Below are 72,089 nucleotides of genomic sequence, written 5' to 3'. Positions count from 1 at the left end.
TCAGACATTCCCTGATGTCATTAGTTTTATTGACAATTATATTTCTACCGATGCTTCGATCAGCCACTTAGAAAATTATTTTAGTTATCAAAAGCATAACCCCAGTCGGTCTTGTACTAGGGAAATAAGAGGACAACAATTTTGTCGTTTTGGTATACCATATCCACCAATGCCTTCAACGCAAATACTGTTACCTCTTACAGAAACAAGTCAAAATTCAGAAAGACACATTTTTTAAAAATTCAAAACGTTTTAAATTCAAATATGACTACAGACGACATTTCTAATTTAAACGATTTTGAACACTTCCTGTCTGATAGTAGAATAAATATGTCTTTCGATGACTATTTGTTAGCCCTTAGGTCAAGTTTAACAAAACTCAAAATTTTTCTAAAAAGTAAATTACAGGATCGTTTTATAAATGCTTATAATCCTCGGATTTTGGAACTCTATAGAGCAAATATGGATACACAATATATACTGGATGCATATGCTTGCTGTTCATATATAATTAATTATATTAACAAGTCTAACAGGGGAATTTCTAGGCTCTTAAATGAAGCTATATCAGAGGTAAATGCTGGAAATTATTCTATTAAGCAGAAACTTAAACATATAGGTCACAAATTTATATCAGGCACAGAAATATCTGCACAAGAAGCAGTATATTTCTGCATTGGGCTACATCTTTCGGAAGCAAGTAATGCAGAAATATTTATAAATACCTTTCGACCTGAGGAACGTGTTCGAATGGTAAAACCTAGAGCGGAACTTGAGAACCTTCCTTCAGGTTCGACTGAAATATTCGTAGCCGGTATTTTAGACCGTTATGTTCAAAGATCCGATCAGTTAGAAACTCTTTGTTTAGCTGATTTTGCATCTAGGTATGAATATTTTAAATCTAGTAGAAGAGCACAAGATAGTGATCATGAAGAAGAAGAGAGGGAAGACGATAATTTACCAGAAAGCGGGGTTGTCATGCCTCTTAAAAACGGTAGTGGCATGTGAAAAAACGTACCAAACCTTGTATTATTCGGTATAGAAGGTTTAACCCAGATTTGGCCAGAGTTGAGTATTTCCGCGAAATGTTAATGCTTTACTATCCTTGGCGGAATGAACAGCAAGATCTCATTGAAAACGATAATGAGCAGACTTGCATAACACATCGTATTATAATTGAGGAAAATCAAAGAAAATATGATGTTTTTGAGCAAAGAGAACTTGAAAATGTTCTAGAAAGTCTTTATAATGAAATAGACTTGGACAAAGGTGCTTAAAATGAACTACCTATCGTGGAAAATGAGTTCAGAGTGTTGGCACTTCCAGAAATAAGCCCAAATATAAATTTGCTGGCCTGGCATGGCGAAGATTAAACAGATAATGGCACCGAATCTGATTGCAATCTTAGACTTATTAAACTACCCCCTTTAATTCTAGTTGAGGAATTATTTTCTTTAGTTCAAAGTCTAAATACTAAGCAAAGAACCTATTTGACACATTTGATGATTCACCTAAAAACAAATCTCCCATTTTATGAGTTTATTGGCGGCGGTGCAGGTGTAGGAAAGAGTCGTTTGATATCTGCAATATATCAAGCTCTTAACCATCGTTACAATTATACACCTGGATCCAATCCAAGTTCCTTAAAAGTTCTTCTTTGCGCACCTACGGGTAAAGCAGCATTCGGAATAGGTGGAATGACCCTTCATTCTATATTCTCTTTACCTGTTAATCAGTTGAATAGAGAGTTGAGGCCACTTAGCAATGACACAGTTAATTCATTGTATTCCAGACTACTCAATTTAAAATTAATCATAATTGATGAAATATCGATGGTAGGTGCTCGTATGTTTAGCTTAATTTCGAAGAAGCTCCCGATGATGCCATACATTTATTTTGGTCCAATGAAGACACAAATAATTTCAATGCCCTTAAGCTCAGTCGAATCCCAACAGAAGCTTTCCTTTCAACTGCAAAATACTCACCTAAAAGCAAATCTCCCATTTTATGAGTTTATTGGCGGCGGTGCAGGTGTAGGAAAGAGTCGTTTGATATCTGCAATATATCAAGCTCTTAACCATCGTTACAATTATACACCTGGATCCAATCCAAGTTCCTTAAAAGTTCTTCTTTGCGCACCTACGGGTAAAGCAGCATTCGGAATAGGTGGAATGACCCTTCATTCTATATTCTCTTTACCTGTTAATCAGTTGAATAGAGAGTTGAGGCCACTTAGCAATGACACAGTTAATTCAATGTATTCCAGACTACTCAATTTAAAATTAATCATAATTGATGAAATATCGATGGTAGGTGCTCGTATGTTTAGCTTAATTTCGAAGAAGCTCCCGATGATGCCATACATTTATTTTGGTCCAATGAAGACACAAATAATTTCAATGCCCTTAAGCTCAGTCGAATCCCAACAGAAGCTTTCCTTTCAACTGCAAAATACTCAGTTAAAGGAATTGGTATAAATGAAAATGATAATATTTTGGAAAGAGTTAAACTTTTCAAAACTTCTGAAACGCAGGGACTGCCCTATGAATTGACACTAAAAACCTCCGCCAAATATATGGTTACAGTGAACATAAACACGTGTGATGGCTTGGTTAATGGGGCAGCTGGACAACTTATGCAAATTGATTTCCATTGTTCTTTTCCAACAATTCTGTGGATTAAATTTTTGGAACCTTCTGTTGGTTTGATAGCACGATCAAAAAAGCCTCATCCTCTTGAAAGTTGAGGGAATAACTATTCATAAAAGTCAGGGTGCCACATATAATAAAGTTGTAGTTCATACTCGACCCAGAATGCCTAGAGCTTCAATATATGTCGCTTGTAGTCGAGCTACTTCTGCAGAAGGTCTATTCATCATAGGAAATTTTATTCCTCCTAACAAATTTTCTGAATCGGATCCCGTATTTAGGGAACTGAGGTAATTGAACACAAATAAAGCTTTGACAACAAGTTTCAATTTTATGATTTCCCGAACATCAGGACATCAAATTTCATTCCATAATGTTCAAAGTCTTCACGCTCACATTAATGATATAAAAAGCGACTGTTTGATGCTATCTTCAGATATTTTATGTTTTGTAGAAACTTGGAGTTATCCTAGCGAAAGTTTTGATATACCAGGACTTACTCCAATTAACGAGCTGAGGATAGATGGCACGGAAACAACCAACAGAAATAAACAGGGCATTATAATATATGCAAAGTATAGTATTGCTTGCTCTATAGAATCAAAGGTTGTAAAGAAAATTTATTCAGGCCGCAAAGTTTTAGAAGCGGTTCTGTTTAAATGTTTCAATATTAATATTCTGGTTCTATATAGAAATTCAGCTTTCTCTGTCAGACAATTAATTGTAGAAACTCAGGAAGTCCTTACTTCTGAGTTAGGCAACCAAAATGTGCTAATCGTTGGAGATTTTAACATTTGTTTAATGTCTACAGGGACTGCAATAAGAAATTTGCTCCAAGAAAAAAACTTTAGTTCCCTGCTTGGTGCAGAATATTCAACTACACCTGCCGGTACACAAATTGATTGGGCATTTTCAAACATGGATCCTTCCCGTGTAAATGCAATTACTTTTGAGACAGTACACATCTATCATGACAGTATTTGTGTCTCTATTTCGAACTTAAGTTTTCAGACTTAGTGCAATAGTTCTTCATTTTTTTTTTCCAAATATAATCGAATTGGAATGGTATAGGAATTTTGACAGTAGTTTTTAAGACAATTTTAAGAAAAATATGTAAATAATCTAATTAAGAAAATTTAAATTATATATATAATTTGTTATTATATATGACATTATTGAATAAATATATGATAGAAATTTAATAGTATAAGGAAAAAAGAAATATAATTTGGATATATGTATAAGAATCTCTACAAAAAGTTATGTTTAATATTGTAAATATTATACACAAATTAATATAATAATATTATATCATTTTTAAAGTTGTTAGTATTTATTATTTTTTAGCTAAACATATATAATAATATTGATATAATAAATAAAAAATGTTATTCATTGTCCAAAAACGATTTCTTTTCATACTTCTCAATACAGTTGTAATGCATTCTATATAAAATCAATTATATGCGTATACAAAAAGCACAAGAACGATTTCTCATAATTTGAGTAAATTTAGTTTACAAATTGCTCTAATTATTTTCACTGTAAGTGAAAAGTAAATAACAAAGGCAACAGTTCCTACTTCTAATTATTAAAATATATAAAGAAGTCTCAAACGAATATACCATTTAACTTTGCGAGAGTATAAAATGTTCGGTTACATCCGAACTTAGCCTTTCCTTACTTGTATTCGTTTAACTTCGATTATTGTATATATGTATGTATATTTATTTTGCCTTTTATGCTTTAAGTTTGACTTTACTTTTGCTCACATATATAATATTACGCAATCCTGCTTACTGCTTAATTAAGCGTAAGGGGTATTGGCGGAAAATATTGTAAGTGTTTAAATACTTAAATATTTGGTTTTTATACTCTCGCAACATGTTGCTACAGAGTATAATAGTTTTGTTCACCTAACGATTGTTTGTATCACCTAAAACTAATTGAGTTAGATATAGGGTTATATATATATAAATGATCAGGATGAAGAGATGAGTTGAAATTCGGGTGACTGTCTGTCCGTCCGTCCATCTGTCCGTCCGTGCAAGCTGTAACTTGAGTCAAAATTGAGATATCTTTATAAAACTTGGTTGACATGTTTCTTGGTACCGTGAGACGGTTGGTATTGCAGATGGGCGTAATCGGACCACTGTCACGCCCACAAAACGCCATTAATCCAAAACAAATAAATTGCCATAACTAAGCTCCATAGATACAAGGCTGGTATTTGGCACACAGAATCGCATTAGGAAGGGGCATCCGCGGTTAAAAGTGGGCGTGGTGCCGCCCCTAATAGGTTTAATGTGCATATCTCCTAAACTACTAAAGCTATAATAACAAAATTTACTGGAAGGAAATGTCTTTTCTACCTACGGTGTGAAAATGGGTGAAATCGGGTGGCAACCCCGCCCACTCCCCATATAACGATACTGTTAAAAATTACTAAAAGCGCGATAAATCAAGCACTAAACACGCCAGAGCTGATTTTATAGGAGCCGCGATCGAAATTAGACAAGCGGCATGGCACCGCCCACATTTAGGTGAAAACCCATATCTTGGGATCTGCTTAACCGATTTCAACCAAACTCGGTACATAATATTCTTCTCATATTTATATATTATAGTACGAAAATGGGTGAAATTGGATTACAACCACGCTTATTTCCCATATAACAGCATTTTAAATTCCACCTGATGTTTTCACTTTCCAGTATGCAAATCAAGCAACAATGACTGCATCGGGAAAAAACTTTGCGTGAATAATACGTTTAAAGTATGCCACTTTGTGACCAAAAATTGTCTAAATCGAATCAAAACTGTTCAAGCCCCTAGGTACTGAATAGGTTGACCCCAGTGCCTATAGCTGACTTTTTACCGAAAATATCGGTATTTGCCCTTCCTTACTTTTTTATACTCTCGCAACCTGTTGCTACAGAGTATACTAGTTTTGTTCACCTAACAGTTGTTTGTATCACCTAAAACTAATCGAGTTAGATATAGGGTTATATATATATAAATGATCAGGATGAAGAGACGAGTTGAAATCCGGGTGACTGTCTGTCCGTCCGTCCGTCCGTCTGTCCGTCTGTGCAAGCTGTAACTTGAGTAAAAATTGAGATATCTTTATGAAACTTGGTAGACATGTTTCCTGGTACCGTGAGACGGTTGGTATTGCAGATGGGCGTAATCGGACCACTGCCACGCCCACAAAACGCCATTAATCAAAAACAAATAACTTGCCATAACTAAGCTCCGCAATAAGATACAAGACTGTTATTTGGTACACAGGATTACATTAGCGAGAGGCATCTGCAGTTAAAACTTTTTGTTAAAAGTGGGCGTGGTCCCGCCTCTAATAGGTTTAATGTGCATATCTCCTAAACAGCTAATTCTATAATAACAAAATTCACTATAAGCAAATGTGTTTAGCACTTCAATTGACGGTGTGAAAATAGTTGAAATCGGGTGGCAACTCCGCCCACTCCCCATATAACGGTACTGTTAAAAACTACTAAAAGCGCGATAAATCCAGCACTAAACACGCCAGAGACATTAAATTTTATCTCTGAGATGGTATAAATTGGCTTTATAGGAATCGCGTTCAAAATTAGTCAGTGGGCGTGGCACAGCCCACTTTTATGTGAAAACCCATATCTTGAGATTTGCTCAACCGATTTCAACCAAATTCAGTGCATAACGTTCTTTTCATGTTTCTATGTCATAGTGCGAAAATGGGCGAAATCGGACTACAACCACGCTTACTTCCCATGTAACACCATTTTCAATTCCATCTGATTCTTTCACATCTAGTCTAAATACTAAGCAAAGAACCTATTTGACACATTTGATGCATCACCTAAAAACAAATCTCCCATTTTATGAGTTTATTGGCGGCGGTGCAGGTGTAGGAAAGAGTCGTTTGATATCTGCAATATATCAAGCTCTTAACCATCGTTACAATTATACACCTGGATCCAATCCAAGTTCCTTAAAAGTTCTTCTTTGCGCACCTACGGGTAAAGCAGCATTCGGAATAGGTGGAGTGACCCTTCATTCTATATTCTCTTTACCTGTTAATCAGTTGAATAGAGAGTTGAGGCCACTTAGCAATGACACAGTTAATTCATTGTATTCCAGACTACTCAATTTAAAATTAATCATAATTGATGAAATATCGTAGGTGCTCGTATGTTTAGCTTAATTTCGAAGAAGCTCCCGATGATGCCATACATTTATTTTGGTCCAATGAAGACACAAATAATTTCAATGCCCTTAAACTCAGTCGAATCCCAACAGAAGCTTTCCTTTCAACTGCAAAATACTCAGTTAAAGGAATTGGTATAAATGAAAATGATAATATTTTGGAAAGAGTTAAACTTTTCAAAACTTCTGAAACGCAGGGACTGCCCTATGAATTGACACTAAAAACCTCCGCCAAATATATGGTTACAGTGAACATAAACACGTGTGATGGCTTGGTTAATGGGGCAGCTGGACAACTTATGCAAATTGATTTCCATTGTTCTTTTCCAACAATTCTGTGGATTAAATTTTTGGAACCTTCTGTTGGTTTGATAGCACGATCAAAAAAGCCTCATCCTCTTGAAAGTTGAGGGAATAACTATTCATAAAAGTCAGGGTGCCACATATAATAAAGTTGTAGTTCATACTCGACCCAGAATGCCTAGAGCTTCAATATATGTCGCTTGTAGTCGAGCTACTTCTGCAGAAGGTCTATTCATCATAGGAAATTTGATTCCTCCTAACAAATTTTCTGAATCGGATCCCGTATTTAGGGAACTGAGGTAATTGAACACAAATAAAGCTTTGACAACAAGTTTCAATTTTATGATTTCCCGAACATCAGGACATCAAATTTCATTCCATAATGTTCAAAGTCTTCACGCTCACATTAATGATATAAAAAGCGACTGTTTGATGCTATCTTCAGATATTTTATGTTTTGTAGAAACTTGGAGTTATCCTAGCGAAAGTTTTGATATACCAGGACTTACTCCAATTAACGAGCTGAGGATAGATGGCACGGAAACAACCAACAGAAATAAACAGGGCATTATAATATATGCAAAGTATAGTATTGCTTGCTCTATAGAATCAAAGGTTGTAAAGAAAATTTATTCAGGCCGCAAAGTTTTAGAAGCGGTTCTGTTTAAATGTTTCAATATTAATATTCTGGTTCTATATAGAAATTCAGCTTTCTCTGTCAGACAATTAATTGTAGAAACTCAGGAAGTCCTTACTTCTGAGTTAGGCAACCAAAATGTGCTAATCGTTGGAGATTTTAACATTTGTTTAATGTCTACAGGGACTGCAATAAGAAATTTGCTCCAAGAAAAAAACTTTAGTTCCCTGCTTGGTGCAGAATATTCAACTACACCTGCCGGTACACAAATTGATTGGGCATTTTCAAACATGGATCCTTCCCGTGTAAATGCAATTACTTTTGAGACAGTACACATCTATCATGACAGTATTTGTGTCTCTATTTCGAACTTAAGTTTTCAGACTTAGTGCAATAGTTCTTCATTTTTTTTTTCCAAATATAATCGAATTGGAATGGTATAGGAATTTTGACAGTAGTTTTTAAGACAATTTTAAGAAAAATATGTAAATAATCTAATTAAGAAAATTTAAATTATATATATAATTTGTTATTATATATGACATTATTGAATAAATATATGATAGAAATTTAATAGTATAAGGAAAAAAGAAATATAATTTGGATATATGTATAAGAATCTCTACAAAAGTTATGTTTAATATTGTAAATATTATACACAAATTAATATAATAATATTATATCATTTTTAAAGTTGTTAGTATTTATTATTTTTTAGCTAAACATATATAATAATATTGATATAATAAATAAAAAATGTTATTCATTGTCCAAAAACGATTTCTTTTCATACTTCTCAATACAGTTGTAATGCATTCTATATAAAATCAATTATATGCGTATACAAAAAGCACAAGAACGATTTCTCATAATTTGAGTAAATTTAGTTTACAAATTGCTCTAATTATTTTCACTGTAAGTGAAAAGTAAATAACAAAGGCAACAGTTCCTACTTCTAATTATTAAAATATATAAAGAAGTCTCAAACGAATATACCATTTAACTTTGCGAGAGTATAAAATGTTCGGTTACATCCGAACTTAGCCTTTCCTTACTTGTATTCGTTTAACTTCGATTATTGTATATATGTATGTATATTTATTTTGCCTTTTATGCTTTAAGTTTGACTTTACTTTTGCTCACATATATAATATTACGCAATCCTGCTTACTGCTTAATTAAGCGTAAGGGGTATTGGCGGAAAATATTGTAAGTGTTTAAATACTTAAATATTTGGTTTTTATACTCTCGCAACATGTTGCTACAGAGTATAATAGTTTTGTTCACCTAACGATTGTTTGTATCACCTAAAACTAATTGAGTTAGATATAGGGTTATATATATATAAATGATCAGGATGAAGAGATGAGTTGAAATTCGGGTGACTGTCTGTCCGTCCGTCCATCTGTCCGTCCGTGCAAGCTGTAACTTGAGTCAAAATTGAGATATCTTTATAAAACTTGGTTGACATGTTTCTTGGTACCGTGAGACGGTTGGTATTGCAGATGGGCGTAATCGGACCACTGTCACGCCCACAAAACGCCATTAATCCAAAACAAATAAATTGCCATAACTAAGCTCCATAGATACAAGGCTGGTATTTGGCACACAGAATCGCATTAGGAAGGGGCATCCGCGGTTAAAAGTGGGCGTGGTGCCGCCCCTAATAGGTTTAATGTGCATATCTCCTAAACTACTAAAGCTATAATAACAAAATTTACTGGAAGGAAATGTCTTTTCTACCTACGGTGTGAAAATGGGTGAAATCGGGTGGCAACCCCGCCCACTCCCCATATAACGATACTGTTAAAAATTACTAAAAGCGCGATAAATCAAGCACTAAACACGCCAGAGCTGATTTTATAGGAGCCGCGATCGAAATTAGACAAGCGGCATGGCACCGCCCACATTTAGGTGAAAACCCATATCTTGGGATCTGCTTAACCGATTTCAACCAAACTCGGTACATAATATTCTTCTCATATTTATATATTATAGTACGAAAATGGGTGAAATTGGATTACAACCACGCTTATTTCCCATATAACAGCATTTTAAATTCCACCTGATGTTTTCACTTTCCAGTATGCAAATCAAGCAACAATGACTGCATCGGGAAAAAACTTTGCGTGAATAATACGTTTAAAGTATGCCACTTTGTGACCAAAAATTGTCTAAATCGAATCAAAACTGTTCAAGCCCCTAGGTACTGAATAGGTTGACCCCAGTGCCTATAGCTGACTTTTTACCGAAAATATCGGTATTTGCCCTTCCTTACTTTTTTATACTCTCGCAACCTGTTGCTACAGAGTATACTAGTTTTGTTCACCTAACAGTTGTTTGTATCACCTAAAACTAATCGAGTTAGATATAGGGTTATATATATATAAATGATCAGGATGAAGAGACGAGTTGAAATCCGGGTGACTGTCTGTCCGTCTGTGCAAGCTGTAACTTGAGTAAAAATTGAGATATCTTTATGAAACTTGGTAGACATGTTTCCTGGTACCGTGAGACGGTTGGTATTGCAGATGGGCGTAATCGGACCACTGCCACGCCCACAAAACGCCATTAATCAAAAACAAATAACTTGCCATAACTAAGCTCCGCAATAAGATACAAGACTGTTATTTGGTACACAGGATTACATTAGCGAGAGGCATCTGCAGTTAAAACTTTTTGTTAAAAGTGGGCGTGGTCCCGCCTCTAATAGGTTTAATGTGCATATCTCCTAAACAGCTAATTCTATAATAACAAAATTCACTATAAGCAAATGTGTTTAGCACTTCAATTGACGGTGTGAAAATAGTTGAAATCGGGTGCCAACTCCGCCCACTCCCCATATAACGGTACTGTTAAAAACTACTAAAAGCGCGATAAATCCAGCACTAAACACGCCAGAGACATTAAATTTTATCTCTGAGATGGTATAAATTGGCTTTATAGGAATCGCGTTCAAAATTAGTCAGTGGGCGTGGCACAGCCCACTTTTATGTGAAAACCCATATCTTGAGATCTGCTCAACCGATTTCAACCAAATTCAGTGCATAACGTTCTTTTCATGTTTCTATGTCATAGTGCGAAAATGGGCGAAATCGGACTACAACCACGCTTACTTCCCATGTAACACCATTTTCAATTCCATCTGATTCTTTCACATCTAGTCTAAATACTAAGCAAAGAACCTATTTGACACATTTGATGCATCACCTAAAAACAAATCTCCCATTTTATGAGTTTATTGGCGGCGGTGCAGGTGTAGGAAAGAGTCGTTTGATATCTGCAATATATCAAGCTCTTAACCATCGTTACAATTATACACCTGGATCCAATCCAAGTTCCTTAAAAGTTCTTCTTTGCGCACCTACGGGTAAAGCAGCATTCGGAATAGGTGGAGTGACCCTTCATTCTATATTCTCTTTACCTGTTAATCAGTTGAATAGAGAGTTGAGGCCACTTAGCAATGACACAGTTAATTCATTGTATTCCAGACTACTCAATTTAAAATTAATCATAATTGATGAAATATCGTAGGTGCTCGTATGTTTAGCTTAATTTCGAAGAAGCTCCCGATGATGCCATACATTTATTTTGGTCCAATGAAGACACAAATAATTTCAATGCCCTTAAGCTCAGTCGAATCCCAACAGAAGCTTTCCTTTCAACTGCAAAATACTCAGTTAAAGGAATTGGTATAAATGAAAATGATAATATTTTGGAAAGAGTTAAACTTTTCAAAACTTCTGAAACGCAGGGACTGCCCTATGAATTGACACTAAAAACCTCCGCCAAATATATGGTTACAGTGAACATAAACACGTGTGATGGCTTGGTTAATGGGGCAGCTGGACAACTTATGCAAATTGATTTCCATTGTTCTTTTCCAACAATTCTGTGGATTAAATTTTTGGAACCTTCTGTTGGTTTGATAGCACGATCAAAAAAGCCTCATCCTCTTGAAAGTTGAGGGAATAACTATTCATAAAAGTCAGGGTGCCACATATAATAAAGTTGTAGTTCATACTCGACCCAGAATGCCTAGAGCTTCAATATATGTCGCTTGTAGTCGAGCTACTTCTGCAGAAGGTCTATTCATCATAGGAAATTTTATTCCTCCTAACAAATTTTCTGAATCGGATCCCGTATTTAGGGAACTGAGGTAATTGAACACAAATAAAGCTTTGACAACAAGTTTCAATTTTATGATTTCCCGAACATCAGGACATCAAATTTCATTCCATAATGTTCAAAGTCTTCACGCTCACATTAATGATATAAAAAGCGACTGTTTGATGCTATCTTCAGATATTTTATGTTTTGTAGAAACTTGGAGTTATCCTAGCGAAAGTTTTGATATACCAGGACTTACTCCAATTAACGAGCTGAGGATAGATGGCACGGAAACAACCAACAGAAATAAACAGGGCATTATAATATATGCAAAGTATAGTATTGCTCTATAGAATCAAAGGTTGTAAAGAAAATTTATTCAGGCCGCAAAGTTTTAGAAGCGGTTCTGTTTAAATGTTTCAATATTAATATTCTGGTTCTATATAGAAATTCAGCTTTCTCTGTCAGACAATTAATTGTAGAACCTCAGGAAGTCCTTACTTCTGAGTTAGGCAATCGAAATGTGCTAATCGTTGGAGATTTTAACATTTGTTTAATGTCTACAGGGACTGCAATAAGAAATTTGCTCCAAGAAAAAAACTTTAGTTCCCTGCTTGGTGCAGAATATTCAACTACACCTGCCGGTACACAAATTGATTGGGCATTTTCAAACATGGATCCTTCCCGTGTAAATGCAATTACTTTTGAGACAGTACACATCTATCATGACAGTATTTGTGTCTCTATTTCGAACTTAAGTTTTCAGACTTAGTGCAATAGTTCTTCATTTTTTTTTTCCAAATATAATCGAATTGGAATGGTATAGGAGTTTTGACAGTAGTTTTTAAGACAATTTTAAGAAAAATATGTAAATAATCTAATTAAGAAAATTTAAATTATATATATAATTTGTTATTATATATGACATTATTGTATAAATATATGATAGAAATTTAATAGTATAAGGAAAAAAGAAATATAATTTGGATATATGTATAAGAATCTCTACAAAAAGTTATGTTTAATATTGTAAATATTATACACAAATTAATATAATAATATTATATCATTTTTAAAGTTGTTAGTATTTATTATTTTTTAGCTAAACATATATAATAATATTGATATAATAAATAAAAAATGTTATTCATTGTCCAAAAACGATTTCTTTTCATACTTCTCAATACAGTTGTAATGCATTCTATATAAAATCAATTATATGCGTATACAAAAAGCACAAGAACGATTTCTCATAATTTGAGTAAATTTAGTTTACAAATTGCTCTAATTATTTTCACTGTAAGTGAAAAGTAAATAACAAAGGCAACAGTTCCTACTTCTAATTATTAAAATATATAAAGAAGTCTCAAACGAATATACCATTTAACTTTGCGAGAGTATAAAATGTTCGGTTACATCCGAACTTAGCCTTTCCTTACTTGTATTCGTTTAACTTCGATTATTGTATATATGTATGTATATTTATTTTGCCTTTTATGCTTTAAGTTTTACTTTACTTTTGCTCACATATATAATATTACGCAATCCTGCGTACTGCTTAATTAAACGTAAGGGGTATTGGCGGAAAATATTGTAAGTGTTTAAATACTTAAATATTTGGTTTTTATACTCTCGCAACATGTTGCTACAGAGTATAATAGTTTTGTTCACCTAACGATTGTTTGTATCACCTAAAACTAATTGAGTTAGATATAGGGTTATATATATATAAATGATCAGGATGAAGAGATGAGTTGAAATTCGGGTGACTGTCTGTCCGTCCGTCCATCTGTCCGTCCGTGCAAGCTGTAACTTGAGTCAAAATTGAGATATCTTTATAAAACTTGGTTGACATGTTTCTTGGTACCGTGAGACGGTTGGTATTGCAGATGGGCGTAATCGGACCACTGTCACGCCCACAAAACGCCATTAATCCAAAACAAATAAATTGCCATAACTAAGCTCCATAGATACAAGGCTGGTATTTGGCACACAGAATCGCATTAGGAAGGGGCATCCGCGGTTAAAAGTGGGCGTGGTGCCGCCCCTAATAGGTTTAATGTGCATATCTCCTGAACTACTAAAGCTATAATAACAAAATTTACTGGAAGGAAATGTCTTTTCTACCTACGGTGTGAAAATGGGTGAAAACGGGTGGCAACCCCGCCCACTCCCCATATAACGATACTGTTAAAAACTACTAAAAGCGCGATAAATCAAGCACTAAACACGCCAGAGCTGATTTTATAGGAGCCGCGATCGAAATTAGACAAGCGGCATGGCACCGCCCACATTTAGGTGAAAACCCATATCTTGGGATCTGCTTAACCGATTTCAACCAAACTCGGTACATAATATTCTTCTCATATTTATATATTATAGTACGAAAATGGGTGAAATTGGATTACAACCACGCTTATTTCCCATATAACAGCATTTTAAATTCCACCTGATGTTTTCACTTTCCAGTATGCAAATCAAGCAACAATGACTGTATCGGGAAAAAACTTTGCGTGAATAATACGTTTAAAGTATGCCACTTTGTGACCAAAAATTGTCTAAATCGAATCAAAACTGTTCAAGCCCCTAGGTACTGAATAGGTTGACCCCAGTGCCTATAGCTGACTTTTTACCGAAAATATCGGTATTTGCCCTTCCTTACTTTTTTATACTCTCGCAACCTGTTGCTACAGAGTATACTAGTTTTGTTCACCTAACGGTTGTTTGTATCACCTAAAACTAATCGAGTTAGATATAGGGTTATATATATATAAATGATCAGGATGAAGAGACGAGTTGAAATCCGGGGGACTGTCTGTCCGTCCGTCCGTCCGTCTGTCCGTCTGTGCAAGCTGTAACTTGAGTAAAAATTGAGATATCTTTATGAAACTTGGTAGACATGTTTCCTGGTACCGTGAGACGGTTGGTATTGCAGATGGGCGTAATCGGACCACTGCCACGCCCACAAAACGCCATTAATCAAAAACAAATAACTTGCCATAACTAAGCTCCGCAATAAGATACAAGACTGCTATTTGGTACACAGGATTACATTAGCGAGAGGCATCTGCAGTTAAAACTTTTTGTTAAAAGTGGGCGTGGTCCCGCCTCTAATAGGTTTAATGTGCATATCTCCTAAACCGCTAATTCTATAATAACAAAATTCACTATAAGCAAATGTTTTTAGCACTTCTATTGACGGTGTGAAAATAGTTGAAATCGGGTGGCAACTCCGCCCACTCCCCATATAACGGTACTGTTAAAAACTACTAAAAGCGCGATAAATCCAGCACTAAACACGCCAGAGACATTAAATTTTATCTCTGAGATGGTATAAATTGGCTTTATAGGAATCGCGTTCAAAATTAGTCAGTGGGCGTGGCACAGCCCACTTTTATGTGAAAACCCATATCTTGAGATCTGCTCAACCGATTTCAACCAAATTCAGTGCATAACGTTCTTTTCATGTTTCTATGTCATAGTGCGAAAATGGGCGAAATCGGACTACAACCACGCTTACTTCCCATGTAACACCATTTTCAATTCCATCTGATTCTTTCACATCTAGTCTAAATACTAAGCAAAGAACCTATTTGACACATTTGATGCATCACCTAAAAACAAATCTCCCATTTTATGAGTTTATTGGCGGCGGTGCAGGTGTAGGAAAGAGTCGTTTGATATCTGCAATATATCAAGCTCTTAACCATCGTTACAATTATACACCTGGATCCAATCCAAGTTCCTTAAAAGTTCTTCTTTGCGCACCTACGGGTAAAGCAGCATTCGGAATAGGTGGAGTGACCCTTCATTCTATATTCTCTTTACCTGTTAATCAGTTGAATAGAGAGTTGAGGCCACTTAGCAATGACACAGTTAATTCATTGTATTCCAGACTACTCAATTTAAAATTAATCATAATTGATGAAATATCGATGGTAGGTGCTCGTATGTTTAGCTTAATTTCGAAGAAGCTCCCGATGATGCCATACATTTATTTTGGTCCAATGAAGACACAAATAATTTCAATGCCCTTAAGCTCAGTCGAATCCCAACAGAAGCTTTCCTTTCAACTGCAAAATACTCAGTTAAAGGAATTGGTATAAATGAAAATGATAATATTTTGGAAAGAGTTAAACTTTTCAAAACTTCTGAAACGCAGGGACTGCCCTATGAATTGACACTAAAAACCTCCGCCAAATATATGGTTACAGTGAACATAAACACGTGTGATGGCTTGGTTAATGGGGCAGCTGGACAACTTATGCAAATTGATTTCCATTGTTCTTTTCCAACAATTCTGTGGATTAAATTTTTGGAACCTTCTGTTGGTTTGATAGCACGATCAAAAAAGCCTCATCCTCTTGAAAGTTGAGGGAATAACTATTCATAAAAGTCAGGGTGCCACATATAATAAAGTTGTAGTTCATACTCGACCCAGAATGCCTAGAGCTTCAATATATGTCGCTTGTAGTCGAGCTACTTCTGCAGAAGGTCTATTCATCATAGGAAATTTTATTCCTCCTAACAAATTTTCTGAATCGGATCCCGTATTTAGGGAACTGAGGTAATTGAACACAAATAAAGCTTTGACAACAAGTTTCAATTTTATGATTTCCCGAACATCAGGACATCAAATTTCATTCCATAATGTTCAAAGTCTTCACGCTCACATTAATGATATAAAAAGCGACTGTTTGATGCTATCTTCAGATATTTTATGTTTTGTAGAAACTTGGAGTTATCCTAGCGAAAGTTTTGATATACCAGGACTTACTCCAATTAACGAGCTGAGGATAGATGGCACGGAAACAACCAACAGAAATAAACAGGGCATTATAATATATGCAAAGTATAGTATTGCTCTATAGAATCAAAGGTTGTAAAGAAAATTTATTCAGGCCGCAAAGTTTTAGAAGCGGTTCTGTTTAAATGTTTCAATATTAATATTCTGGTTCTATATAGAAATTCAGCTTTCTCTGTCAGACAATTAATTGTAGAACCTCAGGAAGTCCTTACTTCTGAGTTAGGCAATCGAAATGTGCTAATCGTTGGAGATTTTAACATTTGTTTAATGTCTACAGGGACTGCAATAAGAAATTTGCTCCAAGAAAAAAACTTTAGTTCCCTGCTTGGTGCAGAATATTCAACTACACCTGCCGGTACACAAATTGATTGGGCATTTTCAAACATGGATCCTTCCCGTGTAAATGCAATTACTTTTGAGACAGTACACATCTATCATGACAGTATTTGTGTCTCTATTTCGAACTTAAGTTTTCAGACTTAGTGCAATAGTTCTTCATTTTTTTTTTCCAAATATAATCGAATTGGAATGGTATAGGAGTTTTGACAGTAGTTTTTAAGACAATTTTAAGAAAAATATGTAAATAATCTAATTAAGAAAATTTAAATTATATATATAATTTGTTATTATATATGACATTATTGTATAAATATATGATAGAAATTTAATAGTATAAGGAAAAAAGAAATATAATTTGGATATATGTATAAGAATCTCTACAAAAAGTTATGTTTAATATTGTAAATATTATACACAAATTAATATAATAATATTATATCATTTTTAAAGTTGTTAGTATTTATTATTTTTTAGCTAAACATATATAATAATATTGATATAATAAATAAAAAATGTTATTCATTGTCCAAAAACGATTTCTTTTCATACTTCTCAATACAGTTGTAATGCATTCTATATAAAATCAATTATATGCGTATACAAAAAGCACAAGAACGATTTCTCATAATTTGAGTAAATTTAGTTTACAAATTGCTCTAATTATTTTCACTGTAAGTGAAAAGTAAATAACAAAGGCAACAGTTCCTACTTCTAATTATTAAAATATATAAAGAAGTCTCAAACGAATATACCATTTAACTTTGCGAGAGTATAAAATGTTCGGTTACATCCGAACTTAGCCTTTCCTTACTTGTATTCGTTTAACTTCGATTATTGTATATATGTATGTATATTTATTTTGCCTTTTATGCTTTAAGTTTTACTTTACTTTTGCTCACATATATAATATTACGCAATCCTGCGTACTGCTTAATTAAACGTAAGGGGTATTGGCGGAAAATATTGTAAGTGTTTAAATACTTAAATATTTGGTTTTTATACTCTCGCAACATGTTGCTACAGAGTATAATAGTTTTGTTCACCTAACGATTGTTTGTATCACCTAAAACTAATTGAGTTAGATATAGGGTTATATATATATAAATGATCAGGATGAAGAGATGAGTTGAAATTCGGGTGACTGTCTGTCCGTCCGTCCATCTGTCCGTCCGTGCAAGCTGTAACTTGAGTCAAAATTGAGATATCTTTATAAAACTTGGTTGACATGTTTCTTGGTACCGTGAGACGGTTGGTATTGCAGATGGGCGTAATCGGACCACTGTCACGCCCACAAAACGCCATTAATCCAAAACAAATAAATTGCCATAACTAAGCTCCATAGATACAAGGCTGGTATTTGGCACACAGAATCGCATTAGGAAGGGGCATCCGCGGTTAAAAGTGGGCGTGGTGCCGCCCCTAATAGGTTTAATGTGCATATCTCCTGAACTACTAAAGCTATAATAACAAAATTTACTGGAAGGAAATGTCTTTTCTACCTACGGTGTGAAAATGGGTGAAAACGGGTGGCAACCCCGCCCACTCCCCATATAACGATACTGTTAAAAACTACTAAAAGCGCGATAAATCAAGCACTAAACACGCCAGAGCTGATTTTATAGGAGCCGCGATCGAAATTAGACAAGCGGCATGGCACCGCCCACATTTAGGTGAAAACCCATATCTTGGGATCTGCTTAACCGATTTCAACCAAACTCGGTACATAATATTCTTCTCATATTTATATATTATAGTACGAAAATGGGTGAAATTGGATTACAACCACGCTTATTTCCCATATAACAGCATTTTAAATTCCACCTGATGTTTTCACTTTCCAGTATGCAAATCAAGCAACAATGACTGTATCGGGAAAAAACTTTGCGTGAATAATACGTTTAAAGTATGCCACTTTGTGACCAAAAATTGTCTAAATCGAATCAAAACTGTTCAAGCCCCTAGGTACTGAATAGGTTGACCCCAGTGCCTATAGCTGACTTTTTACCGAAAATATCGGTATTTGCCCTTCCTTACTTTTTTATACTCTCGCAACCTGTTGCTACAGAGTATACTAGTTTTGTTCACCTAACGGTTGTTTGTATCACCTAAAACTAATCGAGTTAGATATAGGGTTATATATATATAAATGATCAGGATGAAGAGACGAGTTGAAATCCGGGGGACTGTCTGTCCGTCCGTCCGTCCGTCTGTCCGTCTGTGCAAGCTGTAACTTGAGTAAAAATTGAGATATCTTTATGAAACTTGGTAGACATGTTTCCTGGTACCGTGAGACGGTTGGTATTGCAGATGGGCGTAATCGGACCACTGCCACGCCCACAAAACGCCATTAATCAAAAACAAATAACTTGCCATAACTAAGCTCCGCAATAAGATACAAGACTGCTATTTGGTACACAGGATTACATTAGCGAGAGGCATCTGCAGTTAAAACTTTTTGTTAAAAGTGGGCGTGGTCCCGCCTCTAATAGGTTTAATGTGCATATCTCCTAAACCGCTAATTCTATAATAACAAAATTCACTATAAGCAAATGTTTTTAGCACTTCTATTGACGGTGTGAAAATAGTTGAAATCGGGTGGCAACTCCGCCCACTCCCCATATAACGGTACTGTTAAAAACTACTAAAAGCGCGATAAATCCAGCACTAAACACGCCAGAGACATTAAATTTTATCTCTGAGATGGTATAAATTGGCTTTATAGGAATCGCGTTCAAAATTAGTCAGTGGGCGTGGCACAGCCCACTTTTATGTGAAAACCCATATCTTGAGATCTGCTCAACCGATTTCAACCAAATTCAGTGCATAACGTTCTTTTAATGTTTCTATGTCATAGTGCGAAAATGGGCGAAATCGGACTACAACCACGCTTACTTCCCATGTAACACCATTTTCAATTCCATCTGATTCTTTCACATCTAGTCTAAATACTAAGCAAAGAACCTATTTGACACATTTGATGCATCACCTAAAAACAAATCTCCCATTTTATGAGTTTATTGGCGGCGGTGCAGGTGTAGGAAAGAGTCGTTTGATATCTGCAATATATCAAGCTCTTAACCATCGTTACAATTATACACCTGGATCCAATCCAAGTTCCTTAAAAGTTCTTCTTTGCGCACCTACGGGTAAAGCAGCATTCGGAATAGGTGGAGTGACCCTTCATTCTATATTCTCTTTACCTGTTAATCAGTTGAATAGAGAGTTGAGGCCACTTAGCAATGACACAGTTAATTCATTGTATTCCAGACTACTCAATTTAAAATTAATCATAATTGATGAAATATCGATGGTAGGTGCTCGTATGTTTAGCTTAATTTCGAAGAAGCTCCCGATGATGCCATACATTTATTTTGGTCCAATGAAGACACAAATAATTTCAATGCCCTTAAGCTCAGTCGAATCCCAACAGAAGCTTTCCTTTCAACTGCAAAATACTCAGTTAAAGGAATTGGTATAAATGAAAATGATAATATTTTGGAAAGAGTTAAACTTTTCAAAACTTCTGAAACGCAGGGACTGCCCTATGAATTGACACTAAAAACCTCCGCCAAATATATGGTTACAGTGAACATAAACACGTGTGATGGCTTGGTTAATGGGGCAGCTGGACAACTTATGCAAATTGATTTCCATTGTTCTTTTCCAACAATTCTGTGGATTAAATTTTTGGAACCTTCTGTTGGTTTGATAGCACGATCAAAAAAGCCTCATCCTCTTGAAAGTTGAGGGAATAACTATTCATAAAAGTCAGGGTGCCACATATAATAAAGTTGTAGTTCATACTCGACCCAGAATGCCTAGAGCTTCAATATATGTCGCTTGTAGTCGAGCTACTTCTGCAGAAGGTCTATTCATCATAGGAAATTTGATTCCTCCTAACAAATTTTCTGAATCGGATCCCGTATTTAGGGAACTGAGGTAATTGAACACAAATAAAGCTTTGACAACAAGTTTCAATTTTATGATTTCCCGAACATCAGGACATCAAATTTCATTCCATAATGTTCAAAGTCTTCACGCTCACATTAATGATATAAAAAGCGACTGTTTGATGCTATCTTCAGATATTTTATGTTTTGTAGAAACTTGGAGTTATCCTAGCGAAAGTTTTGATATACCAGGACTTACTCCAATTAACGAGCTGAGGATAGATGGCACGGAAACAACCAACAGAAATAAACAGGGCATTATAATATATGCAAAGTATAGTATTGCTTGCTCTATAGAATCAAAGGTTGTAAAGAAAATTTATTCAGGCCGCAAAGTTTTAGAAGCGGTTCTGTTTAAATGTTTCAATATTAATATTCTGGTTCTATATAGAAATTCAGCTTTCTCTGTCAGACAATTAATTGTAGAAACTCAGGAAGTCCTTACTTCTGAGTTAGGCAACCAAAATGTGCTAATCGTTGGAGATTTTAACATTTGTTTAATGTCTACAGGGACTGCAATAAGAAATTTGCTCCAAGAAAAAAACTTTAGTTCCCTGCTTGGTGCAGAATATTCAACTACACCTGCCGGTACACAAATTGATTGGGCATTTTCAAACATGGATCCTTCCCGTGTAAATGCAATTACTTTTGAGACAGTACACATCTATCATGACAGTATTTGTGTCTCTATTTCGAACTTAAGTTTTCAGACTTAGTGCAATAGTTCTTCATTTTTTTTTTCCAAATATAATCGAATTGGAATGGTATAGGAATTTTGACAGTAGTTTTTAAGACAATTTTAAGAAAAATATGTAAATAATCTAATTAAGAAAATTTAAATTATATATATAATTTGTTATTATATATGACATTATTGAATAAATATATGATAGAAATTTAATAGTATAAGGAAAAAAGAAATATAATTTGGATATATGTATAAGAATCTCTACAAAAGTTATGTTTAATATTGTAAATATTATACACAAATTAATATAATAATATTATATCATTTTTAAAGTTGTTAGTATTTATTATTTTTTAGCTAAACATATATAATAATATTGATATAATAAATAAAAAATGTTATTCATTGTCCAAAAACGATTTCTTTTCATACTTCTCAATACAGTTGTAATGCATTCTATATAAAATCAATTATATGCGTATACAAAAAGCACAAGAACGATTTCTCATAATTTGAGTAAATTTAGTTTACAAATTGCTCTAATTATTTTCACTGTAAGTGAAAAGTAAATAACAAAGGCAACAGTTCCTACTTCTAATTATTAAAATATATAAAGAAGTCTCAAACGAATATACCATTTAACTTTGCGAGAGTATAAAATGTTCGGTTACATCCGAACTTAGCCTTTCCTTACTTGTATTCGTTTAACTTCGATTATTGTATATATGTATGTATATTTATTTTGCCTTTTATGCTTTAAGTTTGACTTTACTTTTGCTCACATATATAATATTACGCAATCCTGCTTACTGCTTAATTAAGCGTAAGGGGTATTGGCGGAAAATATTGTAAGTGTTTAAATACTTAAATATTTGGTTTTTATACTCTCGCAACATGTTGCTACAGAGTATAATAGTTTTGTTCACCTAACGATTGTTTGTATCACCTAAAACTAATTGAGTTAGATATAGGGTTATATATATATAAATGATCAGGATGAAGAGATGAGTTGAAATTCGGGTGACTGTCTGTCCGTCCGTCCATCTGTCCGTCCGTGCAAGCTGTAACTTGAGTCAAAATTGAGATATCTTTATAAAACTTGGTTGACATGTTTCTTGGTACCGTGAGACGGTTGGTATTGCAGATGGGCGTAATCGGACCACTGTCACGCCCACAAAACGCCATTAATCCAAAACAAATAAATTGCCATAACTAAGCTCCATAGATACAAGGCTGGTATTTGGCACACAGAATCGCATTAGGAAGGGGCATCCGCGGTTAAAAGTGGGCGTGGTGCCGCCCCTAATAGGTTTAATGTGCATATCTCCTAAACTACTAAAGCTATAATAACAAAATTTACTGGAAGGAAATGTCTTTTCTACCTACGGTGTGAAAATGGGTGAAATCGGGTGGCAACCCCGCCCACTCCCCATATAACGATACTGTTAAAAATTACTAAAAGCGCGATAAATCAAGCACTAAACACGCCAGAGCTGATTTTATAGGAGCCGCGATCGAAATTAGACAAGCGGCATGGCACCGCCCACATTTAGGTGAAAACCCATATCTTGGGATCTGCTTAACCGATTTCAACCAAACTCGGTACATAATATTCTTCTCATATTTATATATTATAGTACGAAAATGGGTGAAATTGGATTACAACCACGCTTATTTCCCATATAACAGCATTTTAAATTCCACCTGATGTTTTCACTTTCCAGTATGCAAATCAAGCAACAATGACTGCATCGGGAAAAAACTTTGCGTGAATAATACGTTTAAAGTATGCCACTTTGTGACCAAAAATTGTCTAAATCGAATCAAAACTGTTCAAGCCCCTAGGTACTGAATAGGTTGACCCCAGTGCCTATAGCTGACTTTTTACCGAAAATATCGGTATTTGCCCTTCCTTACTTTTTTATACTCTCGCAACCTGTTGCTACAGAGTATACTAGTTTTGTTCACCTAACAGTTGTTTGTATCACCTAAAACTAATCGAGTTAGATATAGGGTTATATATATATAAATGATCAGGATGAAGAGACGAGTTGAAATCCGGGTGACTGTCTGTCCGTCTGTGCAAGCTGTAACTTGAGTAAAAATTGAGATATCTTTATGAAACTTGGTAGACATGTTTCCTGGTACCGTGAGACGGTTGGTATTGCAGATGGGCGTAATCGGACCACTGCCACGCCCACAAAACGCCATTAATCAAAAACAAATAACTTGCCATAACTAAGCTCCGCAATAAGATACAAGACTGTTATTTGGTACACAGGATTACATTAGCGAGAGGCATCTGCAGTTAAAACTTTTTGTTAAAAGTGGGCGTGGTCCCGCCTCTAATAGGTTTAATGTGCATATCTCCTAAACAGCTAATTCTATAATAACAAAATTCACTATAAGCAAATGTGTTTAGCACTTCAATTGACGGTGTGAAAATAGTTGAAATCGGGTGCCAACTCCGCCCACTCCCCATATAACGGTACTGTTAAAAACTACTAAAAGCGCGATAAATCCAGCACTAAACACGCCAGAGACATTAAATTTTATCTCTGAGATGGTATAAATTGGCTTTATAGGAATCGCGTTCAAAATTAGTCAGTGGGCGTGGCACAGCCCACTTTTATGTGAAAACCCATATCTTGAGATCTGCTCAACCGATTTCAACCAAATTCAGTGCATAACGTTCTTTTCATGTTTCTATGTCATAGTGCGAAAATGGGCGAAATCGGACTACAACCACGCTTACTTCCCATGTAACACCATTTTCAATTCCATCTGATTCTTTCACATCTAGTCTAAATACTAAGCAAAGAACCTATTTGACACATTTGATGCATCACCTAAAAACAAATCTCCCATTTTATGAGTTTATTGGCGGCGGTGCAGGTGTAGGAAAGAGTCGTTTGATATCTGCAATATATCAAGCTCTTAACCATCGTTACAATTATACACCTGGATCCAATCCAAGTTCCTTAAAAGTTCTTCTTTGCGCACCTACGGGTAAAGCAGCATTCGGAATAGGTGGAGTGACCCTTCATTCTATATTCTCTTTACCTGTTAATCAGTTGAATAGAGAGTTGAGGCCACTTAGCAATGACACAGTTAATTCATTGTATTCCAGACTACTCAATTTAAAATTAATCATAATTGATGAAATATCGTAGGTGCTCGTATGTTTAGCTTAATTTCGAAGAAGCTCCCGATGATGCCATACATTTATTTTGGTCCAATGAAGACACAAATAATTTCAATGCCCTTAAGCTCAGTCGAATCCCAACAGAAGCTTTCCTTTCAACTGCAAAATACTCAGTTAAAGGAATTGGTATAAATGAAAATGATAATATTTTGGAAAGAGTTAAACTTTTCAAAACTTCTGAAACGCAGGGACTGCCCTATGAATTGACACTAAAAACCTCCGCCAAATATATGGTTACAGTGAACATAAACACGTGTGATGGCTTGGTTAATGGGGCAGCTGGACAACTTATGCAAATTGATTTCCATTGTTCTTTTCCAACAATTCTGTGGATTAAATTTTTGGAACCTTCTGTTGGTTTGATAGCACGATCAAAAAAGCCTCATCCTCTTGAAAGTTGAGGGAATAACTATTCATAAAAGTCAGGGTGCCACATATAATAAAGTTGTAGTTCATACTCGACCCAGAATGCCTAGAGCTTCAATATATGTCGCTTGTAGTCGAGCTACTTCTGCAGAAGGTCTATTCATCATAGGAAATTTTATTCCTCCTAACAAATTTTCTGAATCGGATCCCGTATTTAGGGAACTGAGGTAATTGAACACAAATAAAGCTTTGACAACAAGTTTCAATTTTATGATTTCCCGAACATCAGGACATCAAATTTCATTCCATAATGTTCAAAGTCTTCACGCTCACATTAATGATATAAAAAGCGACTGTTTGATGCTATCTTCAGATATTTTATGTTTTGTAGAAACTTGGAGTTATCCTAGCGAAAGTTTTGATATACCAGGACTTACTCCAATTAACGAGCTGAGGATAGATGGCACGGAAACAACCAACAGAAATAAACAGGGCATTATAATATATGCAAAGTATAGTATTGCTCTATAGAATCAAAGGTTGTAAAGAAAATTTATTCAGGCCGCAAAGTTTTAGAAGCGGTTCTGTTTAAATGTTTCAATATTAATATTCTGGTTCTATATAGAAATTCAGCTTTCTCTGTCAGACAATTAATTGTAGAACCTCAGGAAGTCCTTACTTCTGAGTTAGGCAATCGAAATGTGCTAATCGTTGGAGATTTTAACATTTGTTTAATGTCTACAGGGACTGCAATAAGAAATTTGCTCCAAGAAAAAAACTTTAGTTCCCTGCTTGGTGCAGAATATTCAACTACACCTGCCGGTACACAAATTGATTGGGCATTTTCAAACATGGATCCTTCCCGTGTAAATGCAATTACTTTTGAGACAGTACACATCTATCATGACAGTATTTGTGTCTCTATTTCGAACTTAAGTTTTCAGACTTAGTGCAATAGTTCTTCATTTTTTTTTTCCAAATATAATCGAATTGGAATGGTATAGGAGTTTTGACAGTAGTTTTTAAGACAATTTTAAGAAAAATATGTAAATAATCTAATTAAGAAAATTTAAATTATATATATAATTTGTTATTATATATGACATTATTGTATAAATATATGATAGAAATTTAATAGTATAAGGAAAAAAGAAATATAATTTGGATATATGTATAAGAATCTCTACAAAAAGTTATGTTTAATATTGTAAATATTATACACAAATTAATATAATAATATTATATCATTTTTAAAGTTGTTAGTATTTATTATTTTTTAGCTAAACATATATAATAATATTGATATAATAAATAAAAAATGTTATTCATTGTCCAAAAACGATTTCTTTTCATACTTCTCAATACAGTTGTAATGCATTCTATATAAAATCAATTATATGCGTATACAAAAAGCACAAGAACGATTTCTCATAATTTGAGTAAATTTAGTTTACAAATTGCTCTAATTATTTTCACTGTAAGTGAAAAGTAAATAACAAAGGCAACAGTTCCTACTTCTAATTATTAAAATATATAAAGAAGTCTCAAACGAATATACCATTTAACTTTGCGAGAGTATAAAATGTTCGGTTACATCCGAACTTAGCCTTTCCTTACTTGTATTCGTTTAACTTCGATTATTGTATATATGTATGTATATTTATTTTGCCTTTTATGCTTTAAGTTTTACTTTACTTTTGCTCACATATATAATATTACGCAATCCTGCGTACTGCTTAATTAAACGTAAGGGGTATTGGCGGAAAATATTGTAAGTGTTTAAATACTTAAATATTTGGTTTTTATACTCTCGCAACATGTTGCTACAGAGTATAATAGTTTTGTTCACCTAACGATTGTTTGTATCACCTAAAACTAATTGAGTTAGATATAGGGTTATATATATATAAATGATCAGGATGAAGAGATGAGTTGAAATTCGGGTGACTGTCTGTCCGTCCGTCCATCTGTCCGTCCGTGCAAGCTGTAACTTGAGTCAAAATTGAGATATCTTTATAAAACTTGGTTGACATGTTTCTTGGTACCGTGAGACGGTTGGTATTGCAGATGGGCGTAATCGGACCACTGTCACGCCCACAAAACGCCATTAATCCAAAACAAATAAATTGCCATAACTAAGCTCCATAGATACAAGGCTGGTATTTGGCACACAGAATCGCATTAGGAAGGGGCATCCGCGGTTAAAAGTGGGCGTGGTGCCGCCCCTAATAGGTTTAATGTGCATATCTCCTGAACTACTAAAGCTATAATAACAAAATTTACTGGAAGGAAATGTCTTTTCTACCTACGGTGTGAAAATGGGTGAAAACGGGTGGCAACCCCGCCCACTCCCCATATAACGATACTGTTAAAAACTACTAAAAGCGCGATAAATCAAGCACTAAACACGCCAGAGCTGATTTTATAGGAGCCGCGATCGAAATTAGACAAGCGGCATGGCACCGCCCACATTTAGGTGAAAACCCATATCTTGGGATCTGCTTAACCGATTTCAACCAAACTCGGTACATAATATTCTTCTCATATTTATATATTATAGTACGAAAATGGGTGAAATTGGATTACAACCACGCTTATTTCCCATATAACAGCATTTTAAATTCCACCTGATGTTTTCACTTTCCAGTATGCAAATCAAGCAACAATGACTGTATCGGGAAAAAACTTTGCGTGAATAATACGTTTAAAGTATGCCACTTTGTGACCAAAAATTGTCTAAATCGAATCAAAACTGTTCAAGCCCCTAGGTACTGAATAGGTTGACCCCAGTGCCTATAGCTGACTTTTTACCGAAAATATCGGTATTTGCCCTTCCTTACTTTTTTATACTCTCGCAACCTGTTGCTACAGAGTATACTAGTTTTGTTCACCTAACGGTTGTTTGTATCACCTAAAACTAATCGAGTTAGATATAGGGTTATATATATATAAATGATCAGGATGAAGAGACGAGTTGAAATCCGGGGGACTGTCTGTCCGTCCGTCCGTCCGTCTGTCCGTCTGTGCAAGCTGTAACTTGAGTAAAAATTGAGATATCTTTATGAAACTTGGTAGACATGTTTCCTGGTACCGTGAGACGGTTGGTATTGCAGATGGGCGTAATCGGACCACTGCCACGCCCACAAAACGCCATTAATCAAAAACAAATAACTTGCCATAACTAAGCTCCGCAATAAGATACAAGACTGCTATTTGGTACACAGGATTACATTAGCGAGAGGCATCTGCAGTTAAAACTTTTTGTTAAAAGTGGGCGTGGTCCCGCCTCTAATAGGTTTAATGTGCATATCTCCTAAACCGCTAATTCTATAATAACAAAATTCACTATAAGCAAATGTTTTTAGCACTTCTATTGACGGTGTGAAAATAGTTGAAATCGGGTGGCAACTCCGCCCACTCCCCATATAACGGTACTGTTAAAAACTACTAAAAGCGCGATAAATCCAGCACTAAACACGCCAGAGACATTAAATTTTATCTCTGAGATGGTATAAATTGGCTTTATAGGAATCGCGTTCAAAATTAGTCAGTGGGCGTGGCACAGCCCACTTTTATGTGAAAACCCATATCTTGAGATCTGCTCAACCGATTTCAACCAAATTCAGTGCATAACGTTCTTTTCATGTTTCTATGTCATAGTGCGAAAATGGGCGAAATCGGACTACAACCACGCTTACTTCCCATGTAACACCATTTTCAATTCCATCTGATTCTTTCACATCTAGTCTAAATACTAAGCAAAGAACCTATTTGACACATTTGATGCATCACCTAAAAACAAATCTCCCATTTTATGAGTTTATTGGCGGCGGTGCAGGTGTAGGAAAGAGTCGTTTGATATCTGCAATATATCAAGCTCTTAACCATCGTTACAATTATACACCTGGATCCAATCCAAGTTCCTTAAAAGTTCTTCTTTGCGCACCTACGGGTAAAGCAGCATTCGGAATAGGTGGAGTGACCCTTCATTCTATATTCTCTTTACCTGTTAATCAGTTGAATAGAGAGTTGAGGCCACTTAGCAATGACACAGTTAATTCATTGTATTCCAGACTACTCAATTTAAAATTAATCATAATTGATGAAATATCGATGGTAGGTGCTCGTATGTTTAGCTTAATTTCGAAGAAGCTCCCGATGATGCCATACATTTATTTTGGTCCAATGAAGACACAAATAATTTCAATGCCCTTAAGCTCAGTCGAATCCCAACAGAAGCTTTCCTTTCAACTGCAAAATACTCAGTTAAAGGAATTGGTATAAATGAAAATGATAATATTTTGGAAAGAGTTAAACTTTTCAAAACTTCTGAAACGCAGGGACTGCCCTATGAATTGACACTAAAAACCTCCGCCAAATATATGGTTACAGTGAACATAAACACGTGTGATGGCTTGGTTAATGGGGCAGCTGGACAACTTATGCAAATTGATTTCCATTGTTCTTTTCCAACAATTCTGTGGATTAAATTTTTGGAACCTTCTGTTGGTTTGATAGCACGATCAAAAAAGCCTCATCCTCTTGAAAGTTGAGGGAATAACTATTCATAAAAGTCAGGGTGCCACATATAATAAAGTTGTAGTTCATACTCGACCCAGAATGCCTAGAGCTTCAATATATGTCGCTTGTAGTCGAGCTACTTCTGCAGAAGGTCTATTCATCATAGGAAATTTTATTCCTCCTAACAAATTTTCTGAATCGGATCCCGTATTTAGGGAACTGAGGTAATTGAACACAAATAAAGCTTTGACAACAAGTTTCAATTTTATGATTTCCCGAACATCAGGACATCAAATTTCATTCCATAATGTTCAAAGTCTTCACGCTCACATTAATGATATAAAAAGCGACTGTTTGATGCTATCTTCAGATATTTTATGTTTTGTAGAAACTTGGAGTTATCCTAGCGAAAGTTTTGATATACCAGGACTTACTCCAATTAACGAGCTGAGGATAGATGGCACGGAAACAACCAACAGAAATAAACAGGGCATTATAATATATGCAAAGTATAGTATTGCTCTATAGAATCAAAGGTTGTAAAGAAAATTTATTCAGGCCGCAAAGTTTTAGAAGCGGTTCTGTTTAAATGTTTCAATATTAATATTCTGGTTCTATATAGAAATTCAGCTTTCTCTGTCAGACAATTAATTGTAGAACCTCAGGAAGTCCTTACTTCTGAGTTAGGCAATCGAAATGTGCTAATCGTTGGAGATTTTAACATTTGTTTAATGTCTACAGGGACTGCAATAAGAAATTTGCTCCAAGAAAAAAACTTTAGTTCCCTGCTTGGTGCAGAATATTCAACTACACCTGCCGGTACACAAATTGATTGGGCATTTTCAAACATGGATCCTTCCCGTGTAAATGCAATTACTTTTGAGACAGTACACATCTATCATGACAGTATTTGTGTCTCTATTTCGAACTTAAGTTTTCAGACTTAGTGCAATAGTTCTTCATTTTTTTTTTCCAAATATAATCGAATTGGAATGGTATAGGAGTTTTGACAGTAGTTTTTAAGACAATTTTAAGAAAAATATGTAAATAATCTAATTAAGAAAATTTAAATTATATATATAATTTGTTATTATATATGACATTATTGTATAAATATATGATAGAAATTTAATAGTATAAGGAAAAAAGAAATATAATTTGGATATATGTATAAGAATCTCTACAAAAAGTTATGTTTAATATTGTAAATATTATACACAAATTAATATAATAATATTATATCATTTTTAAAGTTGTTAGTATTTATTATTTTTTAGCTAAACATATATAATAATATTGATATAATAAATAAAAAATGTTATTCATTGTCCAAAAACGATTTCTTTTCATACTTCTCAATACAGTTGTAATGCATTCTATATAAAATCAATTATATGCGTATACAAAAAGCACAAGAACGATTTCTCATAATTTGAGTAAATTTAGTTTACAAATTGCTCTAATTATTTTCACTGTAAGTGAAAAGTAAATAACAAAGGCAACAGTTCCTACTTCTAATTATTAAAATATATAAAGAAGTCTCAAACGAATATACCATTTAACTTTGCGAGAGTATAAAATGTTCGGTTACATCCGAACTTAGCCTTTCCTTACTTGTATTCGTTTAACTTCGATTATTGTATATATGTATGTATATTTATTTTGCCTTTTATGCTTTAAGTTTTACTTTACTTTTGCTCACATATATAATATTACGCAATCCTGCGTACTGCTTAATTAAACGTAAGGGGTATTGGCGGAAAATATTGTAAGTGTTTAAATACTTAAATATTTGGTTTTTATACTCTCGCAACATGTTGCTACAGAGTATAATAGTTTTGTTCACCTAACGATTGTTTGTATCACCTAAAACTAATTGAGTTAGATATAGGGTTATATATATATAAATGATCAGGATGAAGAGATGAGTTGAAATTCGGGTGACTGTCTGTCCGTCCGTCCATCTGTCCGTCCGTGCAAGCTGTAACTTGAGTCAAAATTGAGATATCTTTATAAAACTTGGTTGACATGTTTCTTGGTACCGTGAGACGGTTGGTATTGCAGATGGGCGTAATCGGACCACTGTCACGCCCACAAAACGCCATTAATCCAAAACAAATAAATTGCCATAACTAAGCTCCATAGATACAAGGCTGGTATTTGGCACACAGAATCGCATTAGGAAGGGGCATCCGCGGTTAAAAGTGGGCGTGGTGCCGCCCCTAATAGGTTTAATGTGCATATCTCCTGAACTACTAAAGCTATAATAACAAAATTTACTGGAAGGAAATGTCTTTTCTACCTACGGTGTGAAAATGGGTGAAAACGGGTGGCAACCCCGCCCACTCCCCATATAACGATACTGTTAAAAACTACTAAAAGCGCGATAAATCAAGCACTAAACACGCCAGAGCTGATTTTATAGGAGCCGCGATCGAAATTAGACAAGCGGCATGGCACCGCCCACATTTAGGTGAAAACCCATATCTTGGGATCTGCTTAACCGATTTCAACCAAACTCGGTACATAATATTCTTCTCATATTTATATATTATAGTACGAAAATGGGTGAAATTGGATTACAACCACGCTTATTTCCCATATAACAGCATTTTAAATTCCACCTGATGTTTTCACTTTCCAGTATGCAAATCAAGCAACAATGACTGTATCGGGAAAAAACTTTGCGTGAATAATACGTTTAAAGTATGCCACTTTGTGACCAAAAATTGTCTAAATCGAATCAAAACTGTTCAAGCCCCTAGGTACTGAATAGGTTGACCCCAGTGCCTATAGCTGACTTTTTACCGAAAATATCGGTATTTGCCCTTCCTTACTTTTTTATACTCTCGCAACCTGTTGCTACAGAGTATACTAGTTTTGTTCACCTAACGGTTGTTTGTATCACCTAAAACTAATCGAGTTAGATATAGGGTTATATATATATAAATGATCAGGATGAAGAGACGAGTTGAAATCCGGGGGACTGTCTGTCCGTCCGTCCGTCCGTCTGTCCGTCTGTGCAAGCTGTAACTTGAGTAAAAATTGAGATATCTTTATGAAACTTGGTAGACATGTTTCCTGGTACCGTGAGACGGTTGGTATTGCAGATGGGCGTAATCGGACCACTGCCACGCCCACAAAACGCCATTAATCAAAAACAAATAACTTGCCATAACTAAGCTCCGCAATAAGATACAAGACTGCTATTTGGTACACAGGATTACATTAGCGAGAGGCATCTGCAGTTAAAACTTTTTGTTAAAAGTGGGCGTGGTCCCGCCTCTAATAGGTTTAATGTGCATATCTCCTAAACCGCTAATTCTATAATAACAAAATTCACTATAAGCAAATGTTTTTAGCACTTCTATTGACGGTGTGAAAATAGTTGAAATCGGGTGGCAACTCCGCCCACTCCCCATATAACGGTACTGTTAAAAACTACTAAAAGCGCGATAAATCCAGCACTAAACACGCCAGAGACATTAAATTTTATCTCTGAGATGGTATAAATTGGCTTTATAGGAATCGCGTTCAAAATTAGTCAGTGGGCGTGGCACAGCCCACTTTTATGTGAAAACCCATATCTTGAGATCTGCTCAACCGATTTCAACCAAATTCAGTGCATAACGTTCTTTTAATGTTTCTATGTCATAGTGCGAAAATGGGCGAAATCGGACTACAACCACGCTTACTTCCCATGTAACACCATTTTCAATTCCATCTGATTCTTTCACATCTAGTCTAAATACTAAGCAAAGAACCTATTTGACACATTTGATGCATCACCTAAAAACAAATCTCCCATTTTATGAGTTTATTGGCGGCGGTGCAGGTGTAGGAAAGAGTCGTTTGATATCTGCAATATATCAAGCTCTTAACCATCGTTACAATTATACACCTGGATCCAATCCAAGTTCCTTAAAAGTTCTTCTTTGCGCACCTACGGGTAAAGCAGCATTCGGAATAGGTGGAGTGACCCTTCATTCTATATTCTCTTTACCTGTTAATCAGTTGAATAGAGAGTTGAGGCCACTTAGCAATGACACAGTTAATTCATTGTATTCCAGACTACTCAATTTAAAATTAATCATAATTGATGAAATATCGATGGTAGGTGCTCGTATGTTTAGCTTAATTTCGAAGAAGCTCCCGATGATGCCATACATTTATTTTGGTCCAATGAAGACACAAATAATTTCAATGCCCTTAAGCTCAGTCGAATCCCAACAGAAGCTTTCCTTTCAACTGCAAAATACTCAGTTAAAGGAATTGGTATAAATGAAAATGATAATATTTTGGAAAGAGTTAAACTTTTCAAAACTTCTGAAACGCAGGGACTGCCCTATGAATTGACACTAAAAACCTCCGCCAAATATATGGTTACAGTGAACATAAACACGTGTGATGGCTTGGTTAATGGGGCAGCTGGACAACTTATGCAAATTGATTTCCATTGTTCTTTTCCAACAATTCTGTGGATTAAATTTTTGGAACCTTCTGTTGGTTTGATAGCACGATCAAAAAAGCCTCATCCTCTTGAAAGTTGAGGGAATAACTATTCATAAAAGTCAGGGTGCCACATATAATAAAGTTGTAGTTCATACTCGACCCAGAATGCCTAGAGCTTCAATATATGTCGCTTGTAGTCGAGCTACTTCTGCAGAAGGTCTATTCATCATAGGAAATTTTATTCCTCCTAACAAATTTTCTGAATCGGATCCCGTATTTAGGGAACTGAGGTAATTGAACACAAATAAAGCTTTGACAACAAGTTTCAATTTTATGATTTCTCGAACATCAGGACATCAAATTTCATTCCATAATGTTCAAAGTCTTCACGCTCACATTAATGATATAAAAAGCGACTGTTTGATGCTATCTTCAGATATTTTATGTTTTGTAGAAACTTGGAGTTATCCTAGCGAAAGTTTTGATATACCAGGACTTACTCCAATTAACGAGCTGAGGATAGATGGCACGGAAACAACCAACAGAAATAAACAGGGCATTATAATATATGCAAAGTATAGTATTGCTTGCTCTATAGAATCAAAGGTTGTAAAGAAAATTTATTCAGGCCGCAAAGTTTTAGAAGCGGTTCTGTTTAAATGTTTCAATATTAATATTCTGGTTCTATATAGAAATTCAGCTTTCTCTGTCAGACAATTAATTGTAGAACCTCAGGAAGTCCTTACTTCTGAGTTAGGCAATCGAAATGTGCTAATCGTTGGAGATTTTAACATTTGTTTAATGTCTACAGGGACTGCAATAAGAAATTTGCTCCAAGAAAAAAACTTTAGTTCCCTGCTTGGTGCAGAATATTCAACTACACCTGCCGGTACACAAATTGATTGGGCATTTTCAAACATGGCTCCTTCCCGTGTAAATGCAATTACTTTTGAGACAGTACACATCTATCATGACAGTATTTGTGTCTCTATTTCGAACTTAAGTTTTCAGACTTAGTGCAATAGTTCTTCATTTTTTTTTTCCAAATATAATCGAATTGGAATGGTATAGGAGTTTTGACAGTAGTTTTTAAGACAATTTTAAGAAAAATATGTAAATAATCTAATTAAGAAAATTTAAATTATATATATAATTTGTTATTATATATGACATTATTGTATAAATATATGATAGAAATTTAATAGTATAAGGAAAAAAGAAATATAATTTGGATATATGTATAAGAATCTCTACAAAAAGTTATGTTTAATATTGTAAATATTATACACAAATTAATATAATAATATTATATCATTTTTAAAGTTGTTAGTATTTATTATTTTTTAGCTAAACATATATAATAATATTGATATAATAAATAAAAAATGTTATTCATTGTCCAAAAACGATTTCTTTTCATACTTCTCAATACAGTTGTAATGCATTCTATATAAAATCAATTATATGCGTATACAAAAAGCACAAGAACGATTTCTCATAATTTGAGTAAATTTAGTTTACAAATTGCTCTAATTATTTTCACTGTAAGTGAAAAGTAAATAACAAAGGCAACAGTTCCTACTTCTAATTATTAAAATATATAAAGAAGTCTCAAACGAATATACCATTTAACTTTGCGAGAGTATAAAATGTTCGGTTACATCCGAACTTAGCCTTTCCTTACTTGTATTCGTTTAACTTCGATTATTGTATATATGTATGTATATTTATTTTGCCTTTTATGCTTTAAGTTTGACTTTACTTTTGCTCACATATATAATATTACGCAATCCTGCGTACTGCTTAATTAAACGTAAGGGGTATTGGCGGAAAATATTGTAAGTGTTTAAATACTTAAATATTTGGTTTTTATACTCTCGCAACATGTTGCTACAGAGTATAATAGTTTTGTTCACCTAACGATTGTTTGTATCACCTAAAACTAATTGAGTTAGATATAGGGTTATATATATATAAATGATCAGGATGAAGAGATGAGTTGAAATTCGGGTGACTGTCTGTCCGTCCGTCCATCTGTCCGTCCGTGCAAGCTGTAACTTGAGTCAAAATTGAGATATCTTTATAAAACTTGGTTGACATGTTTCTTGGTACCGTGAGACGGTTGGTATTGCAGATGGGCGTAATCGGACCACTGTCACGCCCACAAAACGCCATTAATCCAAAACAAATAAATTGCCATAACTAAGCTCCATAGATACAAGGCTGGTATTTGGCACACAGAATCGCATTAGGAAGGGGCATCCGCGGTTAAAAGTGGGCGTGGTGCCGCCCCTAATAGGTTTAATGTGCATATCTCCTAAACTACTAAAGCTATAATAACAAAATTTACTGGAAGGAAATGTCTTTTCTACCTACGGTGTGAAAATGGGTGAAAACGGGTGGCAACCCCGCCCACTCCCCATATAACGATACTGTTAAAAACTACTAAAAGCGCGATAAATCAAGCACTAAACACGCCAGAGCTGATTTTATAGGAGCCGCGATCGAAATTAGACAAGCGGCATGGCACCGCCCACATTTAGGTGAAAACCCATATCTTGGGATCTGCTTAACCGATTTCAACCAAACTCGGTACATAATATTCTTCTCATATTTATATATTATAGTACGAAAATGGGTGAAATTGGATTACAACCACGCTTATTTCCCATATAACAGCATTTTAAATTCCACCTGATGTTTTCACTTTCCAGTATGCAAATCAAGCAACAATGACTGTATCGGGAAAAAACTTTGCGTGAATAATACGTTTAAAGTATGCCACTTTGTGACCAAAAATTGTCTAAATCGAATCAAAACTGTTCAAGCCTCTAGGTACTGAATAGGTTGACCCCAGTGCCTATAGCTGACTTTTTACCGAAAATATCGGTATTTGCCCTTCCTTACTTTTTTATACTCTCGCAACCTGTTGCTACAGAGTATACTAGTTTTGTTCACCTAACGGTTGTTTGTATCACCTAAAACTAATCGAGTTAGATATAGGGTTATATATATATAAATGATCAGGATGAAGAGACGAGTTGAAATCCGGGTGACTGTCTGTCCGTCCGTCCGTCCGTCTGTCCGTCTGTGCAAGCTGTAACTTGAGTAAAAATTGAGATATCTTTATGAAACTTGGTAGACATGTTTCCTGGTACCGTGAGACGGTTGGTATTGCAGATGGGCGTAATCGGACCACTGCCACGCCCACAAAACGCCATTAATCAAAAACAAATAACTTGCCATAACTAAGCTCCGCAATAAGATACAAGACTGTTATTTGGTACACAGGATTACATTAGCGAGAGGCATCTGCAGTTAAAACTTTTTGTTAAAAGTGGGCGTGGTCCCGCCTCTAATAGGTTTAATGTGCATATCTCCTAAACCGCTAATTCTATAATAACAAAATTCACTATAAGCAAATGTTTTTAGCACTTCTATTGACGGTGTGAAAATAGTTGAAATCGGGTTTTAACTCCGCCCACTCCCCATATAACGGTACTGTTAAAAACTACTAAAAGCGCGATAAATCCAGCACTAAACACGCCAGAGACATTAAATTTTATCTCTGAGATGGTATAAATTGGCTTTATAGGAATCGCGTTCAAAATTAGTCAGTGGGCGTGGCACAGCCCACTTTTATGTGAAAACCCATATCTTGAGATCTGCTCAACCGATTTCAACCAAATTCAGTGCATAACGTTCTTTTCATGTTTCTATGTCATAGTGCGAAAATGGGCGAAATCGGACTACAACCACGCTTACTTCCCATGTAACACCATTTTCAATTCCATCTGATTCTTTCACATTCCACTATGCAAATCAGGTAAAAATGATTATATCGGGGTAAAACTTTGCGTGAATAATGCAATTAAAGTATGCCACCTTGTGGCCAAAAATTGTCTAAATCGAACCAAAACTGTTCAAACCCCTAAGCACTAAATATATGGACCCCATTGCCTATAGTTGACCTTCTACCGAAAATATCAGTCAATCCACAAAGAAATCTCAAACGAGTATACCATTTGACTTTGTGAGAGTATAAAATGTGTGGTTACATCCGAACTTAGCCCTTCCTTTTCGAACTTAGCCCGTCCTTGTACTTTTCGCGCTTGTTATGTAGATTTATACTCAATGAAATAATAGTTGTTAAGAACTAAACTTGTATAAAGTTAATTATTGAAAATTTGAAAATACTTTATAATATGCCTAGCTGTTGCACTATGTTAAAGTTGCTTAAGTCGACTTAGGTTGGTAAGGGAAGTTTTAATTATACTCGCCAGAGTAGAGAATATTATATTTTAGAATCGGTAGCTTCAATTTACTATAAAATATATTTTAAAAAAATAGGCGCCGAGTTTTACTAGAAAGCAAAATAACTAACCGCACTGAAGTCGACTTTATCTTTTTTTTAAATTTTGCCACAGATGTTTAGCAAACATATGCATGCAGCAGCTGATACACAATTGCAAAATGAAAATAATGTTGCAGCAATAATTTAGAGCGCCCATAAGCAAAAACACTAATAAATTGCGTCGCTTTGCAAAATCTCTATCATTCGTTTTTTCGTTATATTTCATCTGTTTTTAGATTTTTGCATTTATATGCCACTAAATTAAGTAAAGTAGTTTTAGTTGTGTTTTTGTATTTATAATCCTCTTTGAATGATTCACATGGCTCACAAAAATTTTTTTGTGGAACTAAACTTATTTGGTATAAAATTAAATGACCGAAAATATCATTTAGTTTTATATACAAATTGGCATTGTTTATATTATTTTACTATGTTGTTGTTGTTATTTGCAACTACACTAGTTTATTTTCAATTCATTAATGCTATTCACATTAGTAGATTATAACAATTCAGATTTACCGCACGATTTTAAATCATCGACTTACGCACAATACGAAAACTGCTTAGACCAGTACGAAGAAACAAAAGCTATGATTTCTGATCAATTAAAGCTAATAAAAGCGATTGCACCTACTCCACATCCGAGAGTAGAGCTGCCACAAATTCAAAGTCAAGAGGCAAGTTCAGGCATCCATCTCGAGGTTCCCGCATGTGACACAGAAATATTTTATGGAGGTTATGAAGAATGGCCGTCCTTCCGGGACATGTTCACTGCCGTTTACATCAACCATCCAAAATTATCAAAAGCGCAAAAATTGTATCACCTCCGATACAAAACTAAAGGTCAAGCAGGCGCAATAGTAAAACAGTTCGCACTAAATGGCGACAATTTTAATTTGGCTTGGGAAGCTCTGACATCTAGATATGAAAATGAAAGAATATTGGTCGATAAACAAGTAACGACACTAATAAACTTGCCTAAAATTAAAAAAGAAACAAGTGAAGAATTTGTTAAACTACTATCCACTGTTTCAAATTGTTTGTCGGTTCTATCGACACAAAATATTCCCACAGACAGCTGGGACCCAATACTGGTAAATATATGCACCGCCACTTTACCAGAAAAATCGTTACTTTTGTGGGAGCAATCGCTCTCATCACGAAAGAAATGCCCAACGTGGCAACAAATGAAAGATTTTGTAACTATCCAGTATGATGATATGACAAAAATTATTAAAACCCAAAACTATCAAAACGACCTTAATAGAAGCTTCAATAGACCCCAAGCTAGTAGCAAAAACAAATTAAACAGAAGCTTATACAAAACGCAATCGTTCACATCCGAACAGAACAATTATACGTCATGTGAACTATGCACAAGACGGCATAAACTACAATCATGCGAGAAGTTTAAAAACTTAAAAGTTGACGAACAAAATAATTTTGTCAGATCAAAAAGACTTTGTACAAATTGCTTGTCACATGCGCATAAGTATAAAAATTGCAAAAGCAAATTCAATTGCTTATATTGTCACAAAAGACACCACTCAATGCTTCATTACAGCAAATTTCCCATATCACCCCAAAGAAGCGCTTATACAAAAAGAACCACAGTTTTAGTTGTAACAACAACTCCTCAAAACCAAAATCCCGAAAATTGCCAAAAGACACCATGTTGCTCAAAGGCACAAAAAACTCAAACGCTACACAGCGAAATACAAAATAGGGTATTACTACCCACAGCAATCATCTCCATCGAACACCGAGGAGAGCTGTTTAAACTTAGGACCTTAACAGACCAAGGATCACAACGATCTTTCATAGCGTCTAGGGCACAAAATAGGCTACAAATGCCAACAAAACAAGACAACTTTGAAATTACAGGAATGGGTGGAAGAGTAATGCAAAACTCTAATAAAATATTCATTACCTTAATTTCCCCCCAAGCGGATAAGAGAATTAAAGCAGAAGCTATACTCTTACCGCAACTAACAAATATGCTTCCAAGCTATCATATAAATAGCAAGTATTGGCAAAAGTTTTCACACCTAAAGCTAGCAGATCCCAACTGCAATAACCCCGCTCAAATAGATATTCTATTAGGCAGCGATCTCATACCTCAGATAATACTCGAGGGTGTTGAGAAAATTTCAAGCACACTATTGGCACAAAATACTATTTTCGGTTGGATCCTAAGTGGTCTAGTTACGGAACCAGTTACAACAATGACAACTTAAGTTGAGAAAATCTCAAACGAATACCTCAATTCACAATTGAAAAAATTTTGGGAGTTAGAAGAACTCCCCCTCATATCAATTACAACCCCAAAAGATCAATATTGTGAAGACTTCCACAAAGCCACAACTACTCGATCAAATAATGGCCGGTACGTCATACGACTACCACTAAATTCCCAATGTTCCAACACTCCACGAATTGACAGAAAACACCAAGTCAGAGTCCCTTCTGACAAGATCAGGTTTAGAAATACAAATATGTAACTTTTCGACCCCGCAGGATTGCTCTTGCCAATAATGATACAAAAATCCTGCTTCAAAAATCTTGAGTTATGTGGCGCGCTACTACTTGCCAAAATCGCACTTAACATAACATATAACAAAATTGTCCTAAGAAAGACGAAAAATCGACACCTCTCTTACTAGAGTGCCTGATAGTTGACAACATTTTTATAATGTATAAAACTTCAAAAATAAAGTTAAGGGATCACCATATTTACAATGTGATACAGTGACGCACCCGTTTTAGCACCCGGGTAGTTTATGGGAAACACCTTTAAATGTTGCAAATCTCACTTCAAAAAAGTGGGTAAAAATCATAAATCTCACTCTCGCAAGATCCCTCTTAAAATGTTTTCAAAGGAGCACCCATTCTGGCCATATCTGAGCCAGGCGTGGAGTCGCTATCCTTACTAAGTCATAATAAATAAATGGTAAATAACCGGCAATAAAAAATTATAAACACAAAAACTCATATACTTTTACTATAATAACAAGTCGTCAAAAAAGTGAATCAAATAAACACGCAAAATAAATTTGCTTACATTAAGCGCCCTCGGCTACTCTACCAGCAGCACGCCGAAATACTTCCAACATTTACAGCCAATATGGGTAATACTAGGCATAATATTCGCTAGGGGGCCCAGGATGTTTAAATGAGATAAGCCTGCACTACACATACACGCCACTCTACTCGGCAAGAACTGGCGCACCCTAGTATAACCCTCTACAATACACCACACTCATACATCACCACACGGGACAACTCAACACACCACAGCATCGCGCCCTTCAGCTAACAAATAGGATGGTCTCCGCAGCAGATACACCTCATTCGAAGTAATAGCGATCCTGCGCGCACCTCAATTCGATTCGACACTGCGTAATATACTTGTACAATCCAGCTCGCTACAAACAATTTTTAATCCGTCAAACTATTGGCTTATCACATCAATCGACATCGCTCCGGATTTATTTCGACCATCTTCTTCGACACCGTTCCGCACTCTTTTGGATGAAGTGATTCATTTTATTATATTTTAGATTACGTGTAACATAAGCTTGTGTAAAAAAATAAATTTTCGCCTATTTTATATTTATTATAAATATTATGTATTTTCACTTGTAACATTAACCGGGAGTGTAAGTGATTCACAAAACCTTAAATATGTGCTTCCCATTGAAGTGGGCACCCAAGTATTCAATAATTATCAACGAGCGCATAGCAAGGGACAGTACAGACGATGGCCTTTTCTCCGCAATCATCAAAGGCACGAAATATGTGAACCAGCGTGAGATACTAAATAGGAAGCCAGGCATAGCGGGGTCACCGCTGATTAATATCGTTAGTCACGACCCAGTCTTGAGTATGCCGCAACTCCATAGAATTAACAATGTAAATCTTCGTGTCATCCAAGATGTCAAAGACTAGCTGACATCCACCGACTCAATCCATACATGGATTATCGCCCATGTTGCTCTCAGCGTTATCTTAAGTGGCTTCAGAAGAGAAGCTTCGCGGGACGTACAGATGTTCATCAACAACTATAAAATAACTGAGGATGGTCATAGATTTGAGGGGGAGTAGTTAACACATAAGAATTAAGAAACTTGTAGTTACCTTTACCCATTTGCTCCGATGACGCATGAGTAGCCTGATATTTGGCTATTTTGCAAATGTCTACGTTATCAGTTATGCTGAGTCGGCTTGCCTGCTGTAGCTTTTTAGCTTATGGGTTCAACTTTTAGGTTTAGCTTTAAGTTAATTTTGTAATGTAAATTAGTTCTATCAGACTCAATAAAGCACAGAAGTGCACTACACCATAACTTATATGCAAGTATTTTTGTCAACAATTGCGAAACTATTCCCGCATTTAACGCAACACTCCCTAAAACTTCTGCATAGATGCAACAGTTCACTGTGGTGAGTACTATTAACATAACTGGCATAACTTATATCACCGAAGGTCTGTCTGTTCTGAAAATTTGTTTTAATCTCGCATCAACAGAGCTAAACATACGAGCGCCTACCATGGATGTTTCATCAATTATGATTACTTTTAAATCGAGACGTCTTGAATACAATTAATTAACTATGTCATTGCTAAGTGGCCATGGTCAACTCTCTATTCAACAGATAAGGAAAATATTGAATAAAAAGTCGTTCCGCTTATTGCGAATGCTGTTTTACCTGTAGGTGCGCAAAGAAGAATTTTGGAGGAACTTAGATTGGATCCAGGTAGAATTTAACGATGGTTAAGAGCTTGATAAATTGCAGATATCAAACGACTCTTTCCTACACCTGCACCGCCGCCAATGAACTCATAAAATGGGAGATTTGTTTTTAGGTGGTGCATCAAATGTGTCAAATAGGTTCTTTGCTTAGTATTTAGACTTTGAACTAAAGAAAATAGTTCCTTAACTGGAATTAAAGGGGGTAGTTTAATAAGTCTAATATTGCAATCAGATTCAGTGCCATTTTCTGTTGAATCTTCGCCATGCAAGTCCAGCAAATTTATATTTGGGTTTATTTCTGGAAATGTGCCAACACTCTGAACTCCTTTTCCACGAAGGGTAGTTCATTTTGTGCACTTTCCTTTACGTCTATATCATTATAAAGACTTTCTAGAACATTTTCAAGTTCTCTTTGCTCAAAAACATGCTATTTTCTTTGATTTTCCTCAATTATAGTACGAAATGTTATGCAAGTCTGCTCATTATCGTTTTCAAGGAGATCTTGCTGTTCATTCCGCCAAGAATAGTAAAGCATTAACATTTCGCGGAAATACTCAAGTCTGGCCAAATCCGGGTTAAATCTTCTATACCGAATTATACAAGGTTTGGTACGTTTTATAACAAAACCACTACCGTCATTAAGAGGCATGACAACCCCGCTTTTTGGTAAATTATCGGCCCCCTTTTCTTCTTCATGATCACTGTCTTGTGCTCTTCGACTAGATTTACAATATTTATACTTAGATGCAAAATCAACACAAAAGGTTTCTAACTGATCGGATCTTTGAACATAACGGTCTAAAACAACGGCTACCAATATTTCTGTCGAACCTAAAGGAATGTTCTGAAGTTCCGCTCTAAGTTTTTTCATTCGAACATGTTCCTCAGGTCTAGAGATATTTATAAATATTTCTGCATTACTTGTTGCAATATACTACTTCTTGTACAGAAATTTCTGCGCCTGATATAAATTTGTGACCTATATGTTTAAGTTTTTGCTTAATAGAATAATTTCTCTGATATAGCTTCATTTAAGAGCCTAGAAATTCCCCTGTTAGACTTGTTAATATAATTAATTATATATGAACAGCAAGCATATGCATCCAGTATATATTGGATATCCATATTTGCTCTATGGAGTTCCAAAATCAGAGGATTATAAATGTTTATAAAACGATCCTGTAATTTACTTTTTAGAAAAATTTTGAGTTTTGATAAACTTGATCTCAGGGCTCAAAAAAGTCATCAAAAGACATATTTATTCTTCTATCAGACAGGAAATGATCCAAATCTTTTAAATTAGAAATGTCTTCTGTAGTCATATTTGAATTTAAAACGTTTTAAATTTTGAAAAAGTTTTCCTTGTGTCTTTCTGATTTGTACTTCTTTCTGTAAAGGTAACAGTATTTGCGTTGAAGGCATTGGTGAATATGGTTAACCGAAACGACAAAACTGTTATCCCCTTATTACTACAGTACAAGACCGACTGTGTTTATGCTTTTGATAACCCAAATAATTTTCCAAGTGGCTGACCGAACCATCTGTAGAAAGATAATTGTCAATAAAACTAGTGCCATTAGGGAATGTCTGAGGATCTAGAAGGTTGATCCTGTGAGCATTATTAAGCCAGTGCATGCCATGTACATGCGGAGAACCTCTCTGTTGAAACTCCACTCTCCAGTAGAAATTTGTGACAAAATGCTCTCCATAATTTCCGACAATATCTTAAAAAAGCTTAAGAATTTGTCGAAGAATTTGTCGAAAGCGGTAGTTAAAATATTATATATTGGATTGTTTAACTGTTGCCTTCCTTTTCCGAAATATCTTTAGAATCAACAGTTTTAGAGAGGATGACAAAAAGCTCAACCCACTGAGATTCTGCAGCCGATAAAGTGATAAAGAAGATTAGAAACCCAAATTGGCGAATCATAGCGATTGCCTTTTTCTTCTCAGCTTCCCAGTGCGCAGGTGAGGATCTAACGCCTTTCAAAACCTTGTAACCATCATCGTGTTTAATCAAGTTTTGAACAAAGTTTTCGTTTAATAGATTTTGGGCCATAACTCGGTACTCGTACTATTCTTAAATTGTAGCAGTTCTAATTTTTTGTAATCATAGAACAACTTTTAATGGTACACGCTCTTCTGTCAAAACGGCGAATTTCAGAACGTATTATCTGGCTATATGTTTCAGAGCATGTACGTTTCTGCCCAACGTATATTGTTCCAAATGACTCTTCTGAATTATTATCTTGAATTATGTCAATTAGTCTTTGTCCTTCACCTGGCGCTATGACTAAATGGTTATAATCCATGTTTTCCACAAGTATATTAACCGAAAGAGTTTCTTGACCGCCTGGATTTAGCTCGGAAGGTGAAAGACCAAATAGAATATTATTACCTGACGGATTATTATCAGAACCTTTCGGGAATCCTCTGCAGATGCAACAAACGGAACTTCTTCTTGGTTATTAAATTCTGAAATCGAGTTTTCCATAATATGTATATTGTGCTCCTGATACAGAGAGGTACTCACTAAGAATTGCAAAGCTTCTATAATCTTTGCGGGGCGTATGGTATCGATCATGTAATCATGATTGTATTGTCTTCTTAAGTGGATTTGTATCACAGAAGCCTCATCAAAAGTCATTGGCGTAGATGTCACAATATTGTTAACAGAAATTGGTATATTAACAACTGCACCTTTGAGCTAACTATGATCTTGATATCCTAACGGACGGATTGTCATAAAAGGCAATCTAGGCAATATTAGATGTTCTTCAATTGGGGTTAAATTTTTCAAACCATCCGAAAAGAGTAGACCATTAGCTAAACATATTTTTGGAACGTTCTTTTTAACAATCGCATTTTTGCAAATAGCATAAAAATTGTAATTTCCATTTTCAAAGGAAATTTTTATATTAAAAAGAAAGCGAATGCAGTATTCGGGTGACCTTGCGAAATAGTCTCGAAATTTAATTTGCGAACTTGGTGTAAAAGCCAGATCCAAAATTTATTCCCTAATACCTCTCGTACTAAGTTGTCGACGTTGTATTTCTCTATCACGCTCCTCTTTGCATTTGATCACGAATGTGCTCTAAATTCCTATACTCAGGATTTCTTGCGCGAAGCTTTCTATGATTCCTAATTTATCTATTTTGTTCAGCATAACGTACCTTAGGATTTTGTCGACGAGATCTATGACCTCGAGTATTTCTTATTTGCTCTTCAGAGCGAATTTGTGGATCTTGCCGCCTTGTTCTATGTAGTATTTACAACTAGCTCAACAGATCGGACCTCGGGGTCTTCGCGCCAATATCTATGACCTTAGGGAATTTTTGCTTTGCTCTTCAGAGCGGATTTGGGGATTAAGACGTATTGCCCTATGTTGAACAGTATTTAAATTTTGGGTAAATGTATAGTTTAGGTCCCTCAACTAAGGAGGCCTCAAAAATAAAATTTTTTTTTAAATCGTTTCTTCAATCATTCATTTATATATTTAAGGCACTTTTCATATATTTTTCAAGTCACTTAGTTGTTGTTTTTGTTACAGCGGCAAAATTCTGCAGAATTTAGAACACTTAGCTGTAATTACCAGTTCAGCGAGCTAAACATTTTCTTGTCAAACTCCTTTCTGCACTTAATGCTTTCGGCAGCGCTTCAAAGAAAAAAACCATGGTCGGTCCAACACCGATGACCTGCCTCCTTAATTGGAGGACCTAAACTATACATTTACCAAATTTTGTTCAAAGACCGTACCTCGAGATTTTCCCGCCTGGTTCTGTGTTGATTTGTATTGGAAATTTGTTCGGACAGACGTACATCGGAATCTAATCTACGACTAGCGTGAATTACAGTATCTTGTGACTGCTCACTATCTCTATATATAATAATATATTATATAATTCCGTCCGTACGGGTGTGAAAAGTTGGATTCTAGGTGCTGCTCTCTTTCACTGTAATTGAGTGCTTGCTATGACTACTTTCCTGTTCTGTCTATAGGTACTTTGGTTGAATATACTGGTGCAAATGTGTGCACATATGTATGTTTAATAATAGTTTAAAAACTATATAAGTAATACACTGAAATTTGTTTGAAGAAAGCACTTTGGTGGTCAAGAAATCTAGTGTCTGAATCTGAAACTACAAACACAGTGTACTGATATCTATTATACTCTCGCAACATATTGCTACAGAGTATAATGGTTTTGGTATGGTATATTTTTGTACATACAGCTTACGTACTTTTGTATTACCTATATATTACTTAGATACTCACTAACATAACAATACATAATATTTAGTTATATTGATATTTTAGAAATAAGTCTTTTAATTTATTGTATTGAGATTAAGTGCTCGAAAAAAGTGCTCCGTAAATTGCTTTTGTCTAATGCTTTCTAAAACAGGGGGATCTATGGTGCCTATTTTGAAAGGTCTGCTCATAAAGCCTAAATTAACAATAACTTACATATAATTAAGTATGGTATATACATATGTAGGGTAGTTATATAGTTTTCCTTCTTTCTGTCTTAATATCTTAATCTTTGATATGCTGCCAACGGCGCTGGGTAAATCCCAAAAAGTACTTAAATGTAATTTTCTTGAGTTTACAGTTCACCTCATCATGACCTTCATATTAAAATGTGTCGCAAAACTTGTCTATTGGCAAAAAATTTAGACAGTCGATTTTCACAAGCCTCTTTTGAAGCGAATTCTTCACCAGCAAAATTGTTCGCCATGGACAGGAACAGATGGTAATCACTTGGTGCCAGGTCCGGACTATAACCGGACCGATTCCATCTGAATCTTCCACTTTCCACTATGCAAATCAAGCAACAGTGATTGTATCGGGGTAAAAATTTGCCTGAATAATGCGTTTAAAGTATGCCAATTTGTGATCAAAACTGTTCAAGCCCCTAGGTACTGAATATGTGGATCCCAGCGCCTACAGTTGACCTTTTACCTAAAATATCGGTCAATGTGTAAGATATATAATTAAAATTCATATAATAAATGGTGTTGTCAGTAAATAATTGAAGCAACAGTTCCTACTTCTAATTTTTAAAATATTCGTCAGGTAAAAGGTTCCATCGGTTTTTATTGATTTTTCAAAAGTTGATAACTTTGTGTACATTTGTCCGATTTAAGTCAAATATGTTCCGTTTTGTTCGTAAACTTGTTGCCAACGAGATGCCAACTTCATGATATCCCTCCTTCTACGTCCCTATTGGCAAAAAACTAGGAGAGCCAATTTTCACAGGCCTCTCTTGAGGCCAACTTCTCACCATTAAACGCGTTCGCCATGGACAAGAAAAGATGGTAATCACTTGGTGCCAGGTCCGGACCAAAAGGTGGGTGCATTAGGACCTTCCATCCGAGCTCCCGGAGCTTCGGGCGCGTCACCAAAGACGTGTGTGGCCTGGCGTTGTCCTGATGGAACACAATTAGGCCTCTGTTGATCAATGATTACCTCTTCTGGATGAGTGCTGCCTTCAACCGGTCAACCGGTCATGATATCCCTCCTTCTACGTCCCTATTGGCAAAAAACTAGGAGAGCCAATTTTCACAGGCCTCTCTTGAGGCCAACTTCTCACCATTAAACGCGTTCGCCATGGACAAGAAAAGATGGTAATCACTTGGTGCCAGGTCCGGACCAAAAGGTGGGTGCATTAGGACCTTCCATCCGAGCTCCCGGAGCTTCGGGCGCGTCACCAAAGACGTGTGTGGCCTGGCGTTGTCCTGATGGAACACAATTAGGCCTCTGTTGATCAATGATTACCTCTTCTGGATGAGTGCTGCCTTCAACCGGTCAACCGGTTGTTGGCAGTAGAGGGCGGAATTGAGCGTTTGGCCATAGGGGAGCAGCTCGTAGTAGATGATTCCTTGCCAATGCCACCAAACACACAGCAAAACCTTCCTGGCCGTCAATCCGGTCTTGACCACCGTCTGGGCCGTTTCCCCGAGCTTTGACCACGACCGTTTGCGCTCGATGTTGTCGTAAGTGACCCATTTTTCATCGCCAATCACAATCCGCTTCAGAAACGGGTCGATTTTGTTGCGATTCAGCAGCGATTCGCAGATGGAAATTTGGTCCATCACGTTTTTTTGCGTTAGTTCGTGTGGCACCCAAACATCGAGCTTCTTTTTGAATCCAAGGTTATGCAAATGGTTCCAAACGGTTTTCTGGCTTATCTTTAGTTTCTCAGCAATTAAATAAGTGCTCACGTGACGGTCTGTTTCCACTATTTCCATGATTTTATCGCAATTTTCGACGGCAAGCCTGCCGACGCGTGGTGCATCTTTGACATCGAAATTACCGGAACGGAAACTAGCAAACCACTTTTGTGTTACACGTTTGTTTGCAGTATCGGGCCCTTAAACTATATTAATTTTTTCAGCCGCTTTGGCTGCTTTTTCGCCTTGATCGAAGAAAAATTGTAAAATATAGCGAATTTTCTCTTTGCTGGTGTCCATCTTTGACGAGCGCTCAGAACGTACTGAGTCAATCAATCGAAAAACTGTCAAAGACAAACTTTTAGCGCAGAAAATATATCTTCAAGATTTAATATTTTCTTAATGTACTATTCTATTGTAGTTAATTCTAACCTTATTCCCTAAATCTTCTTTTATTACTTGTTTCTTTTAGCTAGGCTTTATTTTATTTTATTATTATTAGTAATACCCTATTTTGTACTTCGCTGTGTAGCGTTTGAGTTTTTTGTGCCTTTGAGCAACTTGGTGTCTTTTGGCAATTTTCGGGATTTTGGTTTTTGGGAGTTGTTGTTACTGCTAAGCGCTTCTTTGGGGTGATATGGGAAATTTGTGTAATGAAGCATTGAGTAGTGTCTTTTGTGACAATATAAGGAACTGTTTTGTAAAAGCTTCTGTTTTATTTGTTTTTGCTACTAGCTTGGGGTTAATTTGTTTTAATTAGTTTTTTTATCTACCCTTTCAGCGATTTCGTACTGAGTTGTTAGAAAATCTTTCATTTATTGCCACGTTGGTTATTTTTTTTCGAGATGACAGCGATTGCTACCACAAAAGTAACGATTTTTCTGGTAATGCGGCGGTGCATATGTTTACCAGTATAGGATTCCAGCTGTTTGTTCGAATATTCTGTGTCGATAGAACCGGTAAACAATAAGAAACAGTGGGTTGTAACCGAATAAATTCTTCACTTGTTTCTTTTTGAATCTTATGCAAGTTTATTAATATCGGTATTTGTTTATCTACCAATATTATTTCGTTTTCGTATCTTGATTTAAGAACTTCCCAAGCCAAATTGAAATTATCGTCATTTAGTGCGAACAGTTTTACTATTACGCCTACTTTACCTTTTGTTTTGTATCGGTAATGATACAATTTTTGTGCATTTGATAATTTTAGGTGTCTCGGAAGGACGGCCATTGGTATAACCACCGTCGTCAGATTCTACTATGGCGTCATGAGCCGCTTGGAGACGTGTCCAAAAATTGTGAAGATTTTTAATTTTGATTTCAAGTAGCGATTCTGAGTAGTCTTGATACGGTGAAGGTGAAAATCTAGTGCAGTATCTTGTTAACCTGTCACTTTCTGAAATGAATTTAGTAATCTGTTTTGAGCGTGCAGCTCCAGCAAGTGTAGTTTGCTTTTTATCAACTTTCATCATTTTCGTTAAATGATGAAATATTTGTCAAATTAATAAAAAAAATTCAGTGTAAACTGATTTAAATTAAACTATTATTGCTGACCGAAACCTGATACGCTTTTAGGTGAATGAGAATTTGATTTCGTATTATATTGGTAAAAGCACGTATTTAGTTTTATTATTATCCTTTAGTGTTTGTTTTTTATTTGTTTATTTTTTGGGTTTTTTTAAGTTTGGTTTGTTTTGCAATACTTTATTTAATATAATTATTAAAAAACCACACTCTTGATTTAATTATATTTTGTATGTCGATATGTTGATGTATATGGGTACACCCTAATACCTGGACTTGTAACTACGTACTGATTATCTTATGCAATTGGGAGCTCGTTGAAGAGATCAATGTGCTTTTATTATTATTGTATATATATATATGTATACCAATTTGAAAAGATGTACAACTACAATAATTTATGTTTTAATATGTATGTACGTATATTGTTCAAATTAATTATTGTTGTTTAACCGCGCTTTTTGTATTTTTGTTTTTTAATTTTTATTGTTTACTGGGCCGTTTATTTTTTTTCGAAATAATAATTTTCGGGTGTTCCCGTAAATTAAACCATAATTGCAGGTTTGGTAACCGCTTTATATGTTGTTAAAAAGGATTTTCTGTTACCAGTTTTGTATTGCGTACAACTGTATTTATGTATACTTGTACATATTTGCACATAATAAATAAAAGGCGAAATGAATACGTTCACTCTATTTTCCTTTAGGGGTTTTTGGGGATAATATGTTTGTATAGGATGCAGTAATGTTGTTTGTGTGTATATTGTTTTTAAATTCATGCCCGCTTCTTTGTTTTTGTCTTTTGGTTTCACGTCCGATTGTGTTGTTTTTTGTTTGTTTAAAATGTTTTGCAAATTTGTACTGTATATTTATGTATTTGTTATTTTCACCGAACTGGTGGCCTTTGGTGTTTTTTTTTTGTGTTTTCCCAATTGTTAATTAATGTCACCTTTTTTCTTGGTTTGCACATTTTTGGATATTTTATTGTAATTTATGTTTGAGTTATGTGTACATACATATGTACGTATGTATGTATGCATATATTTTTTCTTGTCACTGCACATTTTGGTTTTTTAGACCACTGCTCTCTTTTGATGTATATATGTGTATGTATTTTAGTGGACCTGCACAGAACTTTTAGATTTTGTCACCACTCTTTTGTTTTTTTTTGTAACCACAATTATATTTCATATAATTATTTCTTTATATAATTTTTTTTTTGTTATTTATAAAAATCCAGAGATGCCTTTCAGTAAGGCTCGAAGGACCACTCTTTTCTTTTTATTAAGTTAACCATTTAGATTCACTGATCATTTCCACCGAAACAAATTTTAATTTAATTTTATTCGAATACAAAAGCGATGAGGAAAATAATGTACGTAGTATTTTGCCGTCTGCGCCAATCCAAAGGGAATCCGGTTTTACATCAAAATTTTTATTTATATGTTGGTACCAGTGCTTAGATAAGATAAACAACTTTATTGTGCTTGAGGGGGTCATATTGATATACCCTTTATATGAATTTTCTGGCGTGACGACTTATTATTATATTATGTGATACTTGTGTATACGTTATTTTTATTGGTGGTCATTTATTATTTCTTTATTATCGGCTTATAGGAAAGCGACTCCACACCTGGCTCAGATATGGCCAGAATGGGTGCTACTTTCAAACCTTTCAAGAGGGATCTTTCGAGAGTACAGATGATTCCCATAAATAATGTGTATGCACGAATTTGGCAAGTAGTAGCGCGCCACATTGCTCATGATTTTTGAATCAGGATTTTTGTATCATTATTGGCAAAAGCCATCCTGCGGGTTCGAAAAGTTAAATATGTATGTGTTTTTAATATTGGGGTTGTCAAAGGGAATTCTGACTTTATTTCATTTTATTTTTAAGCCAATTCGTGGAGAGTAGAAATTGTGGCTTTGGCGGTAGTCGTACGACGTACTGACATATATCTGATCGAGTAGTTGTGGCTTTGTAGAAGTCTTCACAATACTGATCTTCTTTGGTTGTTATTGATATGAGGGAGCGTTTTTCTAACTCCCGAAGTTTTCTTAATTGTGAATTAAGATATTCTTTTGAAATTTCCTCAACTTGGATTGTCATGGTAGTAACTGGTTCCGTAACTAGTCCATTTAGGATCCAGCTGAAAATAGTATTTTGTGCCAACAGATGGGATCTGCTATCTTGAGGTGTGAAACATTTTCTCAATGCTACAACGTATCATTTAGGTTGGAAGCATATTTGTTAATTACGGTAAGACTATAGCTTCTGTTTGAATGCGTTTATCCGCTTCGGAGGAAATTAAGGTAATCGGCAATATTTTGTTAAAATTTGCTTTTTTTGTTGGCAGTTGTAGCCAATTTTATGCCTTAGAAGCTATGGAAGATCGTTGTGATCCTTGCTCTATTAGGGCCATAAGTATGAAGAGTTCTCTTCGGTGGTTGCTTATTATGTATTCTTTAAATTGTTTATGCATTTCTGGCCAATAGTTAAAAGTTGAGATTTGTTTAATATTTTCTTCAAAACTCCTGTGCGTTCTGTTATGCATTTGCTCTATTATTGTTCCTTATTCTTCCTTGTTTGGTATATCAATGGAGAAATTTTTTGTATATAAAAATTTTTTAGTAAATGTTTCCTTTAATTTAACCTTTATTTCATATAAGTCTTCAGGTGAACAATATATTGAAGTTACAAAGTTTAGTTGTAAGAATTTCTTTAAAATAGTCATTAAATTTTCAGGTGTATCATATTCAATAATATGAACTGAACTGAACTGAATCATCAGTTATATTATTAAAGATTTGTCGGGATAAGGCATCCGCGACTAAATTAATTGTTTCTGGTTTATAAATAATTTGTGGAATATATATTCTTCAATAATGGTATGCCATCTTTTCATCTGTATGTATTTTTAAATCTGATCCTCTATAAAGGTAGTTTCTTAAAGTTTTTAATGTCCAAACTGAGGCATTAAGTTCTTTCTCATTTGTTGCATAATTCTGTTATGTGGAATTCAATGTTTTAGAGATAAATGTTATAGGTTTTCCATCTTGGCTTAATACCCCACCTAATGCACCATTTGAGGCATCGGTTGCCAATATACATTTTATATTAAAGTTTGGTTGAGTTAATTCTACTTGGTTGGTTAGTAATTATTTTAATGTCTTAAAGGCTAAAATTGCATCCTGCTCTAATTTAACTTCAAATTTCTGTGACATATGCAGGGATGTCCATTTTTCTCCAGAAAAGTGTTTATTAAATGGTTTAGTAGTTTCCTAAAATATCCAATCATTCCAATGAAACTTTGGATTTGTCGTACTGTTTTTGGTAAAGGAAAGTTACAAATCACTTTATGTGGATCCGTTTTGATTTCATCTTTTCCAACTATACATCCCGAAAGTTCGACTTCATTTTCAAAATTTTTTTAGTTTTCTAATGATATTTTCGTATTCGATTTTTTAAGTATGTGGATTACTTGATTGAAATGTTTTATATGATCGTCTAAGTAGCGTGAAAAACAATTATATCATCAATATATACGTAACAGAAGTTTCCAAATAATGCTCATATAACATTTGTATCTGGTATCGGATATTTATCCGAAACAGTAACTTCATTTATTTTTTTGAAACCGACTACCATTCTTAGTTTTTCTGCGCCATCATCATTGATACCCTTTTTTGGTACCACCCAGATTGGAGAATTATAAGGACTTCACTTGACCGTAAAACTTTGGTTTTTAAAAGATCAGCGATTTCTTTATTCACAAAAGCATTTGATGCTAAAGGATACTGATACTGTTTACTCCAAATTGGAGTATTTTCCGAAGTTCTTATTTCCGTACGAATATTCGTTCTAAAAGGTAAATTCATGTTTATTTAGGAATGTATTTGATTTCTTATTTTTTCCCTTAAATATCCAGTTTTTTCTTTATTTATACCGGTATTTTCTTCGGCTGATGCTTCAGGGAATTCTTCCTCCAGAGTAATTTCGTTTAGATAATTTTCTTTATTGTCGGTAAGTACGTCGACTGGCGTTGTAGAACTTTTCTGTTCCACAGTAAATTTTTTATTTTTGTTGCCGGTATTACCATCGGCTGGCCTTGTAGAACTTTTTTGTTCCACAATATACATTTTAATTTTGTTATCTCCATTGTGCTGATATAAATCTTCAGCAGGCGCTTTAGGAGTCTCTCCTCCTAAAGTAATTATATCTCTTCTAATGTTTCATCTTTTAAATTTCCTTTACTCTTGTGTTGCTCAGTTTCACTTCCTAAGCTAAATATGTTTCTTCCTTTTCATTATTTTTATACTCTCGCAACCTGTTGCTACAGAGTATAATAGTTTTGTTCACCTAACGGTTGTTTGTATCACCTAAAACTAATCAAGTTAGATATAGGGTTATATATATATAAATGATCAGGATGAAGAGACGAGTTGAAATCCGGGTGACTGCCTGTCCGTCCGTCCGTCCGTGCAAGCTGTAACTTGAGTAAAGATTGAGATATCTTTATGAAACTTGGTAGACTTGTTTCTTGGTACCGGGAGACGGTTGGTATTGCAGATGGGCATAATCGGACCACTGCCACGCTCACAAAACGCCATTAATCAAATACAAATAAATTGCCATAACTAAGCTGCGCAATAAGATACAAGACTGTCATTTGGTACACAGGATCACATTAGGGAGGGGCATCTGCAGTTAAATTTTTTAAAGTGGACGTGGTCCCGCCCCTAATAGGTTTAATGTGCATATCTCCTAAACCGCTAAAGCTATAATAACAAAATTAACTGGAAGCAAATGTAGAACCTACAGTGTGAAAATAGTTGAAATCGGGTGGCAACTCCGTCCACTCCCCATATAACGGTACTGTTAAAAACTACTAACAGCGCGATAAATCAAGCACGAAACACGCTAGAGACATTAAATTTTATCTCTGGGATGGTATGAGATGACTTTATAGGAACAGTGGGCGTGGCACCGCCCACTGTTAGGTGAAAACCCATATCTTGGGATCTGCTTAACCGATTTCAACCAAATTCGATGTATAACGTTATTTTTATATTTCTATTATATGGTGCGAAAATGGGCAAAATCGGATTACAACCACGCCTATTTCCCATATAACACCATTTTCAATTCCATCTGATTCTTTCACTTTCCACTATGCATATCAAGCAACAATGATTATATCGGGGTAAAACTTTGCGTGAATAATACGTTTAAAGTATGCCACCTTGTGACCAAAAATTGTCTAAATCGAACCAAAACTGTTCCAGCCACAAAGAAATCTCAAACGAGTATACCATTTGACTTTGCGAGAGTATAATATGTTCGGTTACATCCGAACTTAGCCCTTGCTTACTTGTTTTCTTTCAAGTTGATCACTGCATTAATTTCATTCAAAAATTCATTTAAAAAATCTGCTTCTAAATAATCGTTTTCGTAAATAATTTGTCTTTTATCAAAAAGGGTAATAATATAATAATAACGTATTATCGAGAATCCATTAATTGTTTTTACTCTTTTACATATATTTAATTCATTTTTATTCTGATTTTATATGAACGTTTTTTGCTCCCGTGTCAACAAGTATTTTAAAAATTTGGCCATTAACTCTGTCATGAAGGAAAATATATGGCATTTAGGAAAATACATGGCAGAGTGAGTTTTGATCTAAAAAATTATCCTCTTTAATAATATTTATTCTTTGTGTTTTCCTTGGTCGTTGACTACTTAGTTGTGCGCTGGCATATGGTCGTTTAACTATAGTATTCATTCGTGTATTTTGCACATTATTATTTATGTTATAATGTGGTCGGTTTTGGACTCATACACTGGAATCGACATCCATTGGAGTAGATCTTTGAAATTGGGTTTGTGGAAACCATAAATTATTATTGAAATTCCCTTTTATAAAGTTATTAGTACGCTGTCTGTTATGATTCCGATTTTTTCCGAATTATGATGCGAAAATTGCTCGCATATTGTTTGATTCTAGTTTTTATGCTTTTGCCAACGCATTTGGCAAATCACTTGGTGATAGTGAAAACAATAGTTTTGCCAAATTTCTATTTAGGCCTCTTACGCATAGCATCCCACCTATTTTATGCATTTAATTGTTAAGTCATTATAGTTTTGTTAATTAGTAAGGCTAACTTTTCATTAACCTTATTATAATATTCAATAATTGAATAACTGCACTGACGCAAAATATTCATCTCCTGTTCGATAATATGAGCTGAGCAAAATCGAGTCGTGCCAAAATGGCATCGATATTTAGAACCGTTTCGTGATTAGATAATATGTCGTTAGCATCATTTGTAACCTTATTTCTCATTATAGTTAATGCAGAAAAATACCGACGGTTGTCCCTTACATACAAGCTCATTGCATTACTGGCTGATTCTCTGCAGCTAACTTATTTTGTTTTCCATCAAATTCTGGTAGTGACTTAACCATCTCAAGAGACTAATCACAATTGATATGTGGATCGATCACCTCTATTTTATAATCAACAACTGTAGTTGATTGTGTTAAGATCTGTAGCTACCTTGGGAACTGCTCTACCTCCAATCTAAGAGAAGCATTTGTTGCAGTAATTAATCTGGCAATAAGATTCTTGTTCTCACTATTTAGAGCCATTTGTTAATATTTTAGTTTTCGTATATTTAAAATATGGGCAAGTTTCAGTTCTATGGTTGTCCTTGCACTGATTACAAAAGTACAGCCGTTCATTTTTCAGTGTACTTGAATTATTCCCCATTTCAAAATTGTGTTCCTTTTTTGATAATGTTTAATTTTGTTATTATAGCTTTAGCGGTTGAGGAGATATGCACATTAAACCTATTAGGGGGCGGGAAAAAATTTAAACTGCTTAGCTTAAATAAAATTTGAAATGTTTAATTTCGATTTTATTAACTTTTCTGGCGAAAACTACATCCATAGGGGTCCCTACTTTTGCCGTTGGATTATTCCTACCATTAATCATTTCTAAAGAGAATTTTGAGGAATTGCAGTAATGGCGCAGATGAAAAATTTTCCGATGAATAATTTGATATCTCTCATTGAAGCATTTGGTGATAGATACAATAAATAGCTATTAAAGCTATTTCTTGCCATTGCTATCGCTGGGGTTGATTTTGCACTCTACTGCACATAAGTCCCCAATTGTTGCTGATGTTGATATCGTGACATCTGTCACACTTGAGTAAGGACAACGTAATAACTGTCATTTTCATTACGATAGATGGAAACACCTGGTTTTCGAATTTCATTACGTTGAAATCTCACCACAATTTCAAAATTTGGTATTTGTACAGGAGGTACTTCCTCGCTCATTACCGTTTCTAATAACATCAAAATATTCGTATTTTGGAAGACTCAATGGGTAAAATCATTGGCGTTTGTCAATAGCCAAATAGTTCAATACTATTACTATACTTGTTTATCAATTTGATCATCTCATTTGGCAGAGGAAAAATTACATTAGATTTGCTAGAGCGTTGAATAGTTTTACATTTCACATATTAGCGGCACCACTACAGCTGCCCGCTTTCGTAGGCAAAATTAGAAATGGTTTTAATTTAGCGAGTCCTGCTGTTCTCTAAAAAAAAAGGATATCCCACTAAATACTAATTTTAATGTATGTCATTGCCATATGTTTCACTTAAGGGTGTGTGAATATGAATTCTGCGTTTGTTAACGAATACTTTTAGGTTTTTTTTGAAATATCTTTTATTATTACATAAAAATCAATAAATTTTGTACACTGCACTGATTTCTTTAGTTGAGAGTTGAGGGACAAAGAGTCATATGATTCAAAAAAAACACCCACACTAATTGTTAAGGAAATTCAAATATTTTTTATTTATTATTTAATGTGAACTACAACTGATACAATTAAGTTCTGAATATAACATCACTCAAATAGCCTTCACGAGTTCTTTTGCAGGAACGAATTCGATGAACCCAAGTTCCGAGTAGATTTTCCACTAAATCAAGTATGTCATGAATAACACGTTCAATATTGATTTCTAAAGCTTGAAGAGAATCTGATTTTTTGCTTAAGATCAATTACTTCAACTAATCTCACAAGAAGTAGTCAAATGGTGTTAAATCACAACTTCTTGGAGACCTTTCAATGTCACAATTTCTTGATCAATACCGCTCTCCACTTTTCCTAAGGCATTGTGTAAACAATTCTGTGAACACTTCGCATTGTGATGGCAATATTTAAGACCTTATTTGGAAGGCCATTACCAAATGTATGTGCCGCTTGAGTCACATCCACGTCGTTGACTGTTGTGGCGTCCATTTCAACATGTCCCTTTGCTTGAGCCTGTAGTTTATCTTGTGGTTGTGCTGTGAAAATGGTTCCAACGACGGGTTTCACTCGCTTGGAGCAGGTCGGTGTTTGCCCTTTGCCGCCTTTGAATTACGACATTACTATCTTGTAAGCATCGCCCCACGGATTTTCGTCGATTGTTCCATACAGTTCTTTGAAGCAACAGGCTTTACTCTTTTTAATTGCTTTTTTAAAGGCATTGCGTTTCCTTTTGTAGCGTTCGCGTAGTTCCGTAGGCTCCTCTGATCCCCGATTCCTTTAGCAGCTCCTTCTTGGTTTATGGCAGTCACTTCTTAGGGTAATGATTTTATTACTTCACTTTTCTTCTGCTCATAGAAGTGTCACATGATTTGCTAATGTGTTTTACTAGCGAGTTTGGGTAGCTGGGTGCCCGATTTTAATCATAATAGCTTGATGGTCACTGTGAGTGTAGAGGTCACACACCTGCCAGTTTGCTGTCCGCACCAGGAGCTGCTAACGAAAGTTATATTTATAATAAAGCCACGGCCGTTTTTCTTAAAGGTGTTTTTGTTTCCGGTATTTAGTAACACCATGTCTACCAATGAGACCGCCTTTAGCAGGGCATCACCACATCTGTTTGTACAAATAATACCCCAATCCATCGCCCATGCATTGAAATCGCCTACGACCACATTCATTGTATTATTTTGTTTCTCTCACCAGTTCATCCAAGATTTTTTCAAAACCATTTTAAGATACGATTGGTGGGATATAGCACCTGTAAAAGTTGATCCCACAGATTTTTGCTCGGGTGTGGAAGGATTTCCCTAAAAGCGGTTTGTCTTAGAAAGCTTTTCCTACACATGCCCATAAGGCAGCTTTATTCGTGTAATAGGAGATCCTTGTCTCGTCGCTTATGTTTTTGTACTGTTCACTGTGTAAGGCCACATCCACTTTTTGTTCATATACCGTTTGTTTAAGGAGCTCTTGTGCAGCTTCTCAGTGGTACCTATTTGGTGGTCGGTGTTTTCCCTGCCCTTACTCTTACATACGCTACACGACGGTTTTTTGTCGCATGACTTTGCAAAATGTTCGTTTTCTTCACACTTGACACAACACTGGCTTCTATCGTCGGGGTTATTGCATGCTTTCGCAAGGTGCTCGTATTCGAGATACCTGAAACACCTCCTCAGGTTTTCCTTCGCTCCTATTCTGCACACTACCCAATCTATTTTTATTTTTTGTGCATCTAGGAGTGTCCTTGCCTCCAGCGCAGGTAGGCTTATGACCACAGTTTGTGTTCCTAGGTACGCTGCCCTGATGCTCCTAATCAAGTTTGTATCAAACTAGTTCAGCTCTATTATTTGACTGCATATAGTCTCGGCGATGTCCTCTTGGCAAGTGATTTCGTCCAGATCTCGTATTTCTACCAGTGTTTCAGGCTTGAAATCTCTCGTAGTCTTCATTTGAGCCTCCTTTAGCTCAATCAAGATTTTTCCTTTGGCGGTCTTGCTAATTTTTGACACATTTTCTCCCAGTTTCTGCAGAGTGTCATTTTTTCTCACCGTCCCTAAAATGTACCTGTAGGACATATCACCGGTTCTCTCAATGATTGTGGCATCGGGACGAAGTGGCGGTTTGTGCGGTGTCTTTTTGGGTGGCTTGCATATGACTGCCATCTAACCATCTTGTTCCCCCATTTCTTCCGCTTTGCCCTTGACGGGGTCGCTCTATGCATACTTATTCAAGGTGGCTTCAGGCTTTTTCGGCACTTCCTTGTGAGACGTGTTATTTTTCTTTGGCGGTGTCCTTCCTTCGGATGTATTCCGTCTCGGGGCCTCTTTGGTGTCAGCTGGTCGGCAGAAGTCCTCCACTGAACTTTCCCCGAGGGTGCCGACTGGTAATAGATACCACAGTTTCACGACGTAAGCGGGGACGAGCTGGTAACAGACTGCTCCTGCCGTAGACGTGAGGAATCTAGCTAAGGTCAGACTTCTTACCTGTGTCTTCGATGTTCCTCAATAGCATAGCATACAGGTAAGGAGCCTGGTCGGGGGTACTATAAAGGGCTGGATCAAGGAGTCATGCGACCCATGCCGAGGATCAACCTGGCTGGGGGCCTTTAAATAGCCCAGTCTCAAACGGAGCTTACGGATACCTGGCGCCCTCCGTAATATGATAGCCTTACTTGCGTAGCGGGGGCTTTGCGCAAGCGGACACACTTCCCCCAACAAAAATAAACATACAAGGGAGCCCGAATCTCCACCAAAAAATCCGGAGGGAGCTAGTTGCTCCCAAAAAAGAGCAGTGTTTGCAACGAGCTCGGCAACAATTAGCAAGAGGACAGGAGCGAAGCTTGGTCCCGTAGATAAGGCAGGCACAAGGAAGCGGGCAGAAGCTAAAGCTAGCCCCAAGAAAGTAGTAGCGCCGGAGGCAGCCAGGTCCAAACTCTGCAGTCAAAACACGACTGGGAAGCGGTGGGAGGGAGAGATGCCAAAGGGGCTGCTGCTAAAAGTGCATCTGCCAGAGAGTGGCGCGTATTTAATATTCAGGACCCGGCAAAGGCAAGGTATGCGGAGAGACGAAGCACCGCATACCTATTGAGGTTAGTGGAGTTGCAACCGCCAACCAAAGAGGAGCTAACCAAGGAGCTCCTAGCATCCATTGACTGCGCGAGGGCGGTCTACCTAAATTTGAGCTGGAACCTCCAGTAAAGGCAGCAAAGCGACAGAGGTCAGCTGAAGAGGCTAAGCCGTCAGCCAAACGGCCGAAAAAAAAGGGCGTGACGCCCGCAAAATCATTTGCAGAAGTGGCCCGGAACCGAATTGTCATTGGCTTTCTGGATGAGGGGGACTCCGAACCCCGAAGGACGAATCCCCAGAGCCCAATGGAAATGGGTGCAGGCTACGCTGAAAAATGTGGCGCTGGAAGTGCTAATAATCAATCCAGGTGAGTGTTCTTCCGAGTCTGAGCTTGCTGCCAGACACTCAAACTTGTATACTGAGAGAGAGCTTTTAAGCGACTCTCTCAAATTAATCTTCATCACAGCAAACTAGCTTCAGCGGCCCTAATGAACCGCGTGGCAATAGAACAGCCTGAGTTTGTTTTCATTCAGGAGCCTTTGGTTAATGGAAGGCGTATTTGCGGACTGAGGACACTTAGCTATAAGTTATTTATGGCTAATAGTCGGTAAAATCAGAGCATGCATAATGGCAAAGAAAAACCTTAACGTTTTTATATAACATAATTACAGCAACAACGACACAGCAGCAGTAAGCTGGGAAACGGGCTCAAGCAGTTACCGGCTAGTGTCGTGTTATATGCCGTATGAGCAGGAGCTGGTGCCACCTCTGATGGTAAAAGAGGTGGTACGGGATAGTGAGGCATCCAAGTGCATGACGATACTTGGATGCGACTCAAATGCGCATCACACAATATGGGGCAGCACGATGTCAATGACAGAGGTGAGTATCTCTTTAATTACCTACTAGGTACTAAGTTACTGCTGTGTAAGAAGGGAAGCACGCCAACATTTATTTCAAGAAACCGACAAGAAGTGCTGGATATCACACTTATGTCGGAAGAACTAATTGACAGGGTAACCCAATGGAGGGTTCTCGAAAAACATTCCTTTTCGGATTACCGATATATTGAATGTATATTAGAAGAAAGGGCCGATAGAGGCATGGACTTCAGGAATCATAGGAAAACGAACTGGTAACGTATCCCTATGATTCCGCCGTTTCAGCCCAATAGTAAGGAGGATCTCGACATCCTCGCTGATCAATGCACTGAATCTTGCCGGCAGGCATTAGAAGTGGCTTGTCCAATAATACGAAGAAGAGGTAGAATTAGGCCACCCTGGTGGTCTCCCGAACTTAAAAAGTTACAGAAAGAATGCAGAAAGCAGTTAAATTTAGCTAAGCAATCCCAAGGCGAGTCAGCCTGGGATTATTACTACAGCTTTCTCAGGTCATCCAAGAAGGAAGTTAGGAGAGCAAAAAGAAATTCTTGGAAATCTTTTTGTAATGATGTCGAGAACACGGCGGAAACGTCTCGACTTAGGGAAATAATGGCACAATCGGTGCATAGTATCGGTTATCTTCAGAAGCCAGATGGCAGTTGGACGGTATCCAGTGAAGAGTCACTGGAACTACTAATGGATACCCACTTCCCAGGTAGCTTTGAAAGCCATACTGTTAAATATACTCAAGACAGTGGAGCAGAAAACGACTCCACTCTTATATACACAGTGTCAGAAAGAAACGTACGCTGGACAATAAATAGCTTCAAGCCCTCCAAGTTGCCGGGACCCGATGGTCTATTCCCGGCTCAATTACAGCAGTCGCAGAATTACATAATGGATTGGCTAGTTACCATTCTTAAGGGGGCGCTGCAATTAAACTATATCCCTTCGCTTTGGAGGGAAGTCAAGGTAATATACATACCTAAGGTAGGCAAAAGTTCGCATACAAGTCCAAAGGACTTCAGACCTATTAGTCTCTCCTCGTTCCTTCTAAACACGTTGGAAAAGCTAATAGAATTACATATAAGAAACAAACTAAAACCAGACAAGTTGGCTTAGACAGGAAGCTTTCTTGGAAACAAAACTTGGATGCTAGGGTGAAGAAAGCAGCTACAGCACTCTACACTTGTAAAAGGATGATGGGCTCCAAATGGGGGCTAACGCCTCGGATAGCTTATTGGATCTATACAGCAGTTGTCAGACCAATCATGACATACGGTATATTGGTATGGTGGCCAATAATGGATAAGAAATATGCGGTGAGGCGTATGGAAAGTATACAAAGAGCAGCCAGTATATGCATTAGTGGAGCTCTTAGAACAACGCCTAGCCAGGCACTAAACGTCAATCTACATTTATTGCCAACAGACCTGTTCTGTAAACAAGTGGCAGCAAAGTCTGCTCTCAGACTAAGGGAATCCTCCGAATTAGTCGCCTGCAACAAGGGGCATTTGAAAATACTTAGATCGTTCCCGTTTCTACCCAAAACCACGGATTTCCGCAATTCAATAGAATTGAAGCTAAATTCCGTCCACAATATTGTCTTCCCCACCAGAGAGGAGTGGGAAAGGGACGAGGTGGACAGGAATGCAGGAATTAGCATCTACACGCATGGATCCAAACTAGATAATCGAGTGGGAGGTGGTGTCTTCTCTACAACTTTAGACACCAAAATCACAATTAAGGAAAGCCTTGTTGTATTGACAAAAAGTGTGCTCACAACAAGGAGCATATATATTTATACGGATAGCCAAGCGGCCTTGAAATCACTCAAGTCTCCTATGGTCTCATCAAAGATAGTGAAAGAATGTCTTGATCTATTAGAGGATCTAACATCCTACTTCACGATAAACCTGCAATGGGTTCCAGGGCATAGTGATATCCCTGGTAACTGCGAAGCAGATAAACTAGCCAGAACATCCTACTTCACGATAAACCTGCAATGGGTTCCAGGACATAGTAATATTCCTGGTAACTGCGAAGCAGATGAACTAGCCAGAACAGGCACCACGTTACAATTAACCCCTGAAAAAGAGGGCATTTTAATGCCCCTGGCTACTTGCAAACACTTAATCAGCGAACATGCTATAAATATAGCAGAGTCTCGGTGGAGACAATCAATAACCTGCTCAACCAACAGACTGACGTGGCAGGAATGGAGCGTGAATCGTACAAACCGACTATTAAAATTCAAAAGGAATGATATAAGAACTCTGATTGGGGTACTAACAGGTCACTGTCTAATTGGTAGATATGCCAGCAGGCTAGGTGTACCTTACAACGACTATAGTAGAAGCTGCCAAGAAGTAGAAGAACAGTCTCCTCCACATCTTCTATGCGAATGTAAAGCTCTATACAGGAAAAGGATCGCAACTATAAGTCGTGGGTTCCTGACGACGTATCAGAAGTTGCTAGTATAAAATTATTTGTACTGATGAGCTTCATCAGGAGCACAGGTTGGTTCAGAGAGGAGACGATAGAGTGAGGGAACATTAGTCCGGGTGGTATCACAATGGGCCTCCTATAGGTCTAGGTGCGTCGTTAGACAGCCACTCTACCTACCTACCTACCTTGGTGTCAGCACCGTAGTTGTTGCTATCACTAGGGTACGTGGTCTTGCCTCCTTGTTTGCAAAGTGCTTCACCTGAGCAGCTTGGATATCAAGCCAAAGAGATCCCTAATGTTGTTGTTTATGCAACGCTGTGGTGGACGCATTATTTCGATTAGCTTGTTGATGGCATCTCCTAGTTCAGACATACAGTCCCCACAATATTGTACTGCTTTCGTCATAGGTGTGCTATCGCTTAGCGCTGGTCGCGACGACCTCGTTCTCGCTGGTTTTTCAATGACGAGGGTCTTAACTGAGGACCTGTATAAATTTGGTGCGCGTTTAAAAGGATCAGTTTCCACAATTGCCGTTCTCTGGGTTTTGTTTTTCTCTTGCACCCTGCTATTACCACGGTACGGTATATCCTTGGAGGCACTGCCCCTACCCCCGTTCCCTGAGGCCTATTCTTCGCTTTACCAGTCCCGGAAACCTCTGACGGACCGGCGTTCGCCCGGGCAAATCAGGCTACTACTCCTACGTCCAATTTACACTCGTTGACCAGGGCCCGAATTTTTCGGAATATCGTAGTCGCTCTAATCTTCGCTGCTCCTCAAGCACCTTTGTGGCCCAAAACTTTACATGATCCCACACCTGCTTTGACCGTTGCATGTGTAGAACCAGATTTTCTGGCGTCAGTCTCTCAAAAATTTGGGTTTTCAAATTGCGGACAAAAGAAAAGACGTGTTCTGCATTCTCTCTCTCACTGCCACAATATGAACACATTTCTGCCTCATCGTGACCATATTTATAAAGGTATTCCCCAAAACAACCACGCCCACTTAGGAGCTGCGTCAAATAAAAGTCAACGTTGCCATGTTTATATTAGAACAGGTTTCAACGTCTTTGATCAACCTGCGTCCTTTGCGCGCTGTGTCCCACCGTGCTTGCCATACATTTAGCCTCTGCTGTCTTTCTTTTTCGCGCTCTTTAGCTGTTAGAGGCCTGCCTACATTTTTACTTGTATCGTAAACTCTCTTATATTCCAAGGCCATTATGTCAGTTGGCATTATACCATTATATTACATATCACTACAGCAGCTTCGTGCGACACTGTGCGGAAAGCGCTGGCAACCCTAGTGCACTTAACCTGAACAAAGATCTAACTACAAGTAGTTCGGCGTATGATTTAGAGCGTTGGTCCATACAGGCGCTGCATACATTACTATTGATTGGGTTACTTTTGTCAATAGTAGCCTTCTGTTCTGACTTGCCCGCCTATATTAGCCATTATTCGACTTAGGGTCGTGTTTACATGCTCATCTTTTTCGCAGGCTTTCTCGACCTTTAATTTATAGTTTATTCTCTTGTCAGTTATTGCGCCTAAATATTTGAGATACGGCTGTGACGTGATGCTATGTCCGTTAATATTCAGGGTGCTGGTTTCCACTTTCTTCCTGCTTGAAATTAACATGGCTTCGGTGTTTTTCCCTGCCAGTTGCAACTTCGCTGTTGTTAGACATTCTTTAAATATCAGTGCAACAGTATAGCATATACGTTGAATTTGGTGTAGTTCTTTTGCCGTTCATCGACTGGTAGAAAACTGGGTTCTAGGCTGTCAGAGGGTATTTCCCCCCTTGCTTGCGTTTGTTGTGCTGTGGGTTTGTACTACAGCCTTTAGTAATACAGGGCGGGTCGGCATTTGTCCTTTATCGTCTCTAATTTTTGACATTATAGCCTTATACGCTCCACCTCATGGGTTTTTATCCCCTGAAACTAAATACGTCTTCGTCCATGGTTTCGTGTTTCCATCCTCTACTTTGTGCTCTTTTCACCCGCTTCTCCCTAGGAGTACAGGGCTAGCTTAAGCTACTGTGGGGGTCAGCAGGTGGCGGATAGCTGAACGTCCTCCAGATATGTAGGTTAGCTGCGAATATTCCAATAAGCAGTCCGCGATCAAAGCAGCAGAGATGGAGGGTGTAGCTTAAAAGCCTATGTATGAACGACGAAGTCTATGTGATGGGGTGAAATGACACTGCCCATAACTAAGTGTCTAAACAACAAACATCCAGAGAGCGTCTGACTTAAATTGAGCGGCTACTGGGCAGCTTCTGTCCCCAGGTTGTGCTTGAGTTAATGAGAGTGAAAAAAAGGAGTGCCGATGAGTACTAGGAGGAAATATGCAAAGTGCTTGACAATAAGGCGGAAATTAAAGTGCTAACTCACACAAAATTATTAGAAATTCGGGACTTAGATGATGTTACCACAAAAGACGATATAGGCCAAGCTATTTGGTCGCATTTGAAGCAACTCGAATTCGATGAAAATTTCATCAAGAGCACAAGGAAAGTATATGCAGGAACACAAACCCCAACTTAAAGTCTTCCGCTATTAGACGCGGGAAAGATGAAAGTTGCCTGGGTTGTGTGCAGAAACCGTGAAAGGTCAAGTCTTAAAAAAATTTTCAGAAGTCTGGAACATGGTCACGTAGCCAAAAGATGCACTAACCCAGAAGACGGAAGTGGATGCTGCACTAAGTGCGGAGAAAGGTGTCCCTTTTGCCAAAAGTTGTAGCAAGGAACCTTTCTGTATATCCTGCAAAAATGCTGGGAGGACAGATACAAATCACTAAAGTAGTAGTAAAAGATGTCAAGAAAGACTGGTAAATGAAATGCCTGCAAAGTAACCTAAACCATTTGAAGTAGCACAAGAATTTCTAAAACAAACGGTGTATGAGAAGAAAATAGACGTTGTTCTAACCTACGAACAACATAAAAGCCTAAAAGCAGGAACATAGGTTGCAGACAACACAGGAAAAGTGGCAATACGGGCCCGCGGCGACAGAGCGGTGCAAGACCTAGTTAGGGATGTTCAAACAACCCAAATTTAGTAGCAGGAGTCTTTAACGCTTGGGCTCTGGAATGGGGAATTCGAAAGACAAATTAACGTGGAAATTAATTGCTTAAGGCTTCTTACTACTTAACGTGGTACTGCTAAACACGGGATCTAAGAACACATTTAAAAAGAATGGATATGGCTCCATAATTGACATAGCGTTTGCAGTAGATCTCTATCAGGGAACACGAAGTGGCAGATGAGTGAAATATACATACATAGCGTTGGTGGTCGCTTCGCCAAAATGATAGAAGCTGGTAATAATGACAAACAAACCGGGCGTGGGTATGTCTGTGTGTGTAGGTATGTATGTATGTAAGTACGTATGTATGTATGTAAGTACGTATGTATGTATGTATGTATGTATGCTAAACGCAGTTAAACGAATGCGCTTGATAATTTTGTTGGTAGGTATGTCGGTATGTAATGCTTCACGTACACCCTAACCATTTTTCCAAACTCCCATTAGAAGTTCCACTTCAAAAATTATAAGTAAAAGCAGTGTCGTAGTTCTGGTCAACAATTTCGATACTGTAGACTTTAACCAATCATTCAATAACATTCGATACAATGTTTACTGAATGTTTGCTGCTGCTGTCATATTTCATATCAACAATCTCGAGAACGTTGACTTTAGTTAACTACTCTCCCTCAAGCTGCTGACCGCCTTCGGATATTTTGTAGCTATCGATGGCGCTTTGCACTTCTTTCGACGTTTGTCCCCTCTCTAAAATTTTTCTGATGATAATAAACTCACTGCAAGTGATACTGAGAGCAATATCGACCGCAAACAAAACTTTAGGCCATCCGGGGGACTTCAATTCGTTTTTGAAATCTTGGATGACGCGGAGGTTCTCATTGTTCATTCTATGATATTTTGTAGAGGTGATGATATCAAGTAGAGGTTACCCTGCTATGCCTGGCTTTTTGTCTACTATTTCACGCTGGTTCACATATTTTGTGTCATTGATGATTGCAGAGGAACTGAGTGTGATGACATATGTCTTGTTTGTAATAATCTCTGGACTTTCGTCTGTGCTAACTGTTGCTGTGCTCTCGTTGATGATGATGATTCCATCATCTACTTGTGTGATGGGCTTCAGGTGGCTTGTTTGTGTGCGGCAAAAGGCTGTGCTGCCGGCGTGTATTGCTTGTGCGCAAGTTTCTTGCTTTGTTAATTTACAAACGGAGGCGTAGGTTGTTGTTAGGAACACACTGACTGCAAGTATGTCGCCGTTGCATTCGGCTATGGTGTCGTCTTGTATCTGTAGTGCGACGTGATTGTGTGATACCGGGAAGATGGTGATTTTCTTACAAATGAATTTGACCTTAGTATATGCTACTAATATATGGTCGATATTCTCGGACTTTCATTTTATATGTTAAGATTCTATTCCTTAATAATAGTGTTTCTAACAAATGCAGTACATCGATCAACAGATTATTTTATGCTTTAGTTATTTAATTTACTGTTTCTGTGAGTTTACTCTGGAGTTTTGGTGTTAATGGTTATTTGTCTATTATTTGGTGTGCCTGTTACGATTACCTTGCGTGATGACCTTAGGAAATCTAGACTTCTTTCCATTGTGGTTTACTTTTACTACGGACAATAGGTTGCTAATGTGTTTCGCATCTACATCTAATAGGTTTCGCATGTGTGATTGCGGGAATTATTCCGCTTATTTTGCAGTTTCATCTACTATGTTGGCGAATGTGATATGTCTGTTAAATTGCTCGAATGCCTCAAATAGTCTCGTTGTTCCCATACTAATACCTTGCCAGCTATTACCGGAATGTGGTTGGAATGAAAGTAGTCGATGATTCTCCCATGTATTACCACTAATATTGGTAGGATTGCAATCCCGATCCTGTGGAAAAACAGAAAAATAGAATAGGTATAAAAACCATTGTTCCGCTTAAGTGTCAACTTTATTCTGTGCGGTTTTTATGTAAACAATTGCTAATTTATGTTGTCCCCTTGCAACACCCTCCCCTTAATAAGAACAGACTTAGCTTTTTGTGAAGACTTTTTCACCTACCTCAAATATTCAGTTTTGTCCATTGGGGTTAAATCTCTAAATGTTGTTATGTTGGGCTTTTATAATTTTGTTTTTAATGGTTTGCCTAAGTTCACTAGATGCTGCGTGTATTACATCGATTGGTTTTTGGTCTATGACTGAGTGTAAGGATCGGTTTTACGCTGCTTTTTGCCTTAGTATTAATTCAATTGTGTCGTCAGACACTTTTTTAAGTGTAAGTTTTATTAAACTCGATCTCAACCTTTTTGACATATGCTTGATCACCGAACACCGGAAATTGTTCAAAGGCCTCACTATTTCCGCGAAATTTTTAATAAACCCTCTGTAATAGCTAGCCAACCCAAGAAACGATCACAACATTTTCCTTTATGGCCCTAAATTTTTCAGGATCAGTTTTTGCTCTATTTTTATTGCCATTAGTATCAACCCAAGCTGGCCTATTGTAGTGGGACTTCGATAGTATAAAGATGCCATCTTTAAGTAATTGTTTGATTTAGTTATATACGAAATTTAAATCTCCCATAGGATAATGTCTACAGTGCGAATCGTAGTAATGGGCGCATTTTTAAACGGTAAGGCCTCAATAGAGGTAGAAAATTCCTTTATTATTTTTAGTATGAATTCCTTTTCAATTGATGTGGGCACTACAATGTCACTAAAATCTATGAAGCTTACATTGTCACAGTAATGATACTGCTGTTCAGATTTGTTTTAATAATAAATAGTGATGTCTCGTAAGTTTAACGAAAAGGGTTTTCTACAGCAATTACGTTCTTAAGCTTCTCTACGGGTTTAACGTAATTCTTTGCCACCCCTGTGTCAACTAATAATTTTAAAGTTTTCCCGTCCAGCTGTCATTTGATGTATGGCAGCCGGGAGCGCTCTCTAAAAAATGCGTCATAGTCACCTAACGATTCGTTGTTATCTTCGACTTCGAGTACAGCGACTTTCGCTGTCTTTCTATATTCTGATTCTTGTGAATCAGAGGCGCGTTGAACTACGTTATTCAGTTTCTCGAGCCTTGGTTTTTTATGCCTGTTCGCCCCTATTTTGGGGTCTATGAAAATAAGCGTGCTGCCTAAACCTAGAGGGGAGTCAATTTCCATTGGCTCCGGTGTTTATCCCTGGTCTTCTCTCTTTTTTTTTGCTTAATTTTCATTGAGGTGTTGTTTTTTCATGAAATGGGGGTTCCTTAGATTGCCGCGCCCGTCCGTATTATGTTTTCCCTGTTTCGAGTACGAGCGCGTCCTGTACTCTTCTTTGGCCTGTTCGATGCTAGCTCCTGTTTCTCTGGCCAATGCTAAAGCAGAAGGTTCTGCCGAAAAGGCAATACATTTAAGGGACTTCTTCAGGCATGAAGTGCGCCGGCTCTGACTTCCTTAATGAGTAATGTAGCCTGTTCCGCTCCATTTGTCATCACAATTTTTTTGGTAACTAATGTTAATATTTTTGCAACCTCATCCAATCCATTAGACTTACCACGCAAATCTGTGTTAGCCAATCTTTCAATAACATTTGATACAGTGTTTACTGAATGATTGCTGCTAGTGTCATATTTCATGTCAACAATCTCGATAACGTTGACTTTAGTTAACTTACATATATTCATTTGAAACCGAGCGCTATTGCAACCATGAAAATAATTTCAAAATGAATAGGACAGCTGAATTCCATATCAACGAACTGTTACGAACAAGAACACAAAGTGTGCCACCCAAGCACGAACCCTT

General features: G+C 36.5%; 1 pseudogene; it reads right to left on the bottom strand.

Annotated features, from left to right (window-relative positions):
• Positions 1-60,268: 60,268 nt before the first annotated feature.
• Positions 60,269-71,874, bottom strand: LOC138856027 (uncharacterized; annotated as a pseudogene).
• Between the last annotated feature and the right edge of the window lie 215 nt (positions 71,875-72,089).

This window comes from Bactrocera oleae, chromosome 3 (assembly GCF_042242935.1).
Source record: "Bactrocera oleae isolate idBacOlea1 chromosome 3, idBacOlea1, whole genome shotgun sequence".
Lineage (NCBI taxonomy): Eukaryota > Metazoa > Arthropoda > Insecta > Diptera > Tephritidae > Bactrocera > Bactrocera oleae.
Note: the sequence above shows the minus strand (reverse complement) of the source record. Positions and strands in the feature narration are given on the sequence as shown.